The sequence below is a fragment of the Rutidosis leptorrhynchoides genome, chromosome 4 (genome assembly GCF_046630445.1).
Source record: "Rutidosis leptorrhynchoides isolate AG116_Rl617_1_P2 chromosome 4, CSIRO_AGI_Rlap_v1, whole genome shotgun sequence".
In the NCBI taxonomy this organism is placed as follows: Eukaryota; Viridiplantae; Streptophyta; class Magnoliopsida; order Asterales; family Asteraceae; genus Rutidosis; species Rutidosis leptorrhynchoides.
Window position 1 is genome coordinate 54,658,232 of NC_092336.1, and position 72,089 is coordinate 54,730,320.

Here is a 72,089-nt window from a genome sequence, read left to right on the forward strand (position 1 = left end):
AATTATTTCAGATATAAAACAAAGAATATATGAATTCACTTTTGAAAAACAATATTTTTGAGTAATTTTCTCATTTTCTCCCTTTTTCTCCCCCTTGAAATCAGCATTTTGATAAATTACCCTAGAAAATGAATTAACTCCCCCTTGAAATATGATATCAATGAGTTACCTCCCCCTTATGCAGCCATTGAACAATTATATCCAGGAAGTTATCATAATTCTAAAGGCTCCCCCTTAAAAGATGATATCCAAAGCATATGAAAATAGTTGCTCCCCCTAGAAAGTATCTACTCCCCCTTAACACAAGATCTCAAGAATAAGTCCCAACAGATCTAAGGAATATCAAGCACTATACTCTACCATGCCAATCTCTTTGATCAAGAATTTTAGCCTAAGTTCATCTAAAGGCTTAGTGAACATGTCAGCTAATTGCACTTTGGTAGGCACAAAGTATAACTCTACATCCCCTTTCTCTACATGGTCCTTAATGAAATGATAGCGAATATCTATGTGTTTAGTCTTAGAATGCTGGACCGGGTTGCTTGTAATTGCAATAGCACTTTGTGAATCACAGTAAATCGGGGTCTTAGAAATCTTAAAGCCATAGTCTAAAAGTTGAGTTTGCATCCACAAAACTTGTGAACAACAATGAGCTGCAGCAATGTACTCAGACTCAGCTGTTGATAAAGACACACAGTTCTGCTTTTTGGATGACCAATCAACTAGCCTATTCCCCAACATCTGAATTGATCTAGATGTGCTTTTTCTATCAACATGGCAACCGCCATGATCCGCATCAGTGTAAGCAGTGAGATTGAAATCGGATCCATGAGGATACCAGATCCCAAGGTTAGGTGTACCTTTAAGGTACTGAAAAATCCTAACAACCACTTTGGAATGAGATTTCTTAGGGTTTGACTGAAAGCGGGCACAGACAGTTACAGCAAGTGTAATGTCGGGCCGACTTGCAGTCAGATACATTAAAGAACCAACCATGCTTCGATAAAGTGTAACATCAAAGGGTTCCCCATTAGCATCAGCATCCAGTAAAGTCCTCATTGGGGTTGTCATTAGTTTTAAAGCAGTCATTTTAAAACGTTTTAGCATATCATTGATATACTTTGTTTGACTGAGAAAAATCCCATTTGGTAATTGTTTTACTTGTAACCTCAAAAAAAATTTAACTGGTCAAGCATGCTCATTTCGAATTTGTTGGCTATAAGATCACCAAATTCTTTGCATAAGGCTGGGGACGTGGAACCAAAAATAATGTCATCAACGTAAATTTACCAAGAGAATGTGACCGTGGTTTTTACGGATGAATAGCGTTGTATCAATCGTTCCACGAGAGAAGCCGTTGTCCAGTAAGTACTTTGTTAAGGTCTCGTACCATGCACGCGGTGCTTGCTTCAGACCGTATAAAGCTTTCTCTAAGAAGTAGACGTGATTTGGATGAATGGGATCGACAAAGCCTTCTGGTTGATCGAAATAGACTTCCTCTTGAAGATGACCGTTCAGAAAAGCAGTTTTGACGTCCATTTAAAACACCGTGAACTTCATATGAGAAGCAAATGCAAGGAAAAGATGAATAGCCTCAATCCTAGCAACCGGAGCAAACGTTTCATCATAATAAATACCCTCTTGTTGTCAATATCCCTTGGCCACAAGACGTGCCTTATTCCGAACCACAATTCCATCAGAATCCTTCTTGTTCTTAAAAATCCACTTAACCCCTATTGGTCGTTGACCAGTTGGTCTTGGAACCAATCGCCATACTTTCAACCGTTCAAATTGATTGATCTCTTCTTGCATTGCAACCACCCAGTTCGGATCTAGTAAAGCTTGAGCAACCGTTGTTGGTTCAATCTTACTAAGAAAGGCAGTGTATAGACACATATTCCAAGTAGCCCTTCGAGTTGAGACTGGAGCAGATGCATCACCAATAATAAGATCTATTGCATGACTTTTAGTCCATCGGTTGTGTGGAAGAGGTTGTACATCAGTGGTATCCATTGAAATATCAACCGTTGTTGACGTTGAGCCTTGATCCGCTTGATCTGATGTAACGTTATCTAATGGATTCAATTGAGTATCTGGAGAAACAGCTGGAGTTGTATCAACTGATGAATCTTGAATTGGTTCAAGATTATTAGTAACAGGAGGTGGTAGGGAGGATGAAGAAGCAACAGGTGAATCAGTTGGTGTTGTATCTTCATCAAAAAGACTTTGTTGAGTCTCCACAGTAGTTGACTGTGACGGTGTAACCGGTACGGTTTGAACATTTGAAATCCGTTGAGGAGCATAAAGACTATCAAACAAGATATCCAGTTCCTCTGATGTAACCGTAGGAACACCCTTCGTCGAGAAAATTGAGTTTTGTGCGGAAGAAGAAGTAGCCAGGTTAGGATCGGGTTTTAAACTGAGTTGTTCAAAAGCCATTCCCGAAAATTCATCGAACTTGACATTGATGCTCTCTTTAATCATTTTTGTCCGTTTGTGATAAACCCTATAAGCAACTTTGTTCGAAGAATAACCTAGAAATATGGCTTGATCGCCATTTGGATCAAACTTTCCGAGGCTGTCAAAATCGTTAAGTACATAGCATATACAACCAAAGACACGGAAATATTTGACATTCGGGCGTCTACCATATAATAACTCATATGGAGTTTTATCAAAACGTTTATTCACAATACAACGATTTTGGGTATAACATGCAGTTGAAATGGCCTCCCCCCACATTTTTGGAGGTAGTTTGGAGTAAGCAAGCATCGTTCGAGTTGCTTCGCATAACGTACGATTACGTCGTTCGACTACTCCATTCTGTTGGGGTGTCCGAGCAGCAGAGAACTGATGTTCAATGCCTTGGTCTTTCAAATAACTATCAAGCAGGTCATTCTTAAATTCCGTCCCATTATTAGTTCGAATGCTCTTAACATGTTTGTTAAAAGAGCGTTGAGTCTTTTTAATGAACTCAAAGATAATAGCGGGGGTTTTTGACTTAGTTCGCAGAAGAAAAATCCATGTAAAACGAGTATAGTCATCGACAATGACAAGCACATGTTTCTTGCCACCGAGGCTTGAAATACGCATGGGTCCACATAAGTCCATATGCAATAGTTGCAAAGACGATGAAGTACTGAGGTTTTGCTTAAGCGGATGATTAGTCCGTTTCAGCTTACCCATCGCACATGATGAACACACATGATGCTTATTATAGTGAAAGGTAGGAATACCATCAACTAAGTCTTTGGAGACTAGTCGATTGATACCCTTGTAATTCAGGTGTGACATCCGATGATGCCATAACCATGAATTTTCTTTGGTAGAACGAGTGGCCAAACACATGGTTGTATGTGAAGGGGCATCATTGAGGTCAATAGTGTATAGTGAAGCACAACGTTTACCAACAAGAAGATCATTTTTTTCGGTGGATTGCACCGAGCATTGTCGATGTTCAAACAGAACTTTAAGATCTCCATCACAGAATTGACTTACACTAAATAAACTGCACCCTAAACCTTCAACATATGAAACCCGTTTGATTGTTATGCCATTTTGCACAAAATCTTTGTAACCCGTTATCGCTGCAATTTCATCATTTCCAAAAGTAACCGTTCCTGGGAATTTGTCAACGAAGTTGACAAGCAAGGATTTATCGCCCGTCGTGTGTCGAGAACAACCAGAATCGATATACCAAACACAGACGTCGAAACCCTGTAAATGTGAATTTCCTAGAGTTTAGGTACCCAAAGTTTCTTGGGTCCTCTACGGTTAGTACCAACAATAAACTTTGGATCAACGACAAGATAATCACGTAAAGTATCATGCAGTTTAGACAATAAATCATCATTTAAAAACACATTACATGAAGCATCATACGCAATATCAAGTTTTACATCGTTATCAGAAGTCTTAACACACAACTTATTCCAAGTAGATGTTTTGTTCACAGACGAAAATTGAAAAACATGAGATGATTTCCTAGGCCGACTAGCAGATTGCGTTGGTTTGGTTGCTACTTTCTTAATCGTGGACTTAGGAACCCATACAGATTTGTAATTCAAGTTTGGATTATGACCTGTGACACGAGAAACACCTTTGTTAGTTAGACGTCCAAACTCTTCAGTTGACACATGAGATGATTGATTTTGCAAAATTTTCAATTTGATTTTACGCTCTTTTGCATCATACTTACTTAAATCAAGTTTAGGACTTGTGTGTTGTGTGGACTTAACTGATATTGTTAAAAGACTCTCTTTTGAAGTTTTTGTCATTGGAATCATAGGAATCTTTTCAGTTGACACAGAACCATCAGGAGAATGAACCTTTTTGACAACAAATTGAGTTGTAGAAACAACTTTTGAACCACGATTGCCAAATTGAGAACGGAGAGGATTTTTAAGAATAGTAATGGATTTTACATCCTTAGATGTTGACATTCCCTTTCCCTTCTTAGTAATCCCACCAATACATTCAAGCACATTGGTTTCAAAATTAGACGATTGCTTAAGTGTGTTAGCCTGTTTCAGTTGAATTATCTTTTGTTTTAAGCTTTTAATCTCAAGACATAATTCTTCAGCAGAAACTATCACTTCACCCTCCTTAAAAGCATAGGAACATTCTTTCTTAGGCAGTGAAGGCAATTTATCACACAGGACAAGCATTTGTTCTAATGATTGGCAATTAAGTTGCAAGTCAATATTCTCCTTTTCTAGTTGAGCTACTATACGATTCAAATTCCGTACAGCAGGTAAATGCAAATAATAATCGTGCAAAGGATCAAGTTGACTTTCAAAATCTATCAAAGGTTCAATGATCGGTTCAGTATGAGGTTCTACTTTTTCATCTAAAGAATTTTTGAAATGTCCCGTTCTTATTGATTAAAAACGTTCCATATTAATTGATTTCGTTGCTAGGTTTTGACCTCTATATGAGACGTTTTTCAAAGACTGCATTCATTTTAAAACAACCCATAACCTTTATTTCATCAATAAAGGTTTAAAAAAAAACTTTACGTAGATTATCAAATAATGATAATCTAAAATATCCTGTTTACACACGACCATTACATAATGGTTTACAATACAAATATGTTACAACAAAATAAGTTTCTTGAATGCAGTTTTTACACAATATCATACAAGCATGGACTCCAAATCTCGTCCTTATTTAAGTATGCGACAGCGGAAGCTCTTAATAATCACCTGAGAATAAACATGCTTAAAACGTCAACAAAAATGTTGGTGAGTTATAGGTTTAACCTATATATATCAAATCATAATAATAGACCACAAGATTTCATATTTCAATACACATCCCATACATAGAGATAAAAATCATTCATATGGTGAACACCTGGTAACCGACATTAACACGATGCATATATAAGAATATCCCCATCATTCCGGGACACCCTTCGGATATGATATAAATTTTGAAGTACTAAAGCATCCGGTACTTTGGATGGGGTTTGTTAGGCCCAATAGATCTATCTTTAGGATTCGCGTCAATTAGGGTGTCTGTTCCCTAATTCTTAGATTACCAGACTTAATAAAAAGGGGCATATTGGATTTCGATAATTCAACCATAGAATGTAGTTTCACGTACTTGTGTCTATTTTGTAAATCATTTATAAAACCTGCATGTATTCTCATCCCAAAAATATTAGATTTTAAAAGTGGGACTATAACTCACTTTCACAGATTTTTACTTCGTCGGGAAGTAAGACTTGGCCACTGGTTGATTCACGAACCTATAACAATATATACATATATATCAAAGTATGTTCAAAATATATTTACAACACTTTTAATATATTTTGATGTTTTAAGTTTCTTAAGTCAGCTGTCCTCGTTAGTAACCTACAACTAGTTGTCCACAGTTAGATGTACAGAAATAAATCGATAAATATTATCTTGAATCAATCCACGACCCAGTGTATACGTATCTCAGTATTGATCACAACTCAAACTATATATATTTTGGAATCAACCTCAACCCTGTATAGCTAACTCCAACATTCACATATAGAGTGTCTATGGTTGTTCCGAAATATATATAGATGTGTCGACATGATAGGTCGAAACATTGTATACGTGTCTATGGTATCTCAAGATTACATAATATACAATACAAGTTGATTAAGTTATGGTTGGAATAGATTTGTTACCAATTTTCACGTAGCTAAAATGAGAAAAATTATCCAATCTTGTTTTACCCATAACTTCTTCATTTTAAATCCGTTTTGAGTGAATCAAATTGCTATGGTTTCATATTGAATTATATTTTATGAATCTAAATAGAAAAAGTATAGGTTTATAGTCGGGAAAATAAGTTACAAGTCGTTTTTGTAAAGGTAGTCATTTCAGTCGAAAGAACGACGTCTAGATGACCATTTTAGAAAACATACTTCCACTTTGAGTTTAACCATAATTTTTGGATATAGTTTCATGTTCATAATAAAAATCATTTTCTCAGAATAACAACTTTTAAATCAAAGTTTATCATAGTTTTTAATTAACTAACCCAAAACAGCCCGCGGTGTTACTACGACGGCGTAAATCCGGTTTTACGGTGTTTTTCGTGTTTTCAGGTTTTAAATCATTAAGTTAGCATATCATATAGATATAGAGCATGTGTTTAGTTGATTTTAAAAGTCAAGTTAGAAGGATTAACTTTTGTTTGCGAACAAGTTTAGAATTAACTAAACTATGTTCTAGTGATTACAAGTTTAAACCTTCGAATAAGATAGCTTTATACGTATGAATCGAATGATGTTATGAACATCATTACTACCTTAATTTCCTTGGATAAACCTACTGGAAAAGAGAAAAATGGATCTAGCTTCAACGGATCCTTGGATGGCTCGAAGTTCTTGAAGCAGAATCATGACACGAAAACAAGTTCAAGTAAGATCATCACTTGAAATAAGATTGTTATAGTTATAGAAATTGAACCAAAGTTTGAATATGATTATTACCTTGTATTAGAATGATAACCTACTGTAAGAAACAAAGATTTCTTGAGGTTGGATGATCACCTTACAAGATAGGAAGTGAGCTAGCAAACTTGAAAGTATTCTTGATTTTATGTAACTAGAACTTGTAGAATATATGAAGAACACTTAGAACTTTAAGATAGAACTTGAGAGAGATCAATTAGATGAAGAAAATTGAAGAATGAAAGTGTTTGTAGGTGTTTTTGGTCGTTGGTGTATGGATTAGATATAAAGGATATGTAATTTTGTTTTCATGTAAATAAGTCATGAATGATTACTCATATTTTTGTAATTTTATGAGATATTTCATGCTAGTTGCCAAATGATGGTTCCCACATGTGTTAGGTGACTCACATGGGCTGCTAAGAGCTGATCATTGGAGTGTATATACCAATAGTACATACATCTAAAAGCTGTGTATTGTACGAGTACGAATACGGGTGCATACGAGTAGAATTGTTGATGAAACTGAACGAGGATGTAATTGTAAGCATTTTTGTTAAGTAGAAGTATTTTGATAAGTGTATTGAAGTCTTTCAAAAGTGTATAAATACATATTAAAACACTACATGTATATACATTTTAACTGAGTCGTTAAGTCATCGTTAGTCGTTACATGTAAGTGTTGTTTTTAAACCTTTAGGTTAACGGTCTTGTTAAATGTTGTTAACCCAATGTTTATAATATCAAATGAGATTTTAAATTATTATATTATCATGATATTATCATGTATGAATATCTCTTAATATGATATATATACATTAAATGTCTTTACAACGATAATCGTTACATATATGTCTCGTTTAAAAATCATTAAGTTAGTAGTCTTGTTTTTACATATGTAGTTCATTGTTAATATACTTAATGATATGTTTACTTATCATAGTATCATGTTAACTATATATATATCCATATATATGTCATCATATAGTTTTTACAAGTTTTAACGTTCGTGAATCACCGGTCAACTTGGGTGGTCAATTGTCTATATGAAAAATATTTCAATTAATCAAGTCTTAACAAGTTTGATTGCTTAACATGTTGGAAACATTTAATCATGTAAATATCAATCTCAATTAATATATATAAACATGGAAAAGTTCGGGTCACTACAGTACCTACCCGTTAAATAAATTTCGTCCCGAAATTTTAAGCTGTTGAAGGTGTTGACGAATCTTCTGGAAATAGATGTGGGTATTTCTTCTTCATCTGATCTTCACGCTCCCAGGTGAACTCGGGTCCTCTACGAGCATTCCATCGAACCTTAACAATTGGTATCTTGTTTTGCTTAAGTCTTTTAACCTCACGATCCATTATTTCGACGGGTTCTTCGATGAATTGAAGTTTTTCGTTGATTTGGATTTCATCTAACGGAATAGTGAGATCTTCTTTAGCAAAACATTTCTTCAAATTCGAGACGTGGAAAGTGTTATGTACAGCCGCGAGTTGTTGAGGTAACTCTAGTCGGTAAGCTACTGGTCCGACACGATCAATAATCTTGAATGGTCCAATATACCTTGGATTTAATTTCCCTCGTTTACCAAATCTAACAACGCCTTTCCAAGGTGCAACTTTAAGCATGACCATCTCTCCAATTTCAAATTCTATATCTTTTCTTTTAATGTCAGCGTAGCTCTTTTGTCGACTTTGGGCGGTTTTCAACCGTTGTTGAATTTGGATGATCTTCTCGGTAGTTTCTTGTATAATCTCCGGACCCGTAATCTGTCTATCCCCCACTTCACTCCAACAAATCGGAGACCTGCACTTTCTACCATAAAGTGCTTCAAACGGCGCCATCTCAATGCTTGAATGGTAGCTGTTATTGTAGGAAAATTCTGCTAACGGTAGATGTCGATCCCAACTGTTTCCGAAATCAATAACACATGCTCGTAGCATGTCCTCAAGCGTTTGTATCGTCCTTTTGCTTTGCCCATCAGTTTGTGGATGATAGGCAGTACTCATGTCTAGACGAGTTCCTAATGCTTGCTGTAATGTCTGCCAGAATCTTGAAATAAATCTGCCATCCCTATCAGAGATAATAGAGATTGGTATTCCATGTCTGGAGACGACTTCCTTCAAATACAGTCGTGCTAACTTCTCCATCTTGTCATCTTCTCTTATTGGCAGGAAGTGTGCTGATTTGGTGAGACGATCAACTATTACCCAAATAGTATCAAAACCACTTGCAGTCCTTGGCAATTTAGTGATGAAATCCATGGTAATGTTTTCCCATTTCCATTCTGGGATTTCGGGTTGTTGAAGTAGACCTGATGGTTTCTGATGCTCAGCTTTGACCTTAGAACACGTCAAACATTCTCCTACGTATTTAGCAACATCGGCTTTCATACCCGGCCACCAAAAATGTTTCTTGAGATCCTTGTACATCTTCCCCGTTCCAGGATGTATTGAGTATCTGGTTTTATGAGCTTCTCTAAGTACCATTTCTCTCATATCTCCAAATTTTGGTACCCAAATCCTTTCAGCCCTATACCGGGTTCCGTCTTCCCGAATATTAAGATGCTTCTCCCATCCTTTGGGTATTTCATCCTTTAAATTTCCCTCTTTTAAAACTCGTTGTTGCGCCTCCTTTATTTGAGTAGTAAGGTTATTATGAATCATTATATTCATAGATTTTACTCGAATGGGTTCTCTGTCCTTCCTGCTCAAGGCATCGGCTACCACATTTTCCTTCCCCGGGTGGTAGCGAATCTCAAAGTCGTAATCGTTCAATAATTCAATCCACCTACGCTGCCTCATATTCAGTTGTTTCTGATTAAATATGTGTTGAAGACTTTTGTGGTCGGTATATATAATACTTTTGACCCCATATAAGTAGTGCCTCCAAGTCTTTAATGCAAAAACAACCGCGCCTAATTCCAAATCATGCGTCGTATAATTTTGTTCGTGAATCTTCAATTGTCTAGACGCATAAGCAATCACCTTCGTTCTTTGCATTAATACACAACCGAGACCTTGCTTTGATGCGTCACAATAAATCACAAAATCATCATTCCCTTCAGGCAATGACAATATAGGTGCCGTAGTTAGCTTTTTCTTCAATAACTGAAACGCTTTCTCTTGTTCATCATTCCATTCAAATTTCTTCCCTTTATGCGTTAATGCAGTCAAGGGTTTTGCTATTCTGGAAAAGTCTTGGATGAACCTTCTGTAGTAACCAGCTAGTCCTAAAAACTGGCGTATGTGTTTTGGAGTTTTCGGGGTTTCCCACTTTTCAACAGTTTCTATCTTTTCCGGATCCACCTTAATACCTTTTTTGTTCACTATGTGACCTAGGAATTGAACTTCTTCCAACCAAAATGCACACTTTGAAAACTTAGCGTACAATTCTTCCTTCCTCAATACTTCTAACACCTTTCTCAAATGTTCACCGTGTTCTTGGTCATTCTTTGAGTAAATAAGTATGTCATCAATGAAAACAATGACAAACTTGTCAAGGTATGGTCCACACACTCGGTTCATAAGGTCCATGAACACAGCTAGTGCATTAGTTAAACCAAACGGCATGACCATAAACTCGTAATGACCGTAACGTATTCTGAAAGCAGTCTTTGGAATATCATCTTCTTTCACCCGCATTTGATGATACCCGGAACGTAAGTCAATCTTTGAATAAACAGACGAGCCTTGTAGTTGATCAAATAAGTCATCAATTCTCGGTAGTGGGTAGCGGTTCTTGATGGTAAGTTTGTTCAACTCTCGGTAGTCGATACACAACCTGAATGTACCATCTTTCTTCTTGACAAACAAAACAGGAGCTCCCCACGGTGATGTGCTTGGTCGAATGAAACCACGCTCTAAAAGTTCTTATAATTGGCTTTGTAGTTCTTTCATCTCGCTGGGTGCGAGTCTGTAAGGAGCACGAGCTATTGGTGCAGCTCCTGGTACAAGATCTATTTGAAATTCAACGGATCGATGTGGGGGTAATCCCGGTAATTCTTTTGGAAATACATCGGGAAATTCTTTTGCAATGGGAACATCATTGATGCTCTTTTCTTCAGTTTGTACTTTCTCGACGTGTGCTAGAACAGCATAGCAACCTTTTCTTATTAGTTTTTGTGCCTTCAAATTACTAATAAGATGTAGCTTTGTGTTGCCCTTTTCTCCGTACACCATTAAGGGTTTTCCTTTTTCTCGTATAATGCGAATTGCATTTTTGTAACAAACGATCTCTGCTTTCACTTCTTACAACCAGTCCATACCGATTATCACATCAAAACTCCCTAACTCTACTGGTATCAAATCAATCTTAAAGGTTTCGCTAACTAGTTTAATTTCTCGATTCCGACATATATTATCTGCTGAAATTAATTTACCATTTGCTAATTCGAGTAAAAATTTACTATCCAAAGGCGTCAATGGACAACTTAATTTAGCACAAAAATCTCTACTCATATAGCTTCTATCCGCCCCCGAATCAAATAAAACGTAAGCAGATTTATTGTCAATAAGAAACGTACCCGTAACAAGCTCCGGGTCTTCCTGTGCCTCTGTCACATTAATATTGAAAACTCTTCCGCGGCCTTGTCCATTCGTGTTCTCCTGGTTCGGGCAATTTCTAATAATGTGGCCCGGTTTTCCACATTTATAACAAACTACATTGGCATAACTTGCTCCGACACTACTTGCTCCACCATTACTCGTTCCGACACCATTTGTTCCTTTCGTTCTGTTAACCCCTGGTCTGTAGACATCACACTTCGCCGCGCTATGACCATTTCTTTTACACTTGTTGCAGAATTTGGTGCAGAACCCCGAGTGATTCTTTTCACACCTTTGGCATAGCTGCTTCTGATTGTTGTTGTTGTTGCGGTTATTATTGTCGTTGGGATGATTGTTGTTGTAGTTGTTGTTGTTGTTGTTATTGTTGTTGGGCCGTTTGTTGTAGTTGCGATTGATGTTGCGATTGTTGGGATAATTGTTGCGATTATTGTTGTAATTGCTGTTGTTGTTGTATTGGTGATTCTTATCACCGTTTTCCTCCCACTTTCTTTTGACTTGCTTCACATTGGCCTCTTCAGCAGTCTGTTCTTTAATTCTTTCTTCAATCTGGTTCACGAGTTTGTGAGCCATTCTACATGCCTGTTGTATGGAGGCGGGCTCGTGTGAACTTATATCTTCTTGGATTCTTTCCGGTAATCCTTTCACAAACGCGTCGATCTTCTCTTCCTCATCTTCGAATGCTCCCGGACACAATAGGCACAATTCTGTGAATCGTCTTTCGTACGTGGTAATATCAAATCCTTGGGTTCGTAACCCTCTAAGTTCTGTCTTGAGCTTATTGACCTCGGTTCTGGGACGGTACTTCTCGTTTATCAAGTGCTTGAATGCTGACCACGGTAGTGCGTACGCATCGTCTTGTCCCACTTGCTCTAGATAGGTATTCCACCATGTTAACGCAGAACCTGTGAAGGTATGCGTAGCGTACTTCACTTTATCCTCCTCAGTACACTTACTTATGGCAAACACCGATTCGACCTTCTCGGTCCACCGTTTCAATCCGATCGGTCCTTCGGTTCCATCAAATTCCAAAGGTTTGCAGGCAGTGAATTCTTTGTAGGTGCATCCTACATGATTTCCTGTACTACTAGATCCAAGGTTATTGTTGGTATGTAGCGCAGCCTGTACTGCGGCTATGTTTGAAGCTAGAAAAGTACGGAATTCCTCTTCATTCATATTCACGGTGTGTCGAGTAGTCGGTGCCATTTCCTTCAAAATAGTTAAATGGAACAAGTTAATCATACAGAATATTAAGAGTAGTTAATAGTATTTCGTAGCATAATATGAACTCATTTATAAAAGCTTTTTCTTCATATTAGCGTTTTATAAGTTTAAATTCGGGTAGTACCTACCCGTTAAGTTCATACTTAGTAGCTAATATACAATTCAACTACTACAATTCTATATGAAAAACTGATTATAATAATATTTCACGTTCAAACTTTTATACAATATTTTACAAACTTACAATACCGCTTATTTTACATAAAGCATGAAATATAGCACACAATAACTTTGATACAAGATAGTTGTGAAGATAATTCTAGCTAGTACACAAGTCGTTCAGCAAAGGCAATAAAGACACGTAATTCATACGTCCAGAAACAAGTCATGCATTCTGGTTTTACTAGGACTACTTCCCATCCTTGGTCTTGTGCAACATAACCGTTATGGCCGTTGATAAGACAGCGTGTTGTAACGTCGTCAAAGGGACGAGGGTTACGTAATGTCCAACAGTCCCGTAACAATCTAAAAACCTCATTTCTTACCCCAATTACCGACTCCGTCACTTGTGGGAACGTTTTGTTTAATAGCTGTAGCCCGATGTTCTTTTTCTCACTTTGGTGAGAAGCGAACATTATTAACCCATAAGCATAGCATGCTTCTTTATGTTGCATGTTAGCCGCTTTTTCTAAATCATGAAGTCCTATATTCGGATACATGGAGTCAAAATAATTTCTTAACCCGTTGCGTAAAATAGCATTTGGGTTCCCGCAATATATGCGTCAAAGTAAACACATCGTAACTTATGGGTTTCCCAATGTGATATCCCCCATCTTTCAAACGAAAGTCTCTTATAAACCAAGACATTCTTGGAACGTTCTTCGAATGTCTTACAAACTGATCTCGCCTTAAATAGTTGTGCCGAGGAATTCTGACCAACTCTAGACAAGATTTCATCAATCATGTCTCCGGGTAGGTCTCTTAAAATATTGGGTTGTCTATCCATTTTGCGTTTTTATACTGTAAAATAGACAAGAGTTAGATTCATAAAAAAAATACTTATTAATACAAGCAATTTTTACATATATCATAAAGCATAAGCACACTATATTACATATATTACACCACATGAATACAACTATCTTATTCCGACTCGCTTGTTTCTTCTTCTTCGGTTTTGGTTCGTTTTGCCAAGTTTCTAGGGATATATGATTTTCCCCTAATACGAGCCGTCGTTATCCACAATGGTTTAGAAAAACCTGGTGGTTTAGAGGTTCCCGGGTCATTGTTACAACTTAAGGACTTCGGGGGTTGACGATACATATAAAGTTCATCGGGGTTGGAATTAGATTTCTCTATTTTTATGCCCTTTCCCTTATTATTTTCTTTTGCCTTTTTAAATTCAGTTGGGGTAATTTCTATAACATCATCGGAATTCTCGTCGGAATCCGATTCATCGGAGAATTGGTAATCCTCCCAATATTTTGCTTCCTTGGCGGAAACACCATTGACCATAATTAACCTTGGTCGGTTGGTTGAGGATTTTCTTTTACTTAACCGTTTTATTATTTCCCCCACCGGTTCTATTTCTTCATCCGGTTCCGATTCTTCTTCCGGTTCCGATTCTTCTTCCGGTTCCGACTCTTCTTCCGGTTCCTCTTCGGGAACTTGTGAATCAGTCCACGAATCATTCCAATTTACATTTGACTCTTCATTATTATTAGGTGAGTCAATGGGACTTGTTCTAGAGGTAGACATCTATCACATAATATCAAACACGTTAAGAGATTAATATATCACATAATATTCACATGTTAAAAATATATAGTTTCCAACAAAATTTGTTAAGCAATCATTTTTCAAGTAAACACGGTCGAAGTCCAGACTCACTAATGCATCCTAACAAACTCGATAAGACACACTAATGCAAAATTCTGGTTCTCTAAGACCAACGCTCGGATACCAACTGAAATGTCCCGTTCTTATTGATTAAAAACGTTCCATATTAATTGATTTCGTTGCGAGGTTTTGACCTCTATATGAGACGTTTTTCAAAGACTGCATTCATTTTAAAACAACCCATAACCTTTATTTCATCAATAAAGGTTTAAAAAAAAACTTTACGTAGATTATCAAATAATGATAATCTAAAATATCCTGTTTACACACGACCATTACATAATGGTTTACAATACAAATATGTTACAACAAAATAAGTTTCTTGAATGCAGTTTTTACACAATATCATACAAGCATGGACTCCAAATCTCATCCTTATTTAAGTATGCGACAGCGGAAGCTCTTAATAATCACCTGAGAATAAACATGCTTAAAACGTCAACAAAAATGTTGGTGAGTTATAGGTTTAACCTATATATATCAAATCATAATAATAGACCACAAGATTTCATATTTCAATACACATCCCATACATAGAGATAAAAATCATTCATATGGTGAACACCTGGTAACCGACATTAACACGATGCATATATAAGAATATCCCCATCATTCCGGGACACCCTTCGGATATGATATAAATTTCGAAGTACTAAAGCATCCGGTACTTTGGATGGGGTTTGTTAGGCCCAATAGATCTATCTTTAGGATTCGCGTCAATTAGGGTGTCTGTTCCCTAATTCTTAGATTACCAGACTTAATAAAAAGGGGCATATTGGATTTCGATAATTCAACCATAGAATGTAGTTTCACGTACTTGTGTCTATTTTGTAAATCATTTATAAAACCTGCATGTATTCTCATCCCAAAAATATTAGATTTTAAAAGTGGGACTATAACTCACTTTCACAGATTTTTACTTCGTCGGGAAGTAAGACTTGGCTGGTTGATTCACGAACCTATAACAATATATACATATATATCAAAGTATGTTCAAAATATATTTACAACACTTTTAATATATTTTGATGTTTTAAGTTTCTTAAGTCAGCTGTCCTCGTTAGTAACCTACAACTAGTTGTCCACAGTTAGATGTACAGAAATAAATCGATAAATATTATCTTGAATCAATCCACGACCCAGTGTATACGTATCTCAGTATTGATCACAACTCAAACTATATATATTTTGGAATCAACCTCAACCCTGTATAGCTAACTCCAACATTCACATATAGAGTGTCTATGGTTGTTCCGAAATATATATAGATGTGTCGACATGATAGGTCAAAACATTGTATACGTGTCTATGGTATCTCAAGATTACATAATATACAATACAAGTTGATTAAGTTGTGGTTGGAATAGATTTGTTACCAATTTTCACGTAGCTAAAATGAGAAAAATTATCCAATCTTGTTTTACCCATAACTTCTTCATTTTAAATCCGTTTTGAGTGAATAAAATTGCTATGGTTTCATATTGAACTCTATTTTATGAATCTAAATAGAAAAAGTATAGGTTTATAGTCGGAAAAATAAGTTACAAGTCGTTTTTGTAAAGGTAGTCATTTCAGTCGAAAGAACGACGTCTAGATGACCATTTTAGAAAACATACTTCCACTTTGAGTTTAACCATAATTTTTGGATATAGTTTCATGTTCATAATAAAAATAATTTTCTCAGAATAACAACTTTTAAATCAAAGTTTATCATAGTTTTTAATTAACTAACCCAAAACAGCCCGCGGTGTTACTACGACGGCGTAAATCCGGTTTTACGGTGTTTTTCGTGTTTTCAGGTTTTAAATCATTAAGTTAGCATATCATATAGATATAGAGCATGTGTTTAGTTGATTTTAAAAGTCAAGTTAGAAGGATTAACTTTTGTTTGCGAACAAGTTTAGAATTAACTAAACTATGTTCTAGTGATTACAAGTTTAAACCTTCGAATAAGATAGCTTTATACGTATGAATCAAATGATGTTATGAACATCATTACTACCTTAATTTCCTTGGATAAACCTACTGGAAAATAGAAAAATGGATCTAGCTTCAACGGATCCTTGGATGGCTCGAAGTTCTTGAAGCAGAATCATGACACGAAAACAAGTTCAAGTAAGATCATCACTTGAAATAAGATTGTTATAGTTATAGAAATTGAACCAAAGTTTGAATATGATTATTACCTTGTATTAGAATGATAACCTACTGTAAGAAACAAAGATTTCTTGAGGTTGGATGATCACCTTACAAGATTGAAAGTGAGCTAGCAAACTTGAAAGTATTCTTGATTTTATGTAACTAGAACTTGTAGAATATATGAAGAACACTTAGAACTTTAAGATAGAACTTGAGAGAGATCAATTAGATGAAAAAAATTGAAGAATGAAAGTGTTTGTAGGTGTTTTTGGTCATTGGTGTATGGATTAGATATAAAGGATATGTAATTTTGTTTTCATGTAAATAAGTCATGAATGATTACTCATATTTTTGTAATTTTATGAGATATTTCATGCTAGTTGCCAAATGATGGTTCCCACATGTGTTAGGTGACTCACATGGGCTGCTAAGAGCTGATCATTGGAGTGTATATACCAATAGTACATACATCTAAAAGCTGTGTATTGTACGAGTACGAATACGGGTGCATACGAGTAGAATTGTTGATGAAACTGAACGAGGATGTAATTGTAAGCATTTTTGTTAAGTAGAAGTATTTTGATAAGTGTATTGAAGTCTTTCAAAAGTGTATAAATACATATTAAAACACTACATGTATATACATTTTAACTGAGTCGTTAAGTCATCGTTAGTCGTTACATGTAAGTGTTGTTTTTAAACCTTTAGGTTAACGGTCTTGTTAAATGTTGTTAACCCAATGTTTATAATATCAAATGAGATTTTAAATTATTATATTATCATGATATTATCATGTATGAATATCTCTTAATATGATATATATACATTAAATGTCTTTACAACGATAATCGTTACATATATGTCTCGTTTAAAAATCATTAAGTTAGTAGTCTTGTTTTTACATATGTAGTTCATTGTTAATATACTTAATGATATGTTTACTTATCATAGTATCATGTTAAATATATATATATCCATATATATGTCATCATATAGTTTTTACAAGTTTTAACGTTCGTGAATCACCGGTCAACTTGGGTGGTCAATTGTCTATATGAAACATATTTCAATTAATCAAGTCTTAACAAGTTTGATTGCTTAACATGTTGGAAACATTTAATCATGTAAATATCAATCTCAATTAATATATATAAACATGGAAAAGTTCGGGTCACTACAATTTTGACCTAGAGATTCTGTCTCAAAGAAAACAGTTAGTTCATGTGCTAGGTCTTCACGGAAAACATTATCAGAACATGCAGGTAAAGCAGGTAGAACTAGTTTCACATCAAAAGTTGGTTCATCAAACATCTCATCTATGTTAACAATGCTAGAACTAGGTTTGTTAAACACGTCATTCTCAAGCATTAAAATGTATTTCTCTAGCATGAGTGTAGGAATGTAAACCAATCTACGTGTCGGCACATAATTAGCACATTGCACATTCTTTTCATTTTTAACAAGTTCCTTCAAGAAAGCAGGATTTGATTTACCCATTTTTGCATTAATTTTCTCATACATTAAGCTAATTTGATGGTATTTTTTAGATTTGCGATTAATAATAATATCATCAAAATCAACATCAGAAGAATGCACAAAATGCGGTGGTAAACTAGTTTGAAAGTAATCAGAATGATATAATCCTGGAATCTTTTTGGAAGCTCCATCTAAGATCTTAGGATCTTCAAAACCCAACCCCCACTTTTCACCATGAATCATTTTTGGTCTATTCATGAAAATCATTTGTTTTGAAAGTTCCATATCCATGATAGCTTTGGATTGCTTTGTTCGATAGAGTTTTTCCTCATATCGAGCAAGTTGAGCTTTCATTAGAACAGAATCTTTTGACAATGAAGAGATTTCAGTGTCTTTTTCAACTATTGTGTTTTCCAAATGAATAATTTTCTTGTTTAGCTTTGAAAGTGTGGGTTCATGTTGATTTTTTAAATCAGAAAGATCTTTTTCTAAGAATTGAACTTTTTCTGCAAGTCGTTCAGATTTTAAACGATAATCAGTTCGTTCGACTTTAATCGGATGAATTGTCTTTTTAAGATCTTCCAACTCAGATTCCGAGGAGCTGAGTTGGACGGTCAACTTTTGCAATTCCGATTGTAATTTGGATGAAGATGGTTTGGTCTCAGAAAGTTTGATTTTGTCTTTTAAAACCTTGTTTTCAGATTTTAAGCCTTTGACTTCTTTTGACATTGAGACCAGATTCTTCATCAAGTCATTTTGCATTTTTATAAAATCAGGTGAGATTTCAGTTGATTGTACCTCATCATCATCAGATGTTGAGTCAGAATTCTCCAATGCTTCCTTAGCTTTGATGAGCTTGGTCACCTTGCAAACATTTGCATGTTCCACCTCTGAGTCTGAATCATCAGTCCAGTTAAACCAAGTATCATCAACCGATTTCAGCTCTCCCCCAGTTTCTACAATCTTAGCCATCAACATTTTCTTCTTGTAGTAAGCTGCGTCCTTCTTCTTAGGCATTTTGCACTCACGAGAGTAATGACCAGCTTTGCCACAATTGAAACAGATTGAATCTTCCTTCTTGGAATCATCAGCACGTTGTTGTTTGGATTGATCAGCTTTATTGTAGTACGATGAAGATGATGAGTGTTTGCGTTGATTGCTTGATTTGCCTTTAAACTTGTGTTTGTTCAAGGCGTTTGTGAACATGGCTGCCATCTTGACTAATTCAAGGTATGAATCATCAACATCAGAAAGATTCAACTCTTCAGAATCAGTTGATTCTTCAACAAGCACTTTCTTGGACAAGCTTTTAGAACATGATTTGCTCTTCTTTTTGGCAATTAGAGCAAGAGGATCACTTGGAGATGACTCTTTCCTTCCTTCTTGAAGTTTAGATACCTCAGGTTGGTAATGCATAAGAACTCCAACAAGCTCATGAATAGTCAATTTGTCAATTTCGTTGGTAGATCGAACAATGGTTCTATAAGGAAGCCAATCAGCATTGAGCTTTTTGAGGAATTTCATGTTGACTTCAGCATGTACTTTTACAATCTTACACCTTTTCAACTCATTGAGAACACCATTAAAATGACGGTAGGTATCCTTGAGTAGCTCTTCTGGTTCCTGCTTGAAATCTTCATACAATCCCAGAGCCTTATTCAATTTAGTAACGTCTGACATGTCATAACCTTCTTGTTGTCGTTTGATCTCATCCCATATATCTTTTGCAGTAGTGTTGCTATCAACATTTTCAAATAGCTCATATGGGATAGCTTGCATGACAATATTCTTAGCCTCTATGTCACCCTGAGCTCTTTCACGTTTATCACCAGAAAGTTCATAGACTGGAATTGGCATACCAGTATCCGGATGAAAATCAACAACTGGACCATCTCTCAGAGAAGCCCAAATATGTTTAGCTTTCTCACCCTTATAGTCTATGTACTGAGTAATACGATGAAGCCACTGAGTGTACTTGCCATCAAACAACACTGGAGGTCAGGAATCTGATCCAATGATAAGAGTATCTTGAGTAGACATCTTAAATTGAGGTAGATTCGGTATAGATTCGGTATTAAACACAATCTATGATCAGGGTTCAGTATAAAATCTAACAAGAATGTCACATTCGGTAAAAATTCGGTAGGGTAGCAGATTCAATAAGTGGTTCGGTACTGTAGCAGATTCGGTAACAATTCGGTATACCAGATTCTGTATCAGAAACTGATAAGAATCATAAGTAACACACCCAAATTCGGTATGGATTCGGTAACCACACAACTTGAAGCCTCAGAATACTTAAAACCAATGGATTAAGTGATACAGAAAATCAGATTCTGTATCTGACTCGGTAGTCAGATTCTGTGTGAATTTGAAGTTCAAACTCAATTCAATCCCTTTGAATTAGATTCTGTAACCTTGCTGCACAAGGAAATAAGTTAGTATCACACAAAATATCAAAGATACCGAATGTATAGAATACCAAATGTCAACTGTAGCAGTTGACAATACCGAGTCTAAGTCAAAAACTTAGAAATATAACAGAATCCTTTCTCAAACCACACCAATTAGCTGCGTATGATCAAACCGAATGTGATAGAATCACAAACACACCACAATCTGCAACACTTAAGATGAATTTCCAGTAATGAAGCAGATTCGGTATGACAGTTACGATACCAAATGTTGATCAAATCTTCAAAACTTGAAGAATTGAAGAAATTGAACCGACAGAAATGTGATTTAACACCTCACGAACACAACTGAATCTTTAAATCTTCACAAAACACCAGAATCAAGCTTGAATTAAGCAATACCGAGAGTTTTAGCCACAAACTCTAAAAATCAACTTGATTCTCCATAATTGAAGTTAAAAAGCTGTAATGATGATCGAAACTCTTTCTAATAGACCTAATACACCTTCGCTGAACTTATCACAAGAATCTGAATGTCAGATTATCAAATTTGATAATACCGAATCTGATTCAATATACCGAGAGTGTTCAGATTCTGTAAACTACAATCTTTGGATCGATATAGTGATGTAGAATCACTTCCTGGTAGCTCTGATACCAAATGATAGGTCAAATCATGTTGAGATTGAGAGAAATGATAAGATAGAATGAGATTCGGTATGTAAGAAGGAGACTCGGTACTAGAGAGAATCGGTACAAATTAAATTCCACAGCTTCTAGAAATCAGTTACAATACAATGGCTATCTAATTAGGACTACATAGGTTCCTTATATAGACCTCTTCTAAGGAACCTTCATTTAAGCTTAATTCACATTAACACTATACAAATTTGGGGTCCTAATAGAGTTCAATATGAAACCATAGCAATTTGATTCACTCAAAACGGATTTAAAATGAAGAAGTTATGGGTAAAACAAGATTGGATATTTTTGATCTTTTTAGCTACGGGAAATGTTTAACAAATCTATACAAATCATATCCTAACTAACTTATATTGTATTATACATGTATTCTAATATATTATGTAATCTTGGGATACCATAGACACGTATGCAAATGTTTTGACATATCATATCGACCCATGTATATATATTATTTGGAACAACCATAGACACTCTATATGCAGTAATGTTGGAGTTAGCTATACAGGGTTGAGGTTGATTCCAAAAATATATATACTTTGAGTTGTGATCTAGCCTGAGACGTGTATACACCGGGTCGTGGATTGATTCAAGATAATATATATCGATTTATTTCTGTACATCTAACTGTGGACAACTAGTTGCAGGTTACTAACGAGGACAGCTGACTTAATACACTCAAATCTTTAAAACATAATAAAAATGGTTGTAATTATATTTTGATCATACTTTGATATATATGTACATATTTGTATAGGTTCGTGAATCGATCCGTGGCCTAGTATTATTTTCGAGGAAGGAAATATCTGTGAAAGTGAGTTATAGTCCCACTTTTAAAATCTAATATTTTGGGATGAGAATACATGCAGTTTTATAAATGTTTTACGAAATAGACACAAGTAAATGAAACTACATTATATGGGTGAATAATCGAAGCCGAATATGCCCCTTTTGCTTGGTAGCCTAAGAATTAGTAAACTGATCTACTAATTGACGCGAATCCTAAAGATAGATCTATTGGGCCTAACGAACCCCATCCAAAGTACCGAATGCTTTAGTACTTCGAATTCGTTTTTATCATGTCCGAAGGATTTCCCGAAATGATAGGGGATATTCTTATATGCATCTTTTTAATGTCGATTACCAGGTGTTCACCATATGAATGAATTTTATCTCTATGTATGGGATGTATATTGAAATATGAAATCTTGTGGTCTATTATTATGATTTGATAATATATAGGTTAAACCTATAACTCACCAACATTTTTGTTGACGTTTTAAGCATGTTTATTCTCAGGTGATTATTAAGAGCTTCCGCTGTTGCATACTAAAATAAGGACAAGATTTGGAGTCCATGCTTGTATGATATTATGTAAAAACTGCATTCAAGAAACTTATTTTTGATGTAATATATTCTTATTGTAAACCATTATGTAATGGTCGTGTGTAAACGGTATATTTTAGATTATCATTAGTTGATAATCTACGTAATGCTTTTTAAACCTTTATAGATAAAATAAAGGTTATGGTTGTTTTAAAAATGAATGCAGTCTTTGAAAAATGTCTCATATAGAGGTCAAAACCTCGCGACGAAATCAATTAATATGGAACGTTTATAATCAATATGAACGGGACATTTCAGTTGGTATCCGAGCATTGGTCTCAGAGAACCAGAAAATTTGCATTAGTATGTCTTATCGAGTTTGTTAGGGTGCATTAGTGAGTCTGGACTTTGACCGTGTTTTCTTTAAAAATGATTGCTTAACATTTTTGTTGGAAACTATATATTATTAACATGTAAATATTATGTGATATATTATTATAATCAGTTTTCCATATGGAATTTTAGTAGTTGAATTGTATATTAGCTACTAAGTATGAACTTAACGGGTAGGTAGTACCCGAATTTAAACTTATAAAACGCTAATATGAAGAAAAAGCTTTTATAAATGAGTTCATATTATGCTACGAAATACTATTGACTACTCTTAATATTCTATATGATTAACTCGATTCAGTTGGCTATTTTGAAAGAAATGGCACCGACTACTCGACACACCATGAATATGAGTGAAGAGGAATTTCGTACCTTTCTTGCTGCAAACATAGCCGCAGTACAGGCTGAGCTACATACCAACAATAACTCTGAATCTAGCAATGCAGCTAACGGCGCAAGAACTCGTGTAGGATGCTTCTACAAAGAATTCACTGCCTGCAAACCTTTGGAATTTGATGGAACCGAAGGACCAATTGGATTGAAATGGTGGACCGAGAAAGTCGAATCGGTGTTTGCCATAAGTAAGTATACTGAAGAAGACAAAGTTAAATACGCTACGCATACCTTCACAGGTACTGCGTTAACGTGGTGGAACACCTATCTTGAACAGGTAGGACAAAATGCTGCTTACGCACTACCGTGGTCGGCATTCAAGCAATTGATGAACGAGCAGTACCGTCCTAGAAACGAAGTCAATAAACTCAAGGCAGAACTTAGAGAGTTACGAACACAAGGGTTCGACGTTACCACATATGAACGACGATTCACATAGTTGTGCCTATTGTGTCCGGGAGCATTCGAAGATGAAGAAAAGAAGATCGACGCGTTTGTAAAAGGGTTACCAGTAAGGATTCAAGAAGATGTGAGTTCACACGAGCCCGCTTCTATATAGAAGGCAAGTCGAATGGCTCATAAACTCATAAATCATATTGAGGGAAGAATTAAAGAGCAGGCGGCCGAAGAAGCCAACACGAAACAACTTAAGAGGAAGTGGGAGGAAAACGGTGACAAGAGTCACCAGTACAACAACAACAACAATTACAACCACAATCGCAACAACTATCCCAACAACCGCAACAACAATCGCAACAATAACCGCAATCCTAACAATAACTACAACAAACATCCCAACAACAACAACTACAACAACCATTTCAATAACAATAACAACCCCAACAACAACCTCAATAACAACAACGGCAACAAAAACCAAAAACAGCCATGTCATAGGTGTGAAGAAAATCATCAGGGGTTTTGCACGACATTTTGCAACAGGTGTAAAAGAAATGGTCATAGCGTGACAAAGTGTGAGGTCTACGGACCAAAGTTTAACAGAACTAAAGGAACAAATAATGTCGGAACAAGTAATGCCAAAACGAATAGTGTCGGAGCAAGTAATATCAACGTTGTTTGTTATAAATGTGGAAAACCGGACCACATTATTAGAAATTGCCCGAATCAGGGGAATACTAATGGGCAGGGTCATGGAAGAGTTTTCAATATTAATTTGGCAGAAGCACAGGAAGACCCGGAGCTTGTTACGGGTACGTTTCTTATTGACGATAAATCTGCTTATGTTTTATTTGATTCGGGTGCGGATAGAAGCTATATGAGTAGAGAATTTTGTGCTAAATTAAGTTACCCATTGACGCCTTTGGATAATAAATTTTTACTCGAATTAGCAAATGGTAAATTAATTTCAGCAGATAATATATGTCGGGATAGAGAAATTAAACTGGGTGATGAAACGTTTAAGATTGATTTAATACCAGTCGAGTTAGGGAGTTTTGATGTAATAATTGGCATGGACTGGTTGAAAAAGGTGAGAGCAGAGGTCGTTTGTTACAAAAATGCGATTCACATTATGCGTGAAAAAGGAAAACCTTTAATGGTGTACGGAGAAAAGAACAACGCGAAATTAAATCTTATTAGTAGTTTGAAGGCGCAAAAACTAATAAGAAAAGGTTGTTACATCATTCTAGCACATATCGAGGAAGTTAAACCTGAAGAAAAGAACATCAGTGATGTTCCCGTCGCAAAAGAATTTTCTGATGTATTTCCGAAAGAATTACCGGGATTACCCCCACATCGATCCGTTGAATTTCAAATAGACCTTGTACCAGGAGCTGCACCAATAGCTCGTGCTCCATACAGACTCGCACCCAGTGAAATGAAGGAACTTCAGAGCCAATTACAAGAACTTCTAGAGCGTGGTTTCATACGACCAAGTACATCACCATGGGGAGCTCCTGTTTTATTTGTCAAAAAGAAGGATGGTACATTCAGGTTGTGTATCAACTACCGAGAGTTGAACAAACTTACCATCAAGAACCGTTACCCACTACCGAGAATCGACGACTTATTTGATCAATTACAAGGCTCGTCAGTTTATTCGAAGATTGATTTACGTTCTGGGTATCATCAAATGCGGGTGAAGGAGGACGATATTCCGAAGACTGCTTTCAGAACGCGTTACGGTCATTACGAGTTTATGGTTATGCTGTTTGGATTGACTAACGCACCAGATGTGTTCATGGACCTCATGAACCGTGTGTGTGGGCCATATCTCGACAAGTTTGTCATTGTTTTCATTGATGACATACTTATCTACTCAAAGAATGATCAAGAGCACGAAGAACATTTGAGAAAAGTGCTAGAGTTGTTGAGGAAAGAAAAACTGTACGCTAAGTTTTCAAAGTGTGCATTTTGGTTGGAAGAAGTTCAATTCCTCGGTCACATAGTGAACAAAGAAGGTATTCAGGTGGATCCGGCAAAGATTGAGACCGTTGAAAAGTGGGAAACCCCTAAAACTCCGAAGTATATACGCCAATTTTTAGGACTGGCTGGTTACTACAGAAGATTCATCCAAGATTTTTCCAAAATAGCAAAACCCTTGACTGCATTAACGCATAAAGGGAAGAAATTTGAATGGAAGAATGAACAAGAAAAAGCGTTTCAATTGTTGAAGAAAAAGTTAACTACGGCACCTATATTGTCATTGCCTGAAGGGAATGATGATTTTGTGATATATTGTGACGCCTCAAATCAAGGACTCGGTTGTGTATTAATGCAACGAACGAAGGTAATTGCTTATGCGTCTAGACAATTGAAGATTCACGAGCAAAATTATACGACACACGATTTGGAATTAGGCGCTGTTGTTTTTACATTAAAGACTCGGAGGCACTACTTATATGGGGTTAAAAGTATTATATATACCGACCACAAAAGTCTTCAACATATATTTAATCAGAAACAACTGAACATGAGGCAGCGCAGGTGGATTGAATTGTTGAATGATTACGACTTTAAGATTCGTTACCACCCGGGGAAGGCGAATGTGGTAGCCGACGCTTTGAGTAGAAAGGACAGAGAACCCATTCGAGTAAAAGCTATGAATATAATGATTCACAATAACCTTATTACTCAAATAAAGGAGGCGCAACAAGGAGTTTTAAAAGAGGGAAATTTAAAGGATGAAATACCCAAAGGATCGGAGAAGCATCTTAATATTCGGGAAGACGGAACCCGGTATAGGGCTGAAAGAATTTGGGTACCAAAATTTGGAGATATGAGAGAAATGGTACTTAGAGAAGTTCATAAAACCAGATACTCAATACATCCTGGAACGGGGAAGATGTACAAAGATCTCAAGAAACATTTTTGGTAGCCAGGTATGAAAGCCGATGTTGCTAAATACGTAGGGGAATGTTTGACGTGTTCTAAGGTCAAAGCTGAGCATCAAAAACCATCAGGTCTACTTCAACAACCCAAAATATCTTAATGGAAATGGGAAAACATTACCATGAATTTCATCACTAAATTGCCAAGGACTGCAAGTGGTTTTGATACTATTTGGGTAATAGTTGATCGTCTCACCAAATCAATACACTTCCTGCCAATAAGAGAAGATGACAAGATGAAGAAGTTAGCACGACTGTATTTGAAGGAAGTCGTCTCCAGACATGGAATACCAATCTCTATTATCTCTGATAGGGATGACAGATTTGTTTCAAGGTTTTGGCAGACATTACAACAAGCATTGGGAACTCGTCTAGACATGAGTACTGCCTATCATCCACAAACCGATGGGCAGAGCGAAAGGATGATACAGACTCTTAAAGACATGCTACGAGCATGTGTTATTGATTTTGGAAACGGTTGGGATCGACATCTACCATTAGCAGAATTTTTCTACAACAACAGTTACCACTCGAGTATCGAAATGGCACCGTTCGAAGCACTTTATGGTAGAAAGTGCAGATCTCCAATTTGTTGGAATGAATTGGGGGATAGACATATTACGGGTCCGGAGATAATCCAAGAAACTACAGAGAAAATCATCCAAATTCAACAACGGTTGAAAACTGCTCAGAGTCGACAAAAGAGCTACGCGGACCTTAAAAGGAAAGATATAGAATTTGAAATTGGGGAGATGGTCATGCTTAAGGTTTCACCTTAGAAAGGCGTTGTTCGATTTGGTAAACGGGGGAAACTAAATCCAAGATACATTGGACCATTCAAGATTTTAGATCGTGTCGGACCAGTAGCCTACCGACTTGAATTACCTCAACAACTCGCCACTGTACATAACACTTTCCACATCTCGAATTTGAAGAAATGTTTTGCTAAAGAAGATCTCACTATTCTATTGGACGAAATCCAAATCAATGAAAAACTTCAATTCATTGAAGAACCCGTCGAAATAATGGATCGTGAGGTTAAGAGACTTAAGCAAAACAAGATACCGATTGTTAAGGTTCGATGGAATACTCATAGAGGACCCGAGTTCACCTGGGAGCGAGAAGATCAGATGAAGAAGAAATACCCGCATCTATGTCCAGAAGATTCGTCAACACCTTCAACAGCTTAAAATTTCGGGATGAAATTTATTTAACGGGCAGGTACTGTAGTGACCCGAACTTTTCCATGTTAATATATATTAATTGAGATTGATATTTACATGACTAAATGTTTCCAACGTGTTAAGCAATCAAACTTGTTAAGACTTGATTAAATGAAATAAGTTTCATAAAGACAATTGATCACCCAAGTTGACCGGCGATTCACGAACGTTACAAATTTGTAAAAACTACATGTTGTGGTATATATAGACATATATATATAGTTGACATGAGATTATTATGAGTAAGTATCTCACTAAGTATATTATCAATGTGTGATATACATAAGAAATGAGATTACTAAGTTAAGAAACTCGAAATGATATATATAACGATTATCGTTATGATAACGTCTACTAAATACATATGTATCATATTAAGATATTGATACACTATATTTAACATGATAAAATGATATTTAAATATATCATTAAGTGTGTTAACAATGAACTACATATATAAAAACAAGACTACTAACTCAAGAATTACGAAACGAGACTTATATGTAACGATTATCGTTGTAACGATATTTTAATGTATATATCATATTAAGGGATATTCATACATTATAATATCATGATAATATAATAATTTAACATCTCATTTGATATAATAAACATTGGTTTAACAACATTAATTGAGATCGTTAACTTAAAGGTTTCAAAACAACACTTACATGTAATGACTAACGAAGACTTAACGACTCCATTAGAATGAATATACATGTTGTGTTTTGATATGTATTCTTACACTTTTTAAAGACTTCAAGACATATATCAAAGTACTTCTACTTAACAAAAATGCTTACAATTACATCCTCGTTCAGTTTCATCAACAATTCTACTCGTATGCACCCGTATTCGTACTCGTACAATACACAGCTTTTAGATGTATGTACTATTGGTATATACACTCCAATGATCAGCTCTTAGCAGCCCATGTGAGTCACCTAACACATGTAGGAACCATCATTTGGCAACTAGCATGAAATACCTCATAAAATTACAAAAATATTAGTAATCATTCATGACTTATTTACATGAAAACAAAATTACATATCCTTTATATCTAATCCATATACCAACGACCAAAAACACCTACAAACACTTTCATTCTTCAATTTTCTTCATCTAATTGATCTCTCTCAAGTTCCATCTTCAAGTTCTAAGTGTTCTTCATAAATTCCATAAGTATAGTTTCATAAAAATCAAGAATACTTCCAAGTTTGCAAGTCTACTTCCAAGCTTTCTAATCCATTCCAAGTAATCATCTAAGATCAAGGAACCTTTGTTATTTACAGTAGGTTATCTTTCTAATTCAAGGTAATATTCATATTCAAACTTTGATTCAATTTCTACAACTATAACAATCTTATTTCGAGTGAAAATCTTACTTGAACTGTTTTCGTGTCATGATTTTGCTTCAAGAACTTTCAAGCCATCCAAGGATCCTTTGAAGCTAGATCCATTTTTTTCATTTCCAGTAGTTTTATCCAGAAAACTTGAGGTAGTAATGATGTTCATAACATCATTCGATTCATACATATAAAGCTATCTTATTCGAAGGTTTAAACTTGTAATCACTAGAACATAGTTTAGTTAATTCTAAACTTGTTCGCAAACAAAAGTTAATCCTTCTAACTTGATTTTTAAAATCAACTAAACACATGTTCTATATCTATATGATATGCTAACTTAATGATTTAAAACCTGAAAACACGATGAACACCATAAAATCGGATATACGCCGTTGTAGTGAAACCGGGGGCTGTTTTGGTTTGGATAATTAAAAACTATGATAAACTTTGATTTAAAAGTTGTTCTTCTGGGAAAATGATTTTTCATATGAACATGAAACTATATCCAAAAATCTTGGTTAAACTCAAAGTGAAAGTATGTTTTTCAAAATGGTCATCAAGATGTCATTCTTTCGACGAAAATGACTACCTCTTTAGTAATTGACATGTAACTTAGATTTCTGACTATAAACCTATACTTTTTCTGTTTGGATTCTTAAATTAGAGTTCAATATGAAACCATAGCAATTTGATTCACTCAAAACGGATTTAAAATGAAGAAGTTATGGGTAAAACAAGATTGGATATTTTTGATCTTTTTAGCTACGGGAAATGTTTAACAAATCTATACAAATCATATCCTAACTAACTTATATTGTATTATACATGTATTCTAATATATTATGTAATCTTGGAATACCATAGACACGTATGCAAATTTTTTGACATATCATATCGACCCATGTATATATATTATTTGGAACAACCATAGACACTCTATATGTAGTAATGTTGGAGTTAGCTATACAGGGTTGAGGTTGATTCCAAAAATATATATACTTTGAGTTGTGATCTAGCCTGAGATGTGTATACACTGGGTCGTGGATTGATTCAAGATAATATATATCGATTTATTTCTGTACATCTAACTGTGAACAACTAGTTGTAGGTTACTAACGAGGACAGCTGACTTAATACACTCAAATCTTTAAAACATAATAAAAATGGTTGTAATTATATTTTGATCATACTTTGATATATATGTACATATTTGTATAGGTTCGTGAATCGATCCGTGGCCAAGTCTTATTTTCGAGGAAGGAAATATCTGTGAAAGTGAGTTATAGTCCCACTTTTAAAATCTAATATTTTGGGATGAGAATACATGCAGTTTTATAAATGTTTTACTAAATAGACACAAGTAAATGAAACTACATTATATGGGTGAATGATCGAAACCGAATATGCCCCTTTTGCTTGGTAGCCTAAGAATTAGTAAACTGATCTACTAATTGACGCGAATCCTAAAGATAGATCTATTGGGCCTAACGAACCCCATCCAAAGTACCGAATGCTTTAGTACTTCGAATTCGTTTTTATCATGTCCGAAGGATTTCTCGAAATGATAGGGGATATTCTTATATGCATCTTTTTAATGTCGGTTACCAGGTGTTCACCATATGAATGAATTTTATCTCTATGTATGGGATGTATATTGAAATATAAAATCTTGTGGTCTATTATTATGATTTGATAATATATAGGTTAAACCTATAACTCACCAACATTTTTGTTGACGTTTTAAGCATGTTTATTCTCAGGTGATTATTAAGAGCTTTCGCTGTTGCATACTAAAATAAGGACAAGATTTGGAGTCCATGCTTGTATGATATTTCAAGAAACTTATTTTTGATGTAATATATTCTTATTGTAAACCATTATGTAATGGTCGTGTGTAAACGGTATATTTTAGATTATCATTAGTTGATAATCTACGTAATGCTTTTTAAACCTTTATAGATAAAATAAAGGTTATGGTTGTTTTAAAAATGAATGCAGTCTTTGAAAAACGTCTCATATAGAGGTCAAAACCTCGCGACGAAATCAATTAATATGGAACGTTTATAATCAATATGAACGGGACATTTCAGGAGGGGACTTGCTTGGTTATAAAAGAGGGGTTAAGTCTTCATTTCAAATTGCACCGATCAATACACTTTAAGTATTTGATTATTTCTTTCTTTCTTACCTTTGTTTGAGAGTTGTATTAGTTAAATATTTTGGAGAGTGTAGTTGGCTTAAGAGAGTCGTCTATATCATTGTAACAATTATTGATATAGTGTATTTCTCTCTTTGGGGGCCGGTGGTTTTTCTCCTGTTTTGGAGTTTCCACGTTAAATCTTGCGTTATGTATTGTTTTTATTTCTTTACTATTATTGTTGGGCTGGGTGGTGGGAATTAGTGAGACCGTAATTTCCCAACAACACGTGTGTGTTCATAAATCACTATATCACTATATCTTTTATTAGCATCTTGCGTTTTTAGCTTTTTAGATGACATTAAAATTTGAGAAAATTGCGCGGTTGGTCCATGTGATTTACATGAAATGGGGTGTTTGGTCCCTGAACTTCATTTTCGGGGTTGTTGGTCCCTGTGGTTTTCAAAACGCGCGTGGTTGGTCCCTGACAGGGACCAACCACCCCGAAAATGAAAGTTCAAAACAGGTGTATTTGGTCCCTGTCAGGGACCAACCACGCTCGTTTTGAAAACCACAGGGACCAACAACCCCGAAAATGAAGTTCATGGACCAAACACCCCATTTCATGTAAACTACAGGGACCAACCGCGCAATTTTCTCTTAAAATTTTAACTCATAATTTGATTATTATTTTTTTTCTGTTTAATTTCTTGATTCTATCTCTATCCAATTATTGCAATTTTAAACATGGATAGTGGTAACATGGTAAGACCCTGACCTTCTAATGTGTAAGTCAAGGATTCGATTCCATGAAACTACAAAGTTATTCTCTATCATGGTCACGGAGGTTCGCCTGCATTGATTCCGGGCTGCTCGCAAAACGAGGTCGTCATGAGATTAGTCTGTTAAACAAAAGGTAAGATACCAAGGTGAATAAAAAATAATTTATTGCAATTTTGTCTTTTACCCATTTTTTGTGTTATCTTTTTTCTTTAGCTTTTTTAATCTTTGGTTTGAAAATGATTTTTTGAAAAGGACATATTCTCTTCTTTAAAAATCTAATTACTTTTATACAACTATATAGCCATAGCATTGCAAGTATTTACTACTAGTAGATTTAATGGATCTGTAACTAATGATCCAATATGCTGTGAATAGGCAAAAAAAAGTGTTGCTGCATTCCAAGACGGTGAAGACCAATCATGGCACCAAGTAAGTTTTTTAAAGCTAAAAGGTGTTTGTAGATCTGGTTCACGAGTTTGTATTTAGGTTAACAGATAAGTTATTAAAGAACAATTTATGGTGGGCTTTGAATAACTAATCTTATCAGCCCACTAATCTCGATTATTAGCAGGTGGAACCAAATCAGTGGGCTTTACATCTTCACCATCTAGGTACTTGGTTATCTATATGTTTTGCGGTGACCAAAATGGGCTGGGTGGGCGGGTTGGATAACGGTCAAATTGGGTCAAACCAGGTGATATTTTGTATGAGTTGAAACTGGTTGGCTGAGGTTGTGTAGACGTGAAACGTTTAATCCCTATACGTTCAAAATTATTTGCAAGTAATATGTGTGCCAAAACATGTTACCCAAATAATTTTATTGATTCAAAAACATGTTAAGAATTTTTTTAAAATAATACTCCATGTGTTACTATACACCTTGGTAGACTATGAGCCCATTTGCTCTATTTCGGTGATAGAACATTTTCAAATCTGCCTGATCGTCATGGAAATTGCGGTCTCTATGCTTCATGGTTAATTAAGTTTTCATGGTTTATTATTATGTTTTTTGTTCGAATTTGTATTATGCAGGTCTTTGTCATCTCAAAAGTATGTAGCAGTTCTGGGTCTTGCGAAAGAAATTGCTACGCTTGAACCTGGCAAGTTTAGAAAAGGTGTCATCCATGTTCTGTTTTATCATCATCTCTTTCCTCTTAAGCTCATCTTATGGTGCAATGGCATAAAACATCTGGTTAAGTTGCGGCTTGACATAGGCTACTTCATAATGCATCTCCCAATGGATCTTGATGTCTTATTATGTTGCTTATTCAACATCTTATGAAGCTCATTTTATTTCTGTAGTGTTATGATGCTTTAATTTGCTTCCCAAAATAATTGGGGATGACCATTATCAACCACAAAACTTTAATAGATTTGATCACATAAGAACACAAAGTAAAAATATATGAAGAATGTCACCAATTTAATTTCTGCTCAAAAGCCTCGCGGAGTAGTGATATTCAGCGTATCCATTTCTGCAACAAGAGTTTTGAAATTATAATGAAATAATGATGTTTATAAAAACACAAGAACATCATTATTCTTTTTTGTGCTGCATTTAGCAACAGTTGATGGGTTCCATAAAGAAATAGTATTTGCTCAAAATCACAGAAAATGCTAACTCTGGTATATCCCACATCGGTGTAGAAAAGAAAGAAGGTAATAGAAGACTGCCTATAAAAACCAACGCCTGTGATAAGAAAATTTATACCTTTCTCGGCCTTTTGGCTAAGATCAAGTGTAGTATCTGTTCTTATCAGTTTAATATCTGATATGTGAGCCATCGGCTCACTCGATATTAATCTTATTTTTCATGGGGAAAGGCCCATTACGGTAGCTTGCTATCGGGGTCTTTGCGAGTCGCCTTGGTGTTGCACTACTGCCTTGGCCTGGCTCACCCCTCCAAATCTAAGTTTAAATTCTTTTCTAAAATTTGATCTAAGTTTAAATTCTTTTCTAAAATTTGATTTTTGTAAACCGTTGGTTTTGTGCTATTGTAAATGCTCTGAACAACTGAATGCACAATGAAGATTAAGTATCCCGCCTAGGGAGTTCGCAAGAATGAAACTCAAAAGGAATTGATGGGGGCCCGCACAAGCGGTAGAGCATGTGGTTTAATTTGATGCAAAGCGAAGAACCTTACCAGGGCTTGACATGCCGCGAATCCTCTTGAAAGAGAGGGGTGCCTTGGGAACGCGGACACCGGTGGTGCATGGCTGTCGTCCGCTCGTGCCGTAAGGTGTTGGGTTAAGTCCCGCAACGAGCGCAACCCTCGTGTTTAGTTGCCATCATTGAGTTTGGAACCCTGAACAGACTGTCGGTGATAAGCCGGAGGATGACGTCAAGTCATCATGTTTAATTTGTTATACGGAGTACATAATAGTAATTTGTACTATTTAGCCGGGCCTCCTGTAACTAGTTAGGTAAACCGTTTATTATAATCGCTTCCTAAAAGGCTCTATTTGGCTGTGTAAACCAAAGCTTGGAGAATTCTTGAATGAAAATGAAAGAAAACCAGCAGATTCAGCAGAATATTTGATCTTAGATTGCTGAATGAATCAAAGAAAGTTTCTCGTTCATTGATATGAAGGAATCTTGGAGCTATCACCGTCAAACTAGAAGCACATTGAGAAAGGGATATGTGATATCTGTAACTTTAAACCGGCGAGTTTGGATGTTTTGGTGGCTGATCAGCTCGTGCAAAGTATGGTAGGATTGTGTTATTGTGTGATTGATTTGTTTGATTGTTAAAGAGATTACTTTTTTACTGTAGGTTTTGATTGTTTTGTAATTTTATTTTTTTTGGAACGGCACCTAGCGAGAAGCTAGCAAAATCAAAAAACGTTCGTAGGGCGTTGTAACCACTCCAGTACTCCACCCAAATAATACTACACTTATGAAAACAAGAAAACAACCAATTAAAACTCGAAGAAACTATGCTATAAATGATTTGGGACTTTTTGAATTTTGAGTCGTTTAAGATGATAGTGTTACGAGGCCGCCAAATGTTCCCAAGCACCGTGCTAATTATAGTTCTGAGGATGAGACTTGATTGCCAATTAAAGAAATTCCATCAAGGCAAATTGATGTTGATCCATAAGGATGCTTGTATCTGATCGAATCGATAAAACCTAAGAATTGAATTTTCAGATTCTCGAATTCTTCTGAATATGGATTTCCTCTAAATGTGGCGGCGGGTTTGCTTAAGCTTCTCATGAGGTTCAGTTGATGACCATCATGTGGTAGACCAGAATCCATGAATACTATTATAGCCAGGTTGAACATTTTCTTAAAAGCATATCTGACATTAAGTTGGCTATGTAAAGCCCATTCTTGTAATCTGATTTTACTCAATGAAAAGATCGATTGTTCCCAAAATTGATATTCGTGAACATGGAATTAATTTAATATACAGTAATTTTGTTTTTCCCCATAATCCATAAATACTACTTCCGGTTTTATGGATGATGAATGAAGCAATTGTTATAATTCAGTCAATCACTTCCATCAAATATATCACGAAACTAGATCCATTCAGTCACGATAAGGTACTTGCATAAGCTTCTTTCATATAGTACCTCATATTATTTTCAGTTACAAGTGTCTTGTTTAACCTTAAGTTCTTTGTTGATGTGATGTTTATCGATAGCCTATTTTTATTTATTATTTTTTATTTTTTTGCAAAAATAACGAAACTTTTATAACTAAAGACCTTCTCATCATAAATAAGAAGGCCTAACCAAGAAGATACAAGAAAACGCAACGAGCCTCGACACAACAAAAGCCAAAACCCAAACCAACTAAAACGAGACTCGACACAACCAACGAGATAGAGCCCAAACACATACAATCGACAACCTATATAACTCATTTGATTCCAAATGTTCTTATTATGTAAATATATTTGGTTAGATTGTAGCGTAGTATATTTACATCTTTACCATCTAGGTACTTGGTTATTTATATGTTTAGCGGTGACCAAAATGGGTTGGATGGGTCGGTTGGATAATGGTCAAATTGGGTCAAAACAGGTGATATTTTGTATGGGTTGAAACTGGTTTGCTGAGATTGTGTAGACGTGAAACGTTTAATCCCTGTATGTTCAAATTATTTGCTAGTAATATGTGTGCAAAAACATGTTACCCAAATATTATTATTATTTTAAAAACATGTTAATGTATTTTTATAAAATAATACTTCATGTGTTAAAATACACCTTGGTAGACTATGAGCCCGTTTGCTCTATTTCGATGATAGAATATTTCCAAATCTGCTTGATCGTCATGCAAATTGCAGTCTCTATGCTTCATGGTTAATTAATGTTTCATCTGGTTAAGTTGCGGCTTGACATAGGATACTTTATAATGCATCTCCCAATGGATCTGGAAGTCTTATTATGGTGCTTACTCAACATCTTATAATGCTCATCTTATATGTGTTATATTTGTGTTATGATAACTTAAGTTGCTTTCGACTTGGACCAATTATATTGGGGATGAATATTATTTCAACCACAAAACTTTAACAGATTTGATCACATAAGAACACAAAATAAATGTATATGAAGATTCTTGATCTCATTTTCATTTGGGATATGATAAGAACAATATGTAAATTAGAATAGCTGCACAATAATATGCTGATAACTACACTGTAGTTGAAGGATACCAATGTTTCAAGAAGAATCATGTCAAAGCAACTTGAATAGAAAGCTCAGTCTCAAAAAATGCTACTGCATCCCACATCGCCCTAGGAAAGAAAGAAGGTAACAGAAGACTGCCTATAAAAACCAAGGCCTGATATGTGTAAAACCATATCTTTCTCTGCTTTTTGGCTAAGATCAAGTGTAGTATCTGTTCTTATCAAACAACCAATTAAAGCTTGGAGAATGCTTGAATTAAATGAGAAAATCAGCAAGATTCAGCAAAATGTTTGATCGTAGATTGCTGAATGAATCAGAGAGTGTTTCTCGTTCGATTGATATAAAGGAATCTTGGTGCAGTCACCTTCAAACTAGAAGCACATTTAGAAAGGGATATGTGATATTTGTAACTTTAAAACGGGAATTTCGGGTGTGTTGGTGGCTGATAATGTCGTGCAAATTATGAGAGGGTTGTGTTCTTGAGTGATTTACTTGTTTGATAGTTAAAGAGATTACTTTTGGTTGTAGGTTTTGATTGTTAAGTAAACTTTTTTTGGATCGACAGCAGAAATTATATTAAAAAATAAGCCAGAAGCTAGCAAAACAAAATTACAAAGCGTTAATAGGGTGTTGTAACCACTCCACCTGAATAATACTACGCTTAGAAAAACGAGAAAACAACCAATTAAAACTCGAAACAACTATGCTATCAATGATTTGAGACTTTCTGAATTTTGAGTCGTTGAAGATGATACTATTACGAGGCCGCCAAATGTTCCAATGCACCTACCTAATTATAGTTCTGAGGATGAGACGATGATTGCCAATCAAAGGAATTCGATCCACTCATAACCGCACACCATCAATAGAGGTCCGGAAAGGGAAATTGATGCCGACCCAAATACCAATCTTATGCGAAACTTGAATGCTAGTTTTCATAAGAAAGAATTAGGTGAATCTCATCTTCAACATGCCGGTCACAAATACTGCACTTAAGATTATCCAAAACAATACCACAATGAGAAATATTAACCTTTGTAGGAAGGTGAAGAAGGTTCAAACCCAATTAAATATTTAAATTTAAAAACCAACGTTGGTGTTTCTCATTGTATTAAATGTTTCTCATTGTATGTAGTTTGTGAACTAGAAGCCTAGAAACAAGTAAGAGATGCTTATTAGAAGATCTTGTCTATCATTACTATGTTAGTGCTCACAATTTTACAATAACCGATGATCATGTTTTTTTGACATTGCTCACAACTTTACAAGTAACCGGTTAATGATATTTGACATTAGGGAAAAAGATCAATAGCAAACCATATGAGTTGAGTTAACAATGTGCTCCAAGTGAGGTAGGTTGTACCCTGAGGCTTGGAAAACAATAAAAAAAAGTTGACTGAAAACTACCTCAAATCGCCATCCGTGGGACTCGAACCCACGACCACGTGGTTAAAAGCCACGCGCTCTATCAACTGAGCTAGAACGGCTTTGACGTTTGGCTGCTTACCGTTCAATTTGAATTTTGCATTAGATAGTAAGTTGGATTCATGAGCTATTTTCCCATGTAATACACACAAGTACTAATTCAATAAACTAATCAATAAGGTCATAAAGCTATGTACATCTTGGTTCACAATATTCAGATCTTTACTTGTTTCCTTTTTATTTAAATAAACTTTTATATGAATAAATTACAGTTATTAGAGGCTAAGTAAAAATTCAATAATAGTGGAGGCACCTTACACGATAAGCAAGAATAATGAGGATGTTGACTATTTTGGGGGCTCAAATATAATCTGCGGATAGAAACTATTGTAAATACACTATACTTAATTGGTCTATTTGAGAGTTGACAAAACATCCACATGCATCTCGTATCTTCGCGTCTGACAGTTATTAACCACCCTTTTCCCTCTTCTTTCACACAACAATGAACAACATATCATCAAAAGTCAAAACTATACATCCAAAATCTGTATGTCAGCATCATTTCTTATCATCAATCGACTTGCTAAGAAATGGGTTTGTTATCCCTAGTGGCGAGTTTTGTATATAAGGAGTGGAGTCCTATGATCTCACTTGTGTAATTCTTTATGGAATGAATACTTCAAATTGTGTATGACACTCTTAAATTTAAGAATAGGACTCTATATATTTTAAAATTTTATAAATTTTTTTTAGGTAAACAACCATTAAACTAAAGTACTCTCAAAATACAATTTGCTTCAGAATTTTTTTAGGAACCCCATTTAATTTTCTATCATAGATTCACCACTGTCCACTGGTTATCCCCGTGTTTTCTAACCCTTTTTTCTCTTCTTTCACACATGAACGAACAGCATTTCACTAACAACACATGCTAATTAGAGAAATCGTAAAACTGTAAAAAATTGACCACATAATAACTCAATTACACGGTGTACATTAAAAAATAATACTCACACTATTCAGATAATATAAAAAAATGCAACATTAAAAAAATAGTTAATAATTTAAGAGTAAAAATGTAAAAGTATTATACTATAAAAAGTAAGGTGTAGTGATTATGCATTATTAAACTGCATATTTAATTAAATTATGACGGAGAAAACATAGTATAGAGATTTAACTCTCAAACTTTTAATTATGCCTAACCACGCAGGTTTGCCTGAGTGACTATCGAGTTGTCTAATGAAGCACACCACCTGAGTTCGATTTCTGATTATGCCAAATCGTTTAGAAATGAAGTGTGACTAGAGAGTGCGCATACTGCGCAATTCACCCGGTACCAGATCTCGCGCTCGGAGGGCTTGATTACTCGAGTTTTACCTTCTATAAGAGAGCCAATGTGCTCATTCATAACGGGTTTTCCTCGCTAATCCAAAGTTAACTTTATACCTGTTATTTGACTCCCATAATGCATATCATTTTTCTAAAAAAAAAGGTCGTGCTTGGTGTATATCCAATGCCACCTAATGATAAATAGGTCAACGGAAACTACAAGTTATTTTATATTGAATAAAAAATCCTACTAATAATTGTCAATTCACCTAGTAATGTTACAAATTTCTTTGTATTTGCAACTGTCCATACGCCATTTGCATTTGGACCATTTAACCAACATCACAAAAGCTCTCCATTTGGTTTCTTATGATCATAATTACACACACATATCAACCACCATTCACCGTACATCGCCACCATGGACGACCACAAACACGACAAAACCAATAAAAAGAAGCAAAAACACAACTTAAATTTCTCATTCCAACCATCCTCAAAAGTCAAAGGCCTCTGTTTCGGCGGTCAACTTATAACCAAATCTTTCACCCTCCGCCGTGCTAGACCGCTCGAACTCCACCGTCTCCTCACCGTCCACCACCACAACCAATCACCAGAGTTTCTCTCCACCACCGTTTTCATCCCTACAACCTTCACCATTTTAGCCCACCATGCTTGGCACACACTTACCCTTGGTCTTGGTACCAAAAAGTCAAAGGTTGTTTTGTTTGTTTTTGAATCAGAAAACATGAAAGTTGAAATGGACCGGGTCTGGCCTGGGGAGATACCGTTAGGTGAAGTGAACCGGAAACTGATCAAAGGATTGACCGGTTGTGAAATGGCCCGGTTCAAGTTCAGAAAAGGGTGCCTTACATTTTATGTGTATGCTGTAAGGAGCATAGGGAATATGGGGTTTGCATGTGGTATGGATTTGAGGGTAATTTTGGAAAGCATATTTTCCTTAAATGATTTCTATGACCATACTGCAATGCTTGCTATGCCTAAACAAAGAAGTATTGATTTTGTTCCTCCTGTTGCTTACGTTCACTAGCCATGTCAAATTACTGTTTTGCCCTTGTATTTGTTACGAGTATGATATATGACTATGTATTTTTAATTGTACTTTTGTAATTAGTTTTTTGAAAGAACTTATATATATCAACTGATACCTCCAACTTTCACATACATGTATGTTTATTAGAGTAGTCTAAATTAATACTTTTGTATCATCCTTTTTATGATTAAGGTTTATGAATATGAATATGAATCGTGAAAAAATGAAAACACTTGTTTCTTTCAATCAAGTACCACAAATCATATATGTAATCAAAGATCAAAATAGAAAAGGCAAAAAATATAAGCGTTGCAAAGCATCATACGACATCCCAGTTGCACAAATCAGAAGCACTTTCTATGCACGATTGATGGACCCGATTCATCATACTCTGCCTTTGCAATCCACATCTGCAATCAGACACAACCATTAATATTCGTCAAAAACTGTGTCAATGGAATAAGGGTCAATTTGCTGATTCTGGCTAGACCAAACCACTCACGTGCTCATTTGGCCCATACTAGCCACATCAAAACATTATATTACCTAGAGGTGACAATTTTGACCCAATTACTAATAAATGGGTTGATTGGGGTTAGGTTTCACCCAAAATGAAAACATATCAAATAGGTTGAAAGTAGCCCAAAGTGTAGTATATTATAATGCTTATTGCTTGAAATTGTTTTTATTATAATTAACATTATTTTTTTTATAAAAAAACTAATCACTATTGTAAAAGCATAGTATTATTATCATGTTTAACACGTTAACTGTATATGGTAAATGGAGAAAAGGTGTGCTGTTAACCAAACGTAACCTGCTTCGACCAGTACTAATATATAGTAAATCCTTTTCCAACCCGAACCAATTTGGATCCCTTATCTAACCCACCCATTTTACCACCTACTTTTACTAGTAAAGAATGACGAAGACAAACCTGCTGGAAGGTGCTGAGCGAAGCAAGAATGGACCCACCGATCCAGACACTGTACTTCCTCTCAGGTGGTGCAACCACTTTAATTTTCATGCTGCTCGGGGCCAATGCCGTAATCTCTTTGCTCATCCTATCAGCAATACCTGGGAACATCGTCGTACCACCACTAAGCACAATATTCCCATACAGATCCTTCCTAATATCCACGTCACACTTCATGATAGAATTATACGTCGTCTCATGAATACCAGCAGCTTCCATACCGATCATCGATGGCTGGAACAGAACTTCCGGGCACCTGAACCGCTCAGCACCAATGGTGATAACCTGACCATCAGGCAACTCATAACTCTTCTCAACTGCAGAGCTAGTTTTTGAAGTTTCGAGCTCTTGCTCGTAGTCGAGGGCGATGTAGGCTAGTTTTTCTTTCATATCTCGCACGATTTCGCGCTCTGCTGATGTGGTAAAAGAGTAGCCACGTTCGGTTAGGATCTTCATTAAAGCATCTGTGAGGTCACGTCCAGCTAAGTCGAGACGGAGGATGGCGTGTGGAAGGGCGTAGCCCTCGTAAATAGGAACCGTGTGACTCACACCATCCCCTGAATCCAAGACAATACCTGTGCCGATCAACAAAATCAGACATGTCAATTTCATTCCATTTACTTATGATTTGGGTTATAGTTTATCTCAAACAAAATAAACTCTAGCGCTAAACTGGGACTGTATCAAATCAAACCAGTCATGAGTCACCCACGCCTACTTCCAAATTGATGAAGTCGAATATATAGCTCAAAATGTAACTGGACTACTCTTTTTTATTCTAAATTTGACACATTAATCAGAAATAATATTCCAACACTAACGAACAAAGAGAGTTAGCAGCTCAACCCGACCCGCCCGGTATTCTGACCAACACTGAGTGAACATAACCCAATCCTCCGATCTTGCCACCTCTAGTAGCATGCAAAAACTAGCGTCAGCTAAACTTGCAAGCTATAGAAAAAGGTCAAAAATGCCACTTTTTTAATCATCTTAGACATTTTGTTGCAAACAGGCTACTGTTATCGCATCTATAAAATCCGAAATTGACAAAGGCAAGCAATATTTGGAAAAAATGTCAATATATTGGTCACAGAACTGCTCAATCTTACAATTTGAAGGTTTTAGTGTCACGAAAACAATTGATGGAATAATGAATAACTTACGCAATAATGAAGAAGTATGAAACGCTTACCAGTTGTACGACCACTAGCATAAAGGGAAAGGACAGCTTGAATGGCAACATACATAGCAGGAGCATTGAATGTCTCAAACATAATCTGAGTCATCTTCTCACGATTAGCCTTAGGATTCAAAGGTGCTTCAGTGAGAAGAACAGGATGCTCTTCTGGAGCAACACGAAGCTCATTGTAAAACGTGTGATGCCAAATCTTCTCCATATCATCCCAATTGCTAACAATACCATGCTCAATCGGGTATTTCAACGTCAAAATACCTCTCTTGGATTGAGCCTCGTCACCTACATACGCATCTTTTTGGCCCATTCCAACCATCACACCAGTATGACGTGGACGACCCACAATACTTGGGAACACAGCTCGCGGTGCATCATCTCCCGCAAATCCAGCCTGTAAATTAGCTTCAGTTATGTAAACAGGCAAACATTTGGAAGATAAATTGTAGTTCAATGTAAACATTTTAATAGAACAGATATTGTGATCGGTACCTTAACCATTCCAGTTCCATTGTCGCAGACAAGGGGCTGAATATCCTCACCGTCTGCCATCTTATGCTACCTAAATAACAAATTAAACTCAGGAAAAATATTATAGACATTAAGACCTATAACTACAATGATAATCTAAACACAGTATCAAATTAAGTGTTGCTTAGCCCTAAAATGCATACACATACACAGAAAAACACAAACATAAGTATATACGTACATGCTACATACATTTATATTTATAATTTATAATTTACATATTTGGAAATAGCACTCTCTTGCTTAAATGAAACATTAATCCATTGATCACATTAAAACTGCAAATATATCCAAAATCTCTGTAACCAAATTGTTAGAAATCGGGTATGAATTGAATGCCGGATTCGTTCTTGAATCGTGTAATCACTTTCTCTATAAAGTATTTCGACCCAACGATTGCCTCGGTTTCACGAAATCTTTACAGGGATAAGACAAGAACGCAATCAGTGTTTTTGGCAACGAAATCACTGATCAAATTATCTGAGAGAATTGTGTGTGTTTCTATTTGTTAGAATGAAAGCAAAGTCCTCTATATATAAGAGGTGAAAAGGTGCGACGAAAGGATGTAACCCTTTAATGAAAATATGCAACCTTTCAACGAAAAGATACAACTATTCGTTAACACCTTTTAGAAAATGACATCACTCTTCATGAAATGATGTAACCATTCATGGTTACCTTTCATCAAAAGATGTAATTTTCAAGACCTTATTGAATTAACTCGAACGAGCGTGCACTCCGCACTCTCCAAACTCGTCATTGAGCTTAATTCGATAAGCCTTTGCTTTCTAGTAAATCCCAATTAACTAAAATGATTGTTGATAACACTAAAATCACCAACAAATCCCCCCCATTTTAGTGTAATCCTTGATTTACTAAAATAATACAAACAAACAGAACAAACCAATGCATAAATGGAAATGTTCATGAAGAATTGAATTTCCACTTAGTATAGTATTTACGAGAATTCGAAAATCAGGGTGTTCACGAAGAATTGAACCCTTCAATTCATATGAAAACTATAAAATACTATACACATTAGTTTCTTACATATCCCTAAGACAATCTTGACACTATTATAAGCCATGTGTCCCAATCCTTCAATGAACATATTGGCAGCTAAGTCCAAAGCTCCATTGAAGCGGCAAAACTTCATGTTCACATAGGTAGCTCTTTTAGTCTTGCACCCGCATTTGCAATTTTTCAAAAGAACTATTAAGAAGTTAAACTTCAACCTAACTCCACTTACGGGTCTAAACACATACTTTGGGATCAGAATATTTATGTGTTTCAATCTTCAGAAAGTAAGCTTACCTCATTGAATTCAGCTCCTAGCGTTGTACTAGAAGGGAATTGGGCGTCTCACTTTGGAAGATCTGGTTGGACTTCAATCCCACATCATTAGCCAACTTTTGCGCGCTTCCGACTAATGCTTTTGTTAAGTGATTTTGTTAAATTTTGTTGTGACCCAACAAAATCCACATATATCACTTTATTCGTGATCAACTCACGAAACATAATGTGTCTAAGGCATAAGTGTCTATACTTTTCCTTGTATACTTAACTAAATGCCTTAGCTAACAGATATCCCAAAATTAGAGACCTAAATGGACATTACTATCTCTTTCGACTTCAATCAATTTTCCTTTGTAATCCTTATATCCAAGGACTTACTAAATTCTTATATGATCATAAGAAACCCGTACGTACTTATAATTAATTGATTGATCAGTCAGTGTGTATGTCCACTATTCACGAACTCAACAATGTAAACCTATAATTTGTACACCCTTGATAATGAGTCCTCATTATCCTTATGCACACAATTATTACTATTACATTAGATAGTTAGATTATAATTATAAACATATCTTAGCCAATCCACTTCTAGACCCAAGAAGTAATGACATTTAGTTTATAATGTCAATAATCTCAACATCCATCTTTTGATCCAAGACGCCTCATCTATACCAAGTGTAAAATTCAACGACTTGTAGATGTATAATCCTCTTGATCAATAATCTACTCAATACAAATTTTAATATGCTTTAAGGATTTACATTGTGAATTAAACCAGAGTTCATGGTTGGCTTTTACAAGTATTAAAATACTTAAGCTACATCAAAATTCATTATACTAGACCATGCTTAATATTTTCAACACATATGCTATATTGGTCACTTGATGTCATCACATACATCACTCCAATTTCCAAGCATAAACAGTATTCAACACCATACCGGTATTGATTATCAATTAAACAATTGTAATCCTCATTCCATATTAGAATTTATTCATTGACCACAAACTCTTGTGCAGACACCACTCACATGAAGAACCAACAGATAGATAGTTCTTGTTTATTTATTTATTTTGTGAGACAAATCACCCACTTTGCAACCATACATACGAATATATTAGAAATATATACATATGTATACACATATACTAAATATATAAATATATATGTATAAGATACTAGTTGACAGTTGTCCTTTCAATGATTATGCCTTTTTACCACCAACCATCAAGAAGCCTACCGATTGTTAAAGATTAAACCATTGTGACTCATTAACAATCACAATTTTAAACAACCATAGAGATATCTATGTCAATATCCAAGAATGATATATAAACAACCTACTTGATTGACATCACATATCTATGTATAATGATACGAACATGCATATCAACAATGAATGAGTCATTCAACACTCAGTGAGACTTTATAAAAGAGTATGCGACTTGAAATTAATAAGATGGTATAATCCATTTATTACATACTATTTATTCCTCAGTCATTTAATAATACCCTTAATTTTTATGTTCATCAAGTACTAACCAAAATTAGTCAAGCCAATAATTGCAGGCAAATATGAATGACATGAATTCATGTTGACAGTTACAAGAAATTTACTACGTATCATCAGAAAATATGCGACAAGTATACATACCATATTAAATGCTTTTTTTTTTTTTTTTTTTTTTTTTTCAACCAAAATGAAGTTGCATGTAAGTGTTAATTTAATTACCACCAATGTTAACGGTTACAGTGTTAACCGCAACGGATTGATGCCAAAACTTTCAAGTATATTCTCATTAAATAATACTCCGTATTTGTTTCGGTCAATTCAAATTAATTATTAATGCAACACTTTCTCATGCATCCACCATTCATTTTGTTGTTCAAAACACTCCAAAAGACATATTACTTATTCTGTAACATGTATTACGGAGTATAATTTTAGTATACGTTGTCTAATAGAGTTAGACAGTAAATAAACAATTCATACTCATGTTTATCATGAATCATTTCAACATAAGAAAAGGATAAGAAATTGTGTACCGTACATACGTACTTGCTTCAACGGTTGGTGTATGATTACTTGTATGCGATGTATCATCAATCACATACAAATAGAACGATTCCGAGTTCATTTTGACAGAGATCATATCCGTGTTCATCACGGGTTACGTGATGCCACAACTACATGCTATTGGCTTCTTGAATCTTGATGATGAGTTCCAAAATTTATTTAAAATGGAGATAAAACCGTCTATCCACTAAACCATCAATTTGAAATTGATATAGAATCAAAATTTATTTTATTTGGTATTTAAACAAATCAATCACCGCCATCGACTTGCTTTCAATTTGTATCATGGTCAATAACTTAGACCAATATCTTATTTGAGATCCAACTCTTAGGATCATATAATTAAATAGATGCAAGTTCGATATTTCTCTCATTTAAACAGTACGAACATGGGAAAACTTGTATATTTCCCACTTTTGGATCGTACCAAAATAAATGTATATATCCACACATATCATGATAATTCCAATATCATAATCTTTCAAACACACACGACACAAGGAAATAATAATCAGAGGTTTATTATCATGAAAATTTCATGTCAAATCTCTATGTATTCAACGATTCATCTTTATGATTATCCCATAAAATACTTTATAGATTTGTTAGAAATCGGGTATGAATTGAATGCCGGATTCGTTCTTGAATCGTGTAATCACTTTCTCTATAAAGTATTTCGACCCAACGATTGCCTCGGTTTCACGAAATCTTTACAGGGATAAGACAAGAACGCAATCAGTGTTTTTGGCAACGAAATCACTGATCAAATTATCTGAGAGAATTGTGTGTGTTTCTATTTGTTAGAATGAAAGCAAAGTCCTCTATATATAAGAGGTGAAAAGGTGCGACGAAAGGATGTAACCCTTTAATGAAAATATGCAACCTTTCAACGAAAAGATACAACTATTCGTTAACACCTTTTAGAAAATGACATCACTCTTCATGAAATGATGTAACCATTCATGGTTACCTTTCATCAAAAGATGTAATTTTCAAGACCTTATTGAATTAACTCGAACGAGCGTGCACTCCGCACTCTCCAAACTCGTCATTGAGCTTAATTCGATAAGCCTTTGCTTTCTAGTAAATCCCAATTAACTAAAATGATTGTTGATAACACTAAAATCACCAACACAAATCATGAGATGAATTTTTTTTTTTTTTTTTTTTTTTTTTTTTTTTTTTTTGATAAAAAACAACAGTCAAAATCGAAAGATCTCACGATCTATCAATGATTCAATGATCACATACACAGCATGGTGTAAGCCCTAACATGTATTCAAATTCCAGTCTCTACTGTTTGCCGGTTAATTTTTCAAACAAACGTATCATGATTTTTCATTTCCCTTAAAATCATTTATAGATTAGAATCTATTCAAAAGTTGCATACATTATACATTTACACATTATTATTATTTGTTATTAATTAATTATCATAAAAGCAACAACAACAACAAAAAATTATTGATTCCTACGATTATGTTTAGCTGGTTATAGATTACAACAGGAATTATGAAAAATTGTGAAACGTACCTAGAATCAAATTAAGAGAATGTTGAATGAAATGTAGAAGAAGAATTGGATTGGAGTGGATTGGATTAATGAAGAATGGAAGGTGGAATTGGAATAATAGTAGGAATTAATAGTAGTTGATGAAAACCTAAAAAAATGGATTTGTATAATGGACGAGATTTAATTGCGGAAGTGAATGGTGATTGTTATTCCGAACTTAAATGGAAATGGAGGAGGGATTACCATCCAGATTGCATGTGTATCGTTGATTATCATGTTAATCCAACGACTTAAGATTAATTAAAACTAAATTTGATTTCGTCCTTTAAATCCCCATCTTTTATTGAATTATAGATATAAATGAGATCAAGGTTGTATGACGCGAGTCCGAGACGCGTCGGTCGAAACTTTAGAGCGACGAGTCGGGTCAGTCGAGATGGGGACGCCACTGCGACTCAATGGTCGTTGATCAACATTGACTTTTTAAAATAATTTTATCAAAACCAAAATTATACTCCGTATATATTTAATAAAAAAAAGATTGAAATCGCTTTAAAATGTTTCTGGTGATAACAGAACACTAATAATGTTATAGTCTGTTGCAAATAATTTATAAATTCAACTTGTTATTAAAAATATATGATCGTACTTGATTGTACCGAAATCGGATTTCCTTTTCGTGCCATATGCACTTTTCCTTGAGTAAAAGTGATGCACAGAGCCACAGAAACTACCAATCTACGTAATACAACGTTCTAACATATTATCACTACAAGAAATGCAATAATGTTGTTTTGTGAAAAATAGGTTGAAGTTCACTGAAACGCAATGCATCATGATTATGAAGAGCTAGTCTAAGTTGTTCTCACCAACACATATGGTGTTACACACATCATCTAAATGGTACAAATAGGTCAGAAAGATTTTTTAGGTTCCTGAAAATTTTTTTGGAACAGCAAACATACACCCATATCACGAATAGTTCACCTCAAGACTCGAACTCACTGTTAGCCGTTATTATTATCATTATTATTATTATTATTATGTTTATGTTATGTAAGCTCATCTCTATAAGGGTCTAGTTTCTTGTGTTACCCCATTAAGTTAAGTTGTCATCTATTTATATGTGGTATTGATCATTCATGTACACAATTAAATTATCAATAATATTCCAAGTTAACATGGTATCATACGCCTCCTAAACCCTACTTTCTATCTTCCTTGTTTCGTTTATACCTTCCGATCGTTACAAAAATAAAAAAAAATAAAAAATAGCACCGCTACTTTTTCTTGTTTTCGTAAATCAATACCCAAAAGAAAGAAAAGAAAAACAATACATTCAAAGCCGTCAATTTTTTCTTGTTATCATTGTTGAAACACGTGTATACTTCTTGTGTTGCACCGAATATTTATTCAAAGCCATCACCATTCGCCGTCCTACTTTGTATTTTAATTTTTTATTTGATTTACACACATCGCTTTTAACTTACACGTGAAGGATTCAAGAGAATAATTACTATCTTTATTATTTTGTTTCATCTTCCTTTTAATAGCCGCCTTAAACGTCTTTTTTTTTTTTTTTTATTGAATCACCATGGGTCAACAATCAGCAAAATATTGAAGTCCTCTTGCAAATTGTCCAGGCCCAACAGCAATTAATAGACAATTATTACATGTCTCAGCAACTTCAGGCCCAACGAAATTTACAGGCCTATTTAGGGATTATCACCAAAAAGCCCATTTTTTTGGACTTGTTTGCGTGAGAGCCCATAAAAAAAAAGTTTGACAATTTGCCATCGCAAGGAGCAAGATGCCTCTTGCTCCCTTGCGCCTTGCGCCCTTGCGACCTTAGTCACATTTGAGAGCAAGGAGCAAGGAGCAAGGTGCCTCTTGCTCCCTTGCTCCCAGGTGGAAGCAAGGACGCAAGGTGCCTCTTGCTCCCTTGCTCCCAGGTGGAAGCAAGGTGCATCTTGCTCCCTTGCTCCCAGGTGGAAGCAAGGACGCAAGGTGCATCTTGCTCCCTTGCTTCCACCTGGGAGCAAGGGAGCAAGAGGCACCTTGCTCCCAGGTGGAAGCAATAGAGCAAGATGCACCTTGCGTCCTTGCTTCCACCTGGGAGCAAGGAAGCAAGAGGCACCTTGCTCCTTGCTCTCAAGTGTGACTAAGGTCGCAAGGACGCAAGGCGTAAGGGAGCAAGAGGCATCTTGCTCCTTGCGAGGGCAAATTGTCAAACTTTTTTTTTATGGGCTCTCACGCAAACAAGTTCAAAAAAATGGGCTTTTTGGTGATAATCCCGCCTATTTATTATCTTATATGACTGCTTTCTCTAAATTGCAGCCCAATTACAGCACACTCAATTACAACAGGCCCAACACTAATTTTTTTCATGGGCTGCAACCACATGCGCATCACACTCAGAGATATTTTAACATTGGGTATCCTCAACATTTTGAAACCTCTGCTAGTTATCTCCCACACGTTTTCAATAGTGTGACATTACATAACCCTGGTTCTGCGGATTGGAACATGGATACAGGTGCAACTTCCCACCTTACATCTAGCATTAATAATCTTAGTACTGTCTTTAATCATTGCATATATCCTTCTGCTGTTGTTGGCGACGGGGATGCTATTCCTGTCACTAACACAGGTCATAGTGTGTTGCCTAATATCCATCGACTTCTTCACCTTAATAATGTACTTGTTACCCCAAATATTGTCAAAAACCTCATATCCGTACGAAAATTTACCGTGACAATAAAGTTTCTGTTAATTTTGACGAGTTTGGTTTTTCTGTGGTTGATTATTTTACTCGTCAATTACTCCTCCGATGTGATAGCACCGGAGATCTGTACCAATTCACAACTCCAGCTCCGCAACCTATTCAACATGCCCTCCTCACTATGGACTTCTCCAGTTTTAAGTCTTAGTGGTTTTAAATACTATGTTATTTTCTTGGATCATTATTCGCATTATTTGTGGGTGTTTCCGTTACGCAATAAATCTGAAGTATTCAATATATTTGTACAATTTCGCACATTCGTTAAAACCCAGTTCAACACTGAAATTAAAGCTTTTCAATGTGATCAAGGGGGGAATTTGATAACACCCATTTTCACCAGCTCTTCCAATCAAACGGCATTCAACTTCGTCTATCTTGCACCCAAACTTCCCAACAAAACGGAAAATCAGAAAGAATGATCCGCACCATAAATAACATAATCCGCACCCTCCTATTTCAAGCAAACCTACCTCAAACTTTCTGGACAGAGGCACTACACATGGCCGCCTACTTCTAAATCTTCTTCCATCTTCCGCCATTAACTACGATATTCCTCACACATTACTCTACAAAAATCCACCAAACTATTTCACACTACGTGTCTTTGGTTGCCTCTGTTACCCTCATCTAAACACAACCATCAAACTCGCTCCCCGTTCTACTTCATGCATCTTCCTCGGATACCCATCCAATCATGGAGGCTATCGATGCCTTGATCTCTCCACCAACAAAGTCATATTATCACGCCACGTTACCTTCTATGAAAATTCGTTTCCATATGGTTCCTCTCTTCCCTCGCCTGCTCCTACCACCACTACCACTGCCTACGACTTTTTAGATCCACCACCTAATTCGTTCTCTCGTAGCTTCGCTGAAAATAACACCCCCTCATCACTACCTACCTCCAATCACACAACACCACCCTCACCCGAAAATACCACACCTCCTTCACCACCACCACAACCACCTGAGATCCCAGCAAATCCACCAAATCCAATCACTACTAACACTTCTTCCACTCATCCTATGGTCACCCGTCACCGCCTTGGCACCACTAAACCCATAGATCGTCTGAATCTTCACGTGTCCACCACCTCTCCCATTCCTACCTCTTACTCTCACGCGTTTAAAGACACTAAATGGCAACACGCAATGACCGAAGAGTATAATGCTTTAATTAAAAATAATACTTGGACCCTTGTGCCCCCCCTTCGGACACGAACATATTTCGCTCCATGTGGTTGTTTAAGCACAAGTTTAATGCTGATGGGACTTTGAGCAGGTATAAGGCTCGACTAGTTGCTAATGGTCGCAGCCAACAGGTTGGTATTGATTGCGATGAGACGCTTAGCCCGGTTGTTAAACCGGCCACCATTCGGACTGTTCTCAGTCTTTCCATTTCTCGACACTGGCCCGTTCATCAGCTAGATGTCAAGAATGCTTTCCTTCACGGCCATCTTTCTGAGACTGTCTATATGCATCAACCTCCGGGTTTTCGTGACCCTTCACGATCGGATCATGTGTGTCTCCTGCAGAAATCCCTCTACGGATTGAAGCAGGCTCCACGCGCATGGTACCAGCGATTCGCAGGCTATGCTCAGAGTGTCGGTTTCCAGCAAAGCCGATGTGACACTTCCTTATTTATTTATCGACAGGGTACTGATACTGCATATCTCTTATTATATGTGGACGATATTATTTTGACTGCATCATCGACAGAGTTTCTTCAGCGGGTTATTGCCTCACCTCGCCGGGAGTTCTCCATGACCGATCTTGGCCCGCTGAACTATTTTTTGGGTATTTCAGTTACTCGTACCTCTTCGGGGATGTTTCTATCTCAGAAGAAGTACGCTACTGAGATTCTAGAGCGCGCAGATATGATGGGGTGTCACCCCAGCAGAACCCCGGTCGAAACCAGATCCAAGCTTAATACTTCAGGTCCACCCGTTGCTAATCCAACATTGTATCGCAGCCTCGCCGGGGCTCTTCAGTACCTCACTTTCACGAGACCAGACATTGCTTACGCAGTACAGCAGATATGCTTATTCATGCATGACCCACGAGAGCAGCATTTTTCCGCACTTAAGCGGATTCTCCGGTATATTCAGGGTACATTTGATCTTGGCCTACAGCTCTTTGCATCATCTACCACGTCTCTGACAGCCTACTCAGATGCTGACTGGGCTGGTTGTCCTACTACTCGCCGCTCAACCTCAGGATATTGTGTTTTTTTGGGTAATAACCTTCTATCGTGGTCATCAAAACGACAGTTAACACCATCTCGCTCCAGTGCCGAAGCAGAGTACCGCGGGGTTGCTAATGCTGTTGCCGAGACATGTTGGCTTTGTAATCTACTTCGCGAGCTTCATTGTCCTTTGTTTTCCGCCACTATTGTGTATTGTGATAATGTGAGTGCAGTATACATGTCTGGTAACCCGGTTCAGCACCAACGCACGAAACACATAGAGATTGATATTCATTTCGTGCGGGATCTTGTGACGCAAGGACATGTGCGCGTTCTTCATGTTCCATTGCGATATCAGTATGCCAACATCTTCACCAAAGGCCTTCCTACTGTTCTTTTTGATGAGTTCCGGACCAGTTTGAGCGTTCGCTCAGCTCCCGCTCCAACTGCGGGGGAATGTTAGCCGATATTATTATCATTATTATTATGCTTATGTTATGTAAGCCCATCTCTATAAGGGTCCAGTTTCTTGTGTTAGCCCATTAGGTTAAGTTGTCATCTATTTATATGTGGTATTGATCATTCATGTACACAATCAAATTATCAATAATATTTCAAGTTCACACTCACAACCTAAAGATTGACGATTTACTTCGATACCGCTATACCAAAAGCCCTTTGTCCCTGAATTAACGGAGACAATATTTAGATAAAGTAGATGCCTCTAAAATTGAAGACAACGAATCATATTCGTTTTCCAGCATAAATAAACTCATAGCCACTAAAAAGTGCAAGTTATACAGATGCTGCTGGTGTTATGGGGCAGTACATATCACAATATTAAATATATTAAATAGATAACAGATGTATGAAACAATAGCTTTTGCATCCAAATTAGGAACATTGTTACTAAGCATGTAGTCATAAGTCATCACATTATCCAACTCTTGTTACTAATCCGAAACCGATAGTTATACAACAAAACGTGTGTACGCACTATATGCTGCCATCTAGACAAATGGCGATAGTGTTACCCATCTACGAAGATACCAAATAGCTTCCAAGTGAGCGATTAAACAAAAACAAATCGTGTTAGAGACACATCGAGAAATCTGTTGGTGATTTTAGTGTTATCAACAATCATTTTAGTTAATTGTGATTTACTAGAAAGCAAATGCTTATCGCATTAAGCTCAATGACGCGTTTGGAGAGTGCGGAGCGCACGCTCGTTCGGGTTAATTCGATAAGGTCATGAAAATTACATCATTTGATGAAAAGGTAACCATGAATGGTTACATCATTTCATGAAAAGAGATGTTATTTTCTAAAAGGTGTCAATCAAGAGTTGCACACTTTCATTGAAAGGTTGTGTCCTTTCATTGCACCTTTCCATTTTCTCTATATATATATATATATATATATATATATATATATATATATATATATATATATATATATATATATGGGACTTTGCTTTCATTATACAAATAAGAAAAATCACATTCTCACTAATACTATAATTTGATCTCTTCTTGCCTAGAGAAATTGCATTATTGTCTTATCCCAATTAAGATTTCGTGTAACCCGAGGCAAGTAGGGTCGAAATACTTAATTAGAAAAGTGTTTCACGATTCAAGAATCAATCCGGGATTATCAATTACAACCCTATTTTCTAACAAAATCATAGTCAATAAAACTAGATAACAACGCAATATAATGTGTTAAATGTGATTATGAAAGCCATGATACTACTATTATAATCTTTGCTTCGTTTATGGAACAAATTTTAGGATTCACTTTTGGATACTTTATGGATCACTTTTGAACCCGTCTACCCATTTGACCCATTGCTTTTAGTTTGACCCTTCAGATTAACATACTTGACCATTACCACCAAAGAGCCAATGGCTTGGCGGTATCGATGTCACCCTTACAACCTTGAGGTCAAGGGTTCGAGTCCTGCTTAGAACAATTCGTGTTGTATATATTCGTGTTAGAATTAGGTGGGTGTGAGTATGCCTTTAAAAAAAAAAAGGTACTTGACCATTAGAGTTTAACCCCTCATATTCGAAATTTTGATACGTGGGGAAGTAGTACAAGGTACTTGAGGAATGGGCCGAGGGGCGAGCTATGCTACGATACTTGTTGAGACCTACGGAACACACACACAAAAAAAAAAAAAAAAAAAAAAAAAAAAGGTACTATAAAACCTGTCGCACTTGAAGCTCAATGTTCTCATTGTCTGCATACTGCACCATCTACTTTGTAAGAACTTTAATGATACTAAAACTCAAACTTAGGTACACAGGCCCCTTCATTTAATAAGCCTAAATAGATGTGTCACACATGTTAACAGACATTGGCGAGAAACTTATCTTAAAATTCTGATGATTCTGATTTCAGTAAAAACGATTTAAGAAATCACATTTCGCCTACGACAGATGAAACAACCAGAAAGAATAATAACATTAATTTCTAGGAATATGAAATCTATGAGGTGCACACTTTCAGAAACCACAAATGCTTGAGGAAGATTTTCATTCTTTACCAGGTTGTTGCATCTTAGCTTCATTAATACCATCAATAGGAGGTAACGTCTGCAGATCATTCAAAGATTAACATCAGAACTTGTATTCTTTTTTTTTTCTTTTTTTTTATGCAATAAATATTTAAAAAACACCCTAATTTAATGTGTATAGCAGGATAGAGATCTAGTCTTCGTGAATTCAATCATATGAAATCTTATCAACTACGGTAATCGTTTAAACGATGATCACATTAGCAACGCGACAATGCTCATTCCATTTCCTACTAAACAGCAATGAAATTAGCACTAGTCTGTTTCGATAAATTGAGTTGTATTCAGCTTAAACCTTTGAAAAAGGCACAAACTTGATACCAATATAATTCCAGAAATCTAGTTTTCTTTCTTTGGGGCATTTTATCGAACACTTGCTATGCAAAGTCAAAAATAGCCTATTTGGGACAGCCAACGTTAATAACTAACGTTACAAGCATCAAGTTTTTGGGTATTCAATTAAATAGTACTCGTGTCATCCAAGGAATTAAAAGAAATCTATGTCACACACAAACAAACATAAAGAAAATAAAATAAAATAATAGATAAAACTTATAGAGATGAGAATATAAACCAAATCAGGCTTGAAGATATTATGAACGACAGATGCGCCGGAAAGTAGTGAAACGACGACGACCACCGTAGACCATCCCATTGATGGAGTACCCGTCGGCTTCTTACCGCCAAATTTCCCCTTCATTATTTTTACGACCCGCAAACACCAACTGATCAAACCACCTGGTATTGTACTTGTTTTGCACACTTAAAAATTTATAAACTTTCACTTATGCCCCCAAATGTTGTAGAAAAAGTGTATAAAGTACATTATAAAGAATTTCTATAGCTAACTAAAAGTCAAAATGCAATTGGGTACTAATGTAAAACTTACCATTGACCATTTCCATAAGAACTATTGTGGCATAAGTGTTGCATCAACACTAAAACGTCTTTTTTTACCTTCTGACTCTTAATTTATGAAATAAAATTATTATTTCATTGTCACTTAATCTGCCGCTTAATCTGAATTTTAATCTGTTTCAGGAGACATGAAATCAGGCATCCCTCCTGTTCGTCCCTTGATTCACCAATACGGATCTTTTGATCATAAACAAGCATCGATTTAACGTTTGGATCAAAATAAGTGATAAACATTATGAACAATGAAGAGATAAAATCAATATAATAGGTAAATGTCGAGATTACAATATTGATTTAAACAGAGAAACATCGGTGGCTAGGGGAGATCGAGCATGATCTCCCCTATGCACTGGATCGCCAAAACGGCTCTCCCAATTAGGGTTACTCTCTACTCTCTTAACCATAATGAACACATAAACTGGAATTTATAGGCAGACTAGACTTTAACCCTAATGGGCCTCATTCACACGAATGGGCCGCTAGACATTATGACCCAACAGTTACATATGCTCCTGTACGTGATCAGTTTCACGCGATTACATAAATTATGTGTACAATGTAATAATAAACGTTATTCGCCCAGCGACGGCCATACAAATATACATCAACAAATTCCCCCTTGGACGTTGCTGGCGAATTATTGTAAACACCTCTTGCAATCTTCAGTCAATCTCTGCAGTAGTACCATAATCTTATGAATCACAAGCTCCATCAAAAGTCTTCCAGAATACATGAAAGCCCAAACTTTGAACATCAATGTTTCCGCTCAATGAAGTCGAAATGCTAATCGTCATCCTGTAGTTTCTTCAAACTTCACTCGTACGTGTTACCCCATAGTACTAATGCAACCAGATTCCCCCTAAGACTGAGCTGAGATCCCTATCGACATCTCTGATGAAGTCTTCAAACAAACCAACTCTCTCATTATAACAACCCTCACTTTTCGACTTCCGATTTTACTAAAATACCTAGAGTTACTGTAGTGACCCGAACTTTTCCATGTTTATATATATTAATTGAGATTGATATTTACATGATTAAATGTTTCCAACATGTTAAGCAATCAAACTTGTTAAGACTTGATTAATTGAAATATTTTTCATATAGACAATTGACCACCCAAGTTGACCGGTGATTCACGAACGTTAAAACTTGTAAAAACTATATGATGACATATATATGGATATATATATAGTTAACATGATACTATGATAAGTAAACATATCATTAAGTATATTAACAATGAACTACATATGTAAAAACAAGACTACTAACTTAATGATTTTTAAACGAGACATATATGTAACGATTATCGTTGTAAAGACATTTAATGTATATATATATCATATTAAGAGATATTCATACATGATAATATCATGATAATATAATAATTTAAAATCTCATTTGATATTATAAACATTGGGTTAACAACATTTAACAAGATCGTTAACCTAAAGGTTTCAAAACAACACTTACATGTAACGACTAACGATGACTTAACGACTCAGTTAAAATGTATATACATGTAGTGTTTTAATATGTATTTATACACTTTTGAAAGACTTCAATACACTTATCAAAATACTTCTACTTAACAAAAATGCTTACAATTACATCCTCGTTCAGTTTCATCAAAAATTATACTCGTATGCACCCGTATTCGTACTCGTACAATACACAGCTTTTAGATGTATGTACTATTGGTATATACACTTCAATGATCAGCTCTTAGCAGCCCATGTGAGTCACCTAACACATGTGGGAACCATCATTTGGCAACTAGCATGAAATATCTCATAAAATTACAAAAATATGAGTAATCATTCATGACTTATTTACATGAAAACAAAATTACATATCCTTTATATCTAATCCATACACCAACGACCAAAAACACCTACAAACACTTTCATTCTTCAATTTTCTTCATCTAATTAATCTCTCTCAAGTTCTATCTTCAAGTTCTAAGTGTTCTTCATAAATTCCAAAAGTTCTAGTTTCATAAAATCAAGAATACTTCCAAGATTGCAAGTTTACTTTCAAGTTTTCTAAATCCATTCCAAGTAATCATCCAAGATCAAGAAACCTTTGTTACTTACAGTAGGTTATCTTTATAATACAAGGTAATAATCATATTCAATCTTTAATTCAATTTCTATAACTATAACAATCTTATTTCGAGTGAAAATCTTACTTGAACTGTTTTCGTGTCATGATTCTGCTTCAAGAACTTTCAAGCCATCCAAGGATCCTTTGAAGCTAGATCCATTTTTCTCATTTCCAGTAGGTTTATCCAAGGAACTTGAGGTAGTAATGATGTTCATAACATCATTCGATTCATACATATAAAGCTATCTTATTCGAAGGTTTAAACTTGTAATCACTAGAACATAGTTTAGTTAATTCTAAACTTGTTCGCAAATAAAAGTTAATCCTTCTAACTTGACTTTTAAAATCAACTAAACACATGTTATTTATCTATATGATATGCTAACTTAATGATTTAAAACCAGGAAACACGAAAAACACCGTAAAACCGGATTTACGCCGTCGTAGTAACACCGCGGGCTGTTTTGGGTTAGTTAATTAAAAACTATGATAAACTTTGATTTAAAAGTTGTTATTCTGAGAAAATGATTTTTATTATGAACATGAAACTATATCCAAAAATTATGGTTAAACTCAAAGTGGAAGTATGTTTTCTAAAATGGTCATCTAGACGTCGTTCTTTCGACTGAAATGACTACCTTTACAAAAATGACTTGTAACTTATTTTTCCGACTATAAACCTATACTTTTCTGTTTAGATTCATAAAATAGAGTTCAATATGAAACCATAGCAATTTGATTCACTCAAAACGGATTTAAAATGAAGAAGTTATGGGTAAAACAAGATTGGATAATTTTTCTCATTTTAGCTACGTGAAAATTGGTAACAAATCTATTCCAACCATAACTTAATCAACTTGTATTGTATATTATGTAATCTTGAGATACCATAGACACGTATACAATGTTTCGACCTATCATGTCGACACATCTATATATATTTCGGAACAACCATAGACACTCTATATGTGAATGTTGGAGTTAGCTATACAGGGTTGAGGTTGATTCCAAAATATATATAGTTTGAGTTGTGATCAATACTGAGATACGTATACACTGGGTCGTGGATTGATTCAAGATAATATTTATCGATTTATTTCTGTATATCTAACTGTGGACAACTAGTTGTAGGTTACTAACGAGGACAGCTGACTTAATAAACTTAAAACATCTAAATATATTAAAAGTATTGTAAATATATTTTGAACATACTTTGATATATATGTATATATTGTTATAGGTTCGTGAATCAACCAGTGGCCAAGTCTTACTTCCCGACGAAGTAAAAATCTGTGAAAGTGAGTTATAGTCCCACTTTTAAAATCTAATATTTTTGGGATGAGAATACATGCAGGTTTTATAAATGATTTACAAAATAGACACAAGTACGTGAAACTACATTCTATGGTTGAATTATCGAAATCGAATATGCCCCTTTTTATTAAGTCTGGTAATCTAAGAATTAGGGAACAGACACCCTAATTGACGCGAATCCTAAAGATAGATCTATTGGGCCTAACAAACCCCATCCAAAGTACCGTATGCTTTAGTACTTCGAAATTTATATCATATCCGAAGGGTGTCCCGGAATGATGGGGATATTCTTATATATGCATCTTCTTAATGTCGGTTACCAGGTGTTCACCATATGAATAATTTTTATCTCTATGTATGGGATGTGTATTGAAATATGAAATCTTGTGGTCTATTATTATGATTTGATATATATAGGTTAAACCTATAACTCACCAACATTTTTGTTGACATTTTAAGCATGTTTATTCTCAGGTGATTATTAAGAGCTTCCGCTGTCGCATACTTAAATAAGGACGAGATTTGGAGTCCATGCTTGTATGATATTGTGTAAAAACTGCATTCAAGAAACTTATTTTGTTGTAACATATTTGTATTGTAAACCATTATGTAATGGTCGTGTGTAAACAGGATATTTTAGATTATCATTATTTGATAATCTACGTAAAGCTTTTTAAACCTTTATTGATGAAATAAAGGTTATGGTTTGTTTTAAAATGAATGCAGTCTTTGAAAAACGTCTCATATAGAGGTCAAAACCTCGCAACGAAATCAATTAATATGGAACGTTTTTAATCAATAAGAACGGGACATTTCAGTTGGTATCCGAGCGTTGGTCTTAGAGAACTAGAATTTTGCATTAGTGTGTCTTATCGAGTTTGTTAGGATGCATTAGTGAGTCTGGACTTCGACCGTGTTTACTTGAAAAATGATTGCTTAACAAATTTTGTTGGAAACTATATATTTTTTAACATGTGAATATTATGTGATATATTAATCTCTTAACGCGTTTGATATTATGTGATAGATGTCTACCTCTAGAACAAGTCCCATTGACTCACCTAATAATAATGAAGAGTCAAATGTAAATTGGAATGATTCGTGGACTGATTCACAAGTTCCCGAAGAGGAACCGGAAGAAGAGTCGGAACCGGAAGAAGAATCGGAACCGGAAGAAGAATCGGAACCGGATGAAGAAATAGAACCGGTGGGGGAAATAATAAAACGGTTAAGTAAAAGAAAATCCTCAACCAACCGACCAAGGTTAATTATGGTCAATGGTGTTTCCGCCAAGGAAGCAAAATATTGGGAGGATTACCAATTCTCCGATGAATCGGATTCCGACGAGAATTCCGATGATGTTATAGAAATTACCCCAACTGAATTTAAAAAGGCAAAAGAAAATAATAAGGGAAAGGGCATAAAAATAGAGAAATCTAATTCCAACCCCGATGAACTTTATATGTATCGTCAACCCCCGAAGTCCTTAAGTTGTAACAATGACCCGGGAACCTCTAAACCACCAGGTTTTTCTAAACCAATGTGGATCACTACGGCTCGTATTAGGGGAACATCATATATCCCTAGAAACTTGGCAAAACGAACCAAAACCGAAGAAGAAGAAACAAGCGAGTCGGAATAGAATAGTTGTATTCGTGTGGTGTAATATATGTAATATAGTGTGCTTATGCTTTATGATATATGTAAAAATTGCTTGTATTAATAAGTATTTTTTTATGAATCTAACTCTTGTCTATTTTACAGTATAAACACACAAAATGGATAGACAACCCAATATTTTAAGAGACCTACCCGGAGACATGATTGATGAAATCTTGTCTAGAGTCGGTCAGAATTCTTCGGCACAACTATTTAAGGCGAGATCAGTTTGTAAGACATTCGAAGAACGTTCCAAGAATGCCTTGGTTTATAAAAGGCTTTCGTTCGAAAGATGGGGGATATCACATTGGGAAATCCATAAGTTACGATGTGTTTACTTTGACGCATATATTGCGGGGAACCCAAATGCTATTTTACGCAATGGGTTAAGAAATTATTTTGACTCAATATATCCGAATATTGGACTTCGTGATTTAGAAAAAGCGGCTAACATGCAACATAAAGAAGCATGTTATGCTTACGGATTAGTAATGTTCGCTTCTCACCAAAGTGAGAACAAGAACATCGGGCTACAACTATTAAACAAAACGTTCCCACAAGTGACGGAGTCGGTAATAGGGGTAAGAAATGAGGTTTTTAGATTGTTACGGGACTGTTGGACATTACGTAACCCTCGTCCCTTTGACGACATTACAACACGCTGTCTTATCAACGGCCATAACGGTTATGTTCCACAAGACCAAGGATGGGAAGTAGTCCTAGTAAAACCAGAATGCATGACTTGTTTCTGGACGTATGAATTACGTGTCTTTATTGCCTTTGCTGAACGACTTGTGTACTAGCTAGAATTATCTTCACAACCATCTTGTATCAAATTTATTGTGTGCTATATTTCATGCTATATGTAAAATAAGCGGTATTGTAAGTTTGTAAAATGTTGTGTAAAAGTTTGAACGCGAAATATTATTATAATCAGTTTTTCATATAGAATTGTAGTAGTTGAATTGTATATTAGCTACTAAGTATGAACTTAACGGGTAGGTACTACCCGAATTTAAACTTATAAAACGCTAATATGAAGAAAAATCTTTTATAAATGAGTTCATATTATGCTACGAAATACTATTAACTACTCTTAATATTCTGTATGATTAACTTGTTCCATTTAACTATTTTGAAGGAAATGGCACCGACTACTCGACACACCGTGAATATGAATGAAGAGGAATTCCGTACTTTTCTAGCTTCAAACATAGCCGCAGTACAGGCTGCGCTACATACCAACAATAACCTTGGATCTAGCAGTACAGGAAATCGTGTAGGATGCACTTACAAAGAATTCACTGCCTGCAAACCTTTGGAATTTGATGGAACCGAAGGACCGATCGGATTGAAACGGTGGACCGAGAAGGTCGAATCGGTGTTTGCCATAAGTAAGTGTACTGAAGAGGACAAAGTAAAGTACGCTACGCATACCTTCACAGGTTCTGCGTTAACATGGTGGAATACCTATCTAGAGCAAGTGGGACAAGACGATGCGTACGCACTACCGTGGTCAGCATTCAAGCACTTGATGAACGAGAAGTACCGTCCCAGAACTGAGGTCAATAAGCTCAAGACATAACTTAGAGGGTTACGAACCCAAGGATTTGATATTACCACGTACGAAAGATGATTCACAGAATTGTGCCTATTGTGTCCGGGAGCATTCGAAGATGAGGAAGAGAAGATCAACGCGTTTGTGAAAGGATTACCGGAAAGAATCCAAGAAGATATAAGTTCACACGAGCCCGCCTTCATACAACAGGCATGTAGAATGGCTCACAAACTCGTGAACCAAATTGAAGAAAGAATTAAAGAACAGACTGCTAAAGAGGCCAATGTGAAGCAAGTCAAAAGAAAGTGGGAGGAAAACGGTGATAAGAATCACCAATACAACAACAACACCAATTACAACAATAATCGCAACAATTATCCCAACAATCGCAACATCAATCGCAACTACAACAAACGGCCCAACAACAACAACAACAACAACAACAGCAACTACAACAATCATCCCAACAACAATAATAACCGCAACAATAACAACAATCAGAAGCAGCTATGCCAAAGGTGTGAAAAGAATCACTCGGGGTTCTGCACCAAATTTTGCAACAAGTGTAAAAGAAATGGTCATAGCGCGACGAAGTGTGAGGTCTACGTACCATGGGTTAATAGAACGAAAGGAACAAATGGTGTCGGAACGAGTAATGGCGGAGCAAGTAGTGTCGGAGCAAGTAGTGTCGGAGCAAGTTATGCCAATGTAGTTTGTTATAAATGTGGAAAACCGAGCCACATTATTAGAAATTTCCCGAACCAGGAGAACACGAATGGACAAGGCCGTGGAAGAGTTTTCAATATTAATGCGGCAGAGGCACAGGAAGACCCGGAGCTTGTTACGGGTACGTTTCTTATTGACAATAAATCTGCTTACGTTTTATTTGATTCGGGTGCGGATAGAAGCTATATGAGTAGAGATTTTTGTGCTAAATTAAGTTGTCCATTGACGCCTTTGGATAGTAAATTTTTACTCGAATTAGCAAATGGTAAATTAATTTCAGCAGATAATATATGTCGGAATCGAGAAATTAAACTGGTTAGCGAAACATTTAAGATTGATTTTATACCAGTAGAGTTAGGGAGTTTTGATGTGATAATCGGTATGGACTGGTTGAAAGAAGTGAAAGCGGAGATCGTTTGTTACAAAAATGCAATTCGCATTATACGAGAAAAAGGAAAACCCTTAATGGTGTACGGAGAAAAGGGCAACACGAAGCTACATCTTATTAGTAATTTGAAGGCACAAAAACTAATAAGAAAAGGTTGCTATGCTGTTCTAGCACACGTCGAGAAAGTACAAACTGAAGAAAAGAGCATCAATGATGTTCCCGTCGCAAAAGAATTTCCCGATGTATTTCCGAAAGAATTACCGGGATTACCCCCACATCGATCCGTTGAATTTCAAATAGATCTTGTACCAGGAGCTGCACCAATAGCTCGTGCTCCTTACAGACTCGCACCCAGAGAGATGAAAGAACTACAAAGCCAATTACAAGAACTTTTAGAGCGTGGTTTCATTCGACCAAGCACATCACCGTGGGGAGCTCCTGTTTTGTTTGTCAAGAAGAAAGATGGTACATTCAGGTTGTGTATCGACTACCGATAGTTGAACAAACTTACCATCAAGAACCGCTACCACTACCGAGAATCGATGACTTATTTGATCAACTACAAGGCTCGTCTGTTTATTCAAAGATTGACTTACGTTCCGGGTATCATCAAATGCGGGTGAAAGAAGATGATATTCCAAAGACTGCTTTCAGAACACGTTACGGTCATTATGAGTTTATGGTCATGCCGTTTGGTTTAACTAATGCACCAGCTGTGTTCATGGACCTTATGAACCGAGTGTGTGGACCATACCTTGACAAGTTTGTCATTGTTTTCATTGATGACATACTTATTTACTCAAAGAATGACCAAGAACACGGTGAACATTTGAGAAAGGTGTTAGAAGTATTGAGGAAGGAAGAATTGTACGCTAAGTTTTCAAAGTGTGCATTTTGGTTGGAAGAAGTTCAATTCCTCGGTCACATAGTGAACAAAGAAGGTATTAAGGTGGATCCGGCAAAGATAGAAACTGTTGAAAAGTGGGAAACCCCGAAAACTCCGAAACACATACGCCAGTTTTTAGGACTAGCTGGTTACTACAGAAGGTTCATCCAAGACTTTTCCAGAATAGCAAAACCCTTGACTGCATTAACGCATAAAGGGAAGAAATTTGAATGGAATGATGAACAAGAGAAAGCGTTTCAGTTATTGAAGAAAAAGCTAACTATGGCACCTATATTGTCATTGCCTGAAGGGAATGATGATTTTGTGATTTATTGTGACGCATCAAAGAAAGGTCTCGGTTGTGTATTAATGCAACGAACGAAGGTGATTGCTTATGCGTCTAGACAATTGAAGATTCACGAACAAAATTATACGACGCATGATTTGGAATTAGGCGCGGTTGTTTTTGCATTAAAGACTTGGAGGCACTACTTATATGGGGTCAAAAGTATTATATATACCGACCACAAAAGTCTTCAACACATATTTAATCAGAAACAACTGAATATGAGGCAGCGTAGGTGGATTGAATTATTGAATGATTACGACTTTGAGATTCGTTACCACCCGGGGAAGGCAAATGTGGTAGCCGATGCCTTGAGCAGAAAGGACAGAGAACCTATTCGAGTAAAATCTATGAATATAATGATTCATAATAACCTTACTACTCAAATAAAGGAGGCGCAACAAGGAGTTTTAAAAGAGGGAAATTTAAAGGATGAAATACCCAAAGGATCGGAGAAGCATCTTAATATTCGGGAAGACGGAACCCGGTATAGGGCTGAAAGGATTTGGGTACCAAAATTTGGAGATATGAGAGAAATGGTACTTAGAGAAGCTCATAAAACCATATACTCAATACATCCTGGAACGGGAAAGATGTACAAGGATCTCAAGAAACATTTTTGGTGGCCGGGTATGAAAGCCGATGTTGCTAAATACGTAGGAGAATGTTTGACGTGTTCTAAGGTCAAAGCTGAGCATCAGAAACCATCAGGTCTACTTCAACAACCCGAAATCCTGGAATGGAAATGGGAAAACATTACCATGGATTTCATCACTAAATTGCCAAGGACTGCAAGTGGTTTTGATACTATTTGGGTAATAGTTGATCGTCTCACCAAATCAGCACATTTCCTACCAATAAGAGAAGATGACAAGATGGAGAAGTTAGCACGACTGTATTTGAAGGAAGTCGTCTCCATACATGGAATACCAATCTCTATTATCTCTGATAGGGATGGCAGATTTATTTCAAGATTCTGGCAGACATTACAGCAAGCATTAGGAACTCGTCTAGACATGAGTACTACCTATCATCCACAAACTGATGGGCAGAGCGAAAGGGCGATACAAACGCTTGAAGACATGCTACGAGCATGTGTTATTGATTTTGGAAACAGTTGGGATCGACATCTACCGTTAGCAAAATTTTCCTACAACAACAGCTACCATTCAAGCATTGAGATGGCGCCGTTTGAAACACTTTATGGTAGAAAGTGCAGGTCTCCGATTTGTTGGAGTGAAGTGGGGGATAGACAGATTACGGGTCCGGAGATTATACAAGAAACTACCGAGAAGATCATCCAAATTCAACAACGGTTGAAAACCGCCCAAAGTCGACAAAAGAGCTACGCTGACATTAAAAGAAAAGATATAGAATTTGAAATTGGAGAGATGGTCATGCTTAAAGTTGCACCTTGGAAAGGCGTTGTTCGATTTGGTAAACGAGGGAAATTAAATCCAAGGTATATTGGACCATTCAAGATTATTGATCGTGACGGACCAGTAGCTTACCGACTAGAGTTACCTCAACAACTCGCGGCTGTACATAACACTTTCCACGTCTCGAATTTGAAGAAATGTTTTGCTAAAGAAGATCTCACTATTCCGTTAGATGAACTCCAAATCAACGAAAAACTTCAATTCATCGAAGAACCCGTCGAAATAATGGATCGTGAGGTTAAAAGACTTAAGCAAAACAAGATACCAATTGTTAAGGTTCGATGGAATGCTCGTAGAGGACCCGAGTTCACCTGGGAGCGTGAAGATCAGATGAAGAAGAAATACCCGCATCTATTTCCAGAAGATTCGTCAACACCTTCAACAGCTTAAAATTTCGGGACGAAATTTATTTAACGGGTAGGTACTGTAGTGACCCGAACTTTTCCATGTTTATATATATTAATTGAGATTGATATTTACATGATTAAATGTTTCCAACATGTTAAGCAATTAAACTTGTTAAGACTTGATTAATTGAAATATGTTTCATATAGACAATTGACCACCCAAGTTGACCGGTGATTCACGAACGTTAAAACTTGTAAAAACTATATGATGACATATATATGGATATATATATAGTTAACATGATACTATGATAAGTAAACATATCATTAAGTATATTAACAATGAACTACATATGTAAAAACAAGACTACTAACTTAATGATTTTTAAACGAGACATATATGTAACGATTATCGTTGTAAAGACATTTAATGTATATATATATATCATATTAAGAGATATTCATACATGATAATATCATGATAATATAATAATTTAAAATCTCATTTGATATTATAAACATTGGGTTAACAACATTTAACAAGATCGTCAACCTAAAGGTTTCAAAACAACACTTACATGTAACGACTAACGATGACTTAACGACTCAGTTAAAATGTATATACATGTAGTGTTTTAATATGTATTTATACACTTTTGAAAGACTTAAATACACTTATCAAAATACTTCTACTTAACAAAAATGCTTACAATTACATCCTCGTTCAGTTTCATCAAAAATTATACTCGTATGCACCCGTATTCGTACTCGTACAATACACAGCTTTTAGATGTATGTACTATTGGTATATACACTTCAATGATCAGCTCTTAGCAGCCCATGTGAGTCACCTAACACATGTGGGAACCATCATTTGGCAACTAGCATGAAATATCTCATAAAATTACAAAAATATGAGTAATCATTCATGACTTATTTACATGAAAACAAAATTACATATCCTTTATATCTAATCCATACACCAACGACCAAAAACACCTACAAACACTTTCATTCTTCAATTTTCTTCATCTAATTAATCTCTCTCAAGTTCTATCTTCAAGTTCTAAGTGTTCTTCATAAATTCCAAAAGTTCTAGTTTCATAAAATCAAGAATACTTCCAAGATTGCAAGTTTACTTTCAAGTTTTCTAAATCCATTCCAAGTAATCATCCAAGATCAAGAAACCTTTGTTACTTACAGTAGGTTATCTTTATAATACAAGGTAATAATCATATTCAATCTTTAATTCAATTTCTATAACTATAACAATCTTATTTCGAGTGAAAATCTTACTTGAACTGTTTTCGTGTCATGATTCTGCTTCAAGAACTTTCAAGCCATCCAAGGATCCTTTGAAGCTAGATCCATTTTTCTCATTTCCAGTAGGTTTATCCAAGGAACTTGAGGTAGTAATGATGTTCATAACATCATTCGATTCATACATATAAAGCTATCTTATTCGAAGGTTTAAACTTGTAATCACTAGAACATAGTTTAGTTAATTCTAAACTTGTTCGCAAATAAAAGTTAATCCTTCTAACTTGACTTTTAAAATCAACTAAACACATGTTCTATATCTATATGATATGCTAACTTAATGATTTAAAACCAGGAAACACGAAAAACACCGTAAAACCGGATTTACGCCGTCGTAGTAACACCGCGGGCTGTTTTGGGTTAGTTAATTAAAAACTATGATAAACTTTGATTTAAAAGTTGTTATTCTGAGAAAATGATTTTTATTATGAACATGAAACTATATCCAAAAATTATGGTTAAACTCAAAGTGGAAGTATGTTTTCTAAAATGGTCATCTAGACGTCGTTCTTTCGACTGAAATGACTACCTTTACAATATGAAACCATAGCAATTTGATTCACTCAAAACGGATTTAAAATGAAGAAGTTATGGGTAAAACAAGATTGGATAATTTTTCTCATTTTAGCTACGTGAAAATTGGTAACAACTCTATTCCAACCATAACTTAATCAACTTGTATTGTATATTATGTAATCTTGAGATACCATAGACACGTATACAATGTTTCGACCTATCATGTCGACACATCTATATATATTTCGGAACAACCATAGACACTCTATATGTGAATGTTGGAGTTAGCTATACAGGGTTGAGGTTGATTCCAAAATATATATAGTTTGAGTTGTGATCAATACTGAGATACGTATATACTGGGTCGTGGATTGATTCAAGATAATATTTATCGATTTATTTCTGTATATCTAACTGTGGACAACTAGTTGTAGGTTACTAACGAGGACAGCTGACTTAATAAACTTAAAACATCAAAATATATTAAAAGTGTTGTAAATATATTTTGAACATACTTTGATATATATGTATATATTGTTATAGGTTCGTGAATCAACCAGTGGCCAAGTCTTACTTCCCGACGAAGTAAAAATCTGTGAAAGTGAGTTATAGTCCCACTTTTAAAATCTAATATTTTTGGGATGAGAATACATGCAGGTTTTATAAATGATTTACAAAATAGACACAAGTACGTGAAACTACATTCTATGGTTGAATTATCGAAATCGAATATGCCCCTTTTTATTAAGTCTGGTAATCTAAGAATTAGGGAACAGACACCCTAATTGACGCGAATCCTAAAGATAGATCTATTGGGCCTAACAAACCCCATCCAAAGTACCGGATGCTTTAGTACTTCGAAATTTATATCATATCCGAAGGGTGTCCCGGAATGATGGGGATATTCTTATATATGCATCTTGTTAATGTCGGTTACCAGGTGTTCACCATATGAATAATTTTTATCTCTATGTATGGGATGTGTATTGAAATATGAAATCTTGTGGTCTATTATTATGATTTGATATATATAGGTTAAACCTATAACTCACCAACATTTTTGTTGACATTTTAAGCATGTTTATTCTCAGGTGATTATTAAGAGCTTCCGCTGTCGCATACTTAAATAAGGACGAGATTTGGAGTCCATGCTTGTATGATATTGTGTAAAAACTGCATTCAAGAAACTTATTTTGTTGTAACATATTTGTATTGTAAACCATTATGTAATGGTCGTGTGTAAACAGGATATTTTAGATTATCATTATTTGATAATCTACGTAAAGCTTTTTAAACCTTTATTGATGAAATAAAGGTTATGGTTTGTTTTAAAATGAATGCAGTCTTTGAAAAACGTCTCATATAGAGGTCAAAACCTCGCAACGAAATCAATTAATATGGAACGTACGCTTAAAATAAATAATATAATTATAAATATTATAAATAAGATTATGATATATAATATAACATAATTACATCAATGAATATATATATAATATTTATATTACTTTTGTTATTTAGTTAATAGAATATATAATTAACTAAATAATACATAATATTATAACATTTATAAAACTAATAAAAACTATAAATTAATAATCATAAATTTTAATTTTTATAAAAACTAAATATAATAATAATTTTTATATAAAATTCGTATTTAATAATTAAACAAATATAGAAATAAAATGTTAAATGTTCTTAGAAATATATTAAACAAATTTTTTTTTAGAATTTTATACAAAAAAAAAATCAAAACTATATCTACTTTTAATAAATAAATACAAAAATACAAACTACTTTTTCTTTTAAGATTTACTTTTAATAAAAATACAATCTACTTTTATTTTAAGATTTTACTTTTAATAAAAATACAAACTACTTTTTCTTATTTTAACTTTTAAGATTTACTTTTAATAAAAATACAAAATACTTTTTCTTATTTTAACTTTTAAGATTTTACTTTTAATAAAAATACAAACTACTTTTTCTTATTTTAACTTTTAAAATTACTTTTAATAAAAATACAAAATACTTTTTCTTATTTTAACTTTTAAGATTTTACTTTTAATAAAAATACAAACTACTTTTTCTTATTTTAACTTTTATGATTTTACTTTTAATAAAAATACAAACTACTTTTTCTTATTTTAACTTTTAAGATTTACTTTTAATAAAAATACAAAATACTTTTTCTTATTTTAACTTTTAAGATTTTACTTTTAATAAAAATACAAACTACTTTTTCTTATTTTAACTTTTAAGATTTTACTTTTAATAAAAATACAAACTACATTTTCTTATTTTAACTTTTAAAATTTACTTTTAATAAAAATACAAAATACTTTTTCTTATTTTAACTTTTAAGATTTTACTTTTAATAAAAATACAAACTACTTTTTCTTATTTTAACTTTTAAGATTTTACTTTTAATAAAAATACAAACTACTTTTTCTTATTTTAACTTTTAAGATTTACTTTTAATAAAAATACAAAATAATTTTTCTTATTTTAACTTTTAAGATTTACTTATTTTATTTTAATTTTTTTTTACCTAACATTTTCAACTATAAATACCACATACATTTCTCATTTCAAACTTACACCTTAATCTCTCATTTCTCTCTTAAAGAACTACTTCT

The 72,089-nt window shown here is 35.2% G+C and overlaps 3 protein-coding genes, 2 non-coding genes and 1 pseudogene across 6 annotated transcripts; 4 read left to right on the forward strand and 2 right to left on the reverse strand.

The window, feature by feature from the left end:
- The first annotated feature begins 32,644 nt into the window (after positions 1 to 32,644).
- LOC139840126 (AP3-complex subunit beta-A-like) lies at positions 32,645 to 35,104 on the forward strand. Of its 2 annotated transcripts, none has more exons than XM_071830352.1 (3): positions 32,645 to 32,761; positions 32,901 to 32,943; positions 33,365 to 35,104. In XM_071830352.1, the coding sequence occupies exons 1-3, from the start codon at positions 32,752 to 32,754 to the stop codon at positions 33,612 to 33,614; spliced, it is 303 nt and encodes a 100-aa protein (XP_071686453.1). In that variant the 5' UTR covers positions 32,645 to 32,751; the 3' UTR covers positions 33,615 to 35,104. The 2 variants fall into 2 exon arrangements, with proteins under 2 accessions (XP_071686453.1, XP_071686454.1); XM_071830353.1 differs by having other exon boundaries at positions 32,650 to 32,761; positions 32,904 to 32,943.
- On the forward strand, positions 34,040 to 34,235 carry LOC139846322 (U2 spliceosomal RNA). The gene has a single exon (XR_011759043.1). It is a non-coding gene; the product is annotated as a U2 spliceosomal RNA (small nuclear RNA).
- Positions 35,105 to 37,145: 2,041 nt separating the features above from the next.
- LOC139846324 (U2 spliceosomal RNA) lies at positions 37,146 to 37,322 on the forward strand (annotated as a pseudogene).
- Positions 37,323 to 38,388: 1,066 nt separating this feature from the next.
- Positions 38,389 to 38,461, reverse strand: TRNAK-UUU (transfer RNA lysine (anticodon UUU)). The gene has a single exon. It is a non-coding gene; the product is annotated as a tRNA-Lys (tRNA).
- Positions 38,462 to 40,062: 1,601 nt separating this feature from the next.
- On the forward strand, positions 40,063 to 40,910 carry LOC139843551 (uncharacterized). The gene has a single exon (XM_071833653.1). It carries the CDS (start codon positions 40,156 to 40,158, stop codon positions 40,783 to 40,785), a length of 630 nt encoding a protein of 209 aa, XP_071689754.1. The 5' UTR covers positions 40,063 to 40,155; the 3' UTR covers positions 40,786 to 40,910.
- A 100-nt stretch (positions 40,911 to 41,010) lies between these two features.
- On the reverse strand, positions 41,011 to 48,553 carry LOC139843550 (actin-like). Its single transcript, XM_071833652.1, has 5 exons — positions 48,398 to 48,553; positions 43,449 to 43,518; positions 42,957 to 43,350; positions 41,726 to 42,339; positions 41,011 to 41,198 (listed from the first exon to the last, which is right to left on the reverse strand). Exons 2-5 carry the CDS (start codon positions 43,506 to 43,508, stop codon positions 41,133 to 41,135), a joined length of 1,134 nt encoding a protein of 377 aa, XP_071689753.1. The 5' UTR covers positions 43,509 to 43,518; positions 48,398 to 48,553; the 3' UTR covers positions 41,011 to 41,132.
- Between the last annotated feature and the right edge of the window lie 23,536 nt (positions 48,554 to 72,089).

Excerpts from the sequence above, each read along its gene's own strand:
- LOC139840126 (XM_071830352.1), top strand. Across the intron at positions 32,944-33,364 it reads TTTACATCTTCACCATCTAG|GTCTTTGTCATCTCAAAAGT; the intron begins GTACTTGGTTAT and ends TGTATTATGCAG.
- LOC139843551 (XM_071833653.1), top strand. The coding sequence starts at position 40,156 with ATGGACGACCACAAACACGACAAAACCAATAAAAAGAAGCAAAAACAC.
- LOC139843550 (XM_071833652.1), bottom strand. The coding sequence starts at position 43,508 with ATGGCAGACGGTGAGGATATTCAGCCCCTTGTCTGCGACAATGGAACT. Across the intron at positions 43,351-43,448 it reads ATGGAACTGGAATGGTTAAG|GCTGGATTTGCGGGAGATGA; the intron begins GTACCGATCACA and ends GCTAATTTACAG. Across the intron at positions 41,199-41,725 it reads CGCTCAGCACCTTCCAGCAG|ATGTGGATTGCAAAGGCAGA; the intron begins GTTTGTCTTCGT and ends GTCTGATTGCAG.